The following is a 70,308-nucleotide window of genomic DNA, read 5'->3' as shown; positions in this document are numbered from 1 at the left end:
AACCCGGTGTTTTTGAGAGTTGGAAACCATAGCGGAGGACTTCAACCTGGAGCCCGCCACAAAGGATCTGGCTTTAGGGAGGTTAGCCCCGACATTGAGGAGACCGACACAGATGCACCAGACCATGGAGAACTGCACTCAGCCGGGCACAACCTCAGAGCAAGAGCTTCCCCAGCCGCTGCCTGAGATGCTCAGACCTGGCCTGACTCCAGCTCTGCTGGTGAGCAGCTGAGACCAAGCAGGTGCAGCCCTGGACTCCAGACGAAGGGGCAGTTCCTGCCCAGGAGCCTGGGAACCCAGTTGCCTCCCTGCTGGCAGCTGGCACCTAACTGAGCTTCTCCTATCAACTACAGGGACACTCAACTGGGAATGAATCCCAATCCTGAGACAAAAGGGATGAACAGCTTTCTGTTCATCTGCCAATTTCCAACCCCAGAGCTGGCTTATCCAATGAAGGACTGACCTACCCTGTAACTCTATGCTCAAGCGGAAAAAGCTGAATTTTGAGTATGTGGTGGGAGAGAGCTTAATGGCTTCAAATCTGGGCTCGGCTGCCTCCCTGAGTGACCTCAGTTAACCTCACATTTTTTTCTCCCTATGGAAATGTTGTGACGACCAAGTAGGAACCACAGAGCTCCCTCAGCCTTAAAGTGCTACTCAAGCAGGAGTGAGACTATCAAAGGACTAGGAAGGGAAAGCTGAACATGGAAAAGATACTCCCATTAAAGCAAAAGATGCCACAAATGCATAGTTTTCAAAATGTTAAACATACTGTGTTGTGACATATAAAGGCCAAAAACTACCTAAATGAAGAGGAAAGCAAATACATTGTGATATTTTCACATCAACGAATACCTGAGGCAGTGAAATGAACAAACCAGAGCCAGAGATATAAACCTGAATGAACTGCACAGAATATGAACCAAAGCAAGTCAGAGAGGAGACAGGGACTGCATTTAAGCAACATTTCACAACACACAAAACAATACTACATACTGTTCAGAGGCACACCCATTTATAATAAAACTATAAAGAAATGCCAGAGAATAATAAACACTAACTTGAAAATATTTGTTTTGGGCCCGGCAGCGTGGCCTAGCGACTAAAGTCCTCACCTTGAATGTGCTGGGATCCTATGTGGGCACCGGTTCTAATCCCAGCAGCTCCACTTCCCATCCAGCTCCCTGCTTGTGGCCTGGGAAAGCAGTCGAGGACGGCCCAAAGCCTTGGGACTCTGCACCCATGTGGGAGACCTCGAAGAAGTTCCTGGATCCTGGCTTCGGGTTGGGATAGCACTGGCCATTGCGCTCACTTGGGCAGTGAATCATCGAATGGAAGATCTTTCTCTCTGTCTCTCCTCTCTATCTGACTTTCCAATAAAAATAAAATAAATCTTAAAAAAAAAAAAGAAAATATTTGTTTCTTCTTGGGGGGAGGGTTTGTCAGGGAGAAATTTCAGGTGTGCAAAACATGTGTTAGCTCTTGATTTGCTGATGGGTACCCCTATCTCCAGATCACCTACTGAAGATTCTTGATAGCTTCTAAAGTCAGTGTGGCCAATCTGCAGGTCAGGATCAGGCAGCAAAATAATTGAAGAGGCAGATGTAAGAATGCAGAGCGACCAGGGCTCCTCAAGTACTGGCAAAGAAGGCCATGAGGAAGACCTAGGCCAAGGAGCCTGAAGGCCAGTGGAGAGTGAGCAAGCACTTGGGAGAGTGGGTGGAGGCCAAACCAAAGGCCCCTGACTCACAGGATACCCCCACATCTGCCCTAAAAATACTAGCGCTGGCCTCTGAGCTTGCTGGCGTGACACAAAGAGCACACACACATACACACACACTCATACCTGCCTGCACTGCCCATTACGCAAGTGCACAGGGACAACAGGTTCCTGCCTCTCAGTCAACAGCTATAGGGCGAGGGTCAGCTGTTCCTCTCCAGTCATCCCTTCCAATCCAAAGAATGTCCTGAGTTAGTCACAGGAGAAACAGCACAAACTCCCAACACTGACCATGGTGACTGCCAAGGTCTGCCTGGGGGTTTGGAGGAGGTTGGAAGCTATGTTTCACCCCAGCACAAGGGTGGGGTTACTCTCAGCTTCCCTGCCTAGGTCTTCCTCTGGCAGCTCTACAGGGTGCTCCCTCACCCCACCCCAATAGCCTCCCAACACGGATGCAGAGGGGCAGCCAAACAGGCCCTGTGGGCAGACAAGGACAGCAGCACGAGTAGTGGGCACAGCAAGGCCTGGCCCAGTGGGAAGATATGAGGAGCTGCTGGAGCCAGAGAGAGACCATTTCGTCACTGGCTGGCTGGTACTATTAAGAGCAGAGCTGGGAAGGAACGCCAGAGATGCTGATGAGCACAGTTTTTTGAGGACACAGAAGCTGGCCAAGGGCTGCAATACACCAAGGGGAGTTACAACCCACACCTCCAGGGGACCCCTGCACTCTCTTATCACTCTGCACTACTGCTCCCCTGCCCCCAAGTGGTCCAGGAAGCAAGAAGATGGTGGGGAAGGAAGAACTCAGACTGTGGTGGGCACAAAAAAGGATGTCTGCCACATCAGAAGGGCTCCCTGTGCCCGGGGTCCAGCAGAGGGGTGCTGGATGCTGTCACAGGAACTTAGGCCACATCTTGAACTACTCCAAACAGGGACACACGTTTGAGACAGAACAAAGGACCACCCCTCCAGAGAGGACTCAGTAGGGTCCACAGGCAGTAGAGAATTGAAGGCAAAGCATCCAGAGGCATAAGAGATCAGCTCATCTTCATCATGTCCCTCCCACTGGGATCCTTCTATAGCCTCACTATCTTTAAAAGGCAGGTGCTGGCACTCCCTGAGCACTTGCCATGGGGCTGCCCTGGGCTGGGGCTAGGCACCAACCATCCTGCAGTGAATCCCAGCACCTCTAAGAAGTAGCACGAGCATGGCACTGAGTTTAGGAAGTGGAGGCCCAAAGTGGCAGAGGCAGTCCCCAGCTGGGTCTGCCAAACATGGGAGCTCTCGGTCTGTCTGTACCAAGGACTCTCAAGGACTGCCATCAGCCCTCCTCCATCCACTGGATCAGACGCGGGTGCATTCCAGCCCCTGCCAGTCTGGAAAACAGACCCAGCTACACCTGGGATCAAGACCTTTTAGGGTCTTTCTCAGCTCAAGCAGTCTTTGGCCTAAAGGCTGCATTCCTGATGAGGGCCACACCCCCCACCTGCACGTCCCTGGGTCACCTCCCTCCTTTGGCCCCTATCACCTGTGCCCCTGGGGTATTCCATGCTGCAGGTCAGATGCATTCCTGGCACACAGTGCCTTCCAGGTAATGCTCATAGCACCCTTCTCCCCTTTTGACTACAAGTTCCTGGAGGGCAGAGCAGTCCCTAATGCATCTGTGCATCTCACACACCACACAGCATTGAGCATGGGGAGCCTGCAGGAGGTGTCTGCTAACATCAGGAGGTGCAAACACCAGGGCACAACAGAGGCTGGGCCTCACCCTGCCCTACCATGGCCACACCTCAGCCTCCTCCTCTGTGGAAGGCACCATTATTCCAGTTTCTTCACTTCTACTCATTCATTGCACAAAGCCAGCAGAGCCTTACCCCAGACATTCTTCTCCAGGGGTCAGGGACATAGATGTGAAGACTAAACGGGTCCCTGCTCTCACTCTTACAGTCCAGGAAAAGAGAGACAATAATAAAAATACTAAAAGTAACTATATGACAGCTACAACGTTCTGAATTTCTACTTTCTTATTTGCAAATAAGAGATTATTTCTGAGCATCATGAGTGTATATTTTTTTAAAGTAATATGACAGAAAGTGAAAAAAGGGGTTACTTTGCATAGAAAGGTCAGGGAAGGCCCCTCGGAGGAGGTGACATTTGAGTTGAGACTTGACAGATAAGGAAAAACCAGCCATGGGAAGAGCTGGCGAGAGGAGCTCTGAGCAGATGGAACGCACGGAGGGCCCCGGCGTGACAATAAGCAGCTGAGCATGGCTCAATCACAGCAAGTAAAGCAATAAAAGCACCCAGTGAGGGAGGCAAACACCTTCCTACAAAACTGCCACGCTCAAATCAGGTCTGCCTGACCCTACGAGAACATCCGGGCCCAAAGTCACAAGCAGCACGGAGGTGGGGGCTGAGGGGGTGAGTCAGACCCCACTGCTTCTGGGGCCCCAAAAGACCTGCTGTTATGGGTATTTCGGGGTAGGGGCCAGACCTGAGCCTAAGTGTCATGCCTCATGCACAGGACGTCCATGGGAGTGAGCGGGACCATCACGGTCACTGGAGTGCACAGAACCCTGGATGCTTTGCCTGCAGCTTTCCGAGGGGCCTGATCGATAGTGCCCACCAAATTCCAGTCCTAAACCACATCATTGGCTCAGGACTGAGCCAGTCTAGGAGATGAGGACAGTGGAAAGGCAACAGGGCTCAGCGGTTGTGCCTTACTAGTTCTGGGGTCTTACTTTGCTCATGTAAGACTTGAGCCTACTAGGACCACTGTTGGAAAGCTTAAGCAAGACACTGACTATAACGTAGTACACAGGGTATGGGGTCAGTGTGCACAAAAAGCAGGCTAGCAGAATGATCACCTTGGTGTTTCCACGGCTGAGTTCTCCTGCTCTGAAGAGCCGCAGGAGTGCTCTGAGTTAGAGCTGATCAACATTCCATCCTCCTGACAAGCACACCGTCCGGAATTTCAGAAAGTCTTGAATGTCCCTTTTTCTGACCTCTCATGAGATGCCAAATTCCCCTCTACCACAACCCACCGTTCGGAAAGTGAGTAAGTGCTGATGAAATGCCATTCTGACGATGCTGTAAGATTAAAATGATGTAGCAGGAATCCACACATTACTCGACACTGTCCATCTGCAAGCAACTGGCTGCAGCTGGGGCCGCTGACTCTTCCGCAACATCCACAAAGCTCCTCCCTCCTCCGACCAAAACACAGCTTCTCATACAGCCCCACAAAATTAGCACCCACTCCCGTGCATACAATTCATGAGTGTGTAATGCAACTGTTCCACACGTTACTTCTCTCCATCTCTCTCTCTCTCTCTCTCTCTCTCTCTCTCTCTCTCTCTCTCTCTCTCTCTCTCACACACACACACACACACACACACACACTCTCCAACAAAGTGCCTTCTGAAAAAACATGTCTGGATTACAGCCCAACTCAGCAACTCACTAACAGCTGGACACGAGACTCCAAGTGACCTGGCTTCCTACATTATTAATAAAAAAAAGTGGAGATAAGAATGATCACGTTTAAAATTGAGGTGACCATTAAAATGGATTAACACACAAAACGCCTTGAGATCAGCACTTGGAAAGCGCCCAATAAGTTATTATCATCATTTTCCCTTTCGTTACTTGTTGTACACACTGCTTCCAAAACTTTACACGAAATTAGTGACGCGTCCGCCGGTTCCCAGCTACTTGCCGCCCCGGGAGGGTCGGCCAGTCGCGCGCGCTGCCCCGCACGGCTCCCGGCGCGCAGTGCGCACGCGCGCCCCGCCGGCCCCGCCGCCGGCCCCGGAGCTCACGCAGCGGGGACGCAGCAACCGGAGGGACTGTGGGGTCCCGGCCAGACCTCCCTCGGACGCCACGTCACCGCCGAGGCTCGAATCCTCCCTGGTGCCGGCCTCCCTTCCTCCCCCTCCATCCCTGACCCAGGCGGGCCGACGTACCTGAGGGCGGTGTTTTGAAGGGGCAGTGACCCCGTGTCCGGCTCCAGAAACCGGACAGAGCCCAAGGTGAAGCTCAGGCTCCGCAGCACCCCTCCCGGCTCCCGGACCAGGGCAGGGGTACAGGTCGGAGGACGAGGAAGTTCCCGGACCGGGCCGCCCCACCTCTGGGAAAGTCCCCGGCGACTGACAGGCCGCCGGCCCAATGGCACCGCGCGCTCCGAGCGGGCTGCGGCCGCCGGGGGTGGGGCGTCGCGAGGTAAACAGCGGCAGCCGGGCTCCACCGAAGCCCAGAGCCGGCGGGGTGGCCGCGGGCTTTCCGGGCGGTCTCCCTCCGCAGCCTTCGGCTCCCGCAGCGGCTGCCCAGCCCGGACGCCGCCGTGAGCGTCGGCGCGGCGCCCCGCGACACTCCCTGCGCCGGAAGTCCCGGGCCGAGGCCTGAGGTCAGCTTAAAAGCCGGAATTTCAGAGCGGAGGCGAGAGCCGCGGAGACCACCCAGGCCCTTCCCGCTGGTGGCCGGCGGGCCGCAGCCTGGGCGCGAGGGGACTTGCCAGAAGGCGCGTCAGCGTGTGGAGCTGGGCCAAAGCCGGCGCCCTGGGCACTCCTGGGCTGCTCCAAGCAGATCTGCAACCAAATCCCCAGCTTAAAGCATTCTGTTGAGTTACTTCTGTTTCTTGCCCACTCATTGCTCCAGACATAGTAAACACTTCGGGCATTATTTTGTTCACTCAGCCACCCTAAAATGTGGATGAGGCTAGGCACAGGGGGCTAAACCAAGCCCCAAATCTAGTCACAAGCTCCAAATGTAATCACAGAGTGTATCCCAGCAGGCAGTGGAATGTACTAGATCAGTTAGGGAACGATAACTTACTTTCTAGTGAAGCCTATCTTTTAGGTAAACCCATTATTTTATTTCAGAGAGGTGCCCATCCCAAAAGGGTAGTAGGGCCCCTGGGCAGTAGGACCTTTGGGTGGAAAACAGCTCTTACACGCAGAGCTGAGCACTGGCATGGTACCTTCATCCCTAACGCCCATAGTGTCAGAATCCTGGCTCCCTCCCTCCAACTGCCGTTTCTTTGTCAGGAAACTAAGTTAAGGGAGTCACGCAGGCCCATGAGACCCTAAGACCATCTCAGTTCAATCATCCCCTTCCTGGTTAACATCCAGACGTTGGACTCTTTTCTGAGAATGTCACATGAACCCCAAGCCCTGACCCAATGGAACAATACCTAATCCATCCAGAGACCACAGACGGGCAGACCTCACTCTGCTAGGCAGTCATCTAAAAAATACTGCAGCCACTCACCACTGACCAATCATACGAAGGCCTCCAGGCACAAACTGACCTGTCCTCCACAAAGCCAGCTGTAATCTGGATCACCTCACTGCCCTGGAGCCCTCAGGGAATTTAGGAATTGAGTCTTTGCCTTCCCACTTCTTGCTGTGCAAGTTGCAAAGTAAAGGCCCTGTCTCTCCCTCTCTATTGCTCAGCCCTTCAAATAAATAAATCTTTTTTTTATTTAATAAACTCTCTTTCACCACCTGGGTGTGAGTGATTGGTCTACTCTACTGCAAGCCAGGGGGCCCTGCCAGAGTAGCTTTAGGGGAGACTTGGTACATGAGACCCCAACCCACTGGGAATTGATGTTCAAAATTTCATTAGCGGTAGACTGTTGTCCTCAGAAAGGATTCTTAGAAAAGATTAGGGAAACTATTTCATACATGCTCTCATTTTACAGAAAGGACACATGGTCAGTCAACGGTAACTTGGTCAGCACCCAGAGTCCTTCCCACAAAAATAGGATTCTGTGTCAGGCTCTGTGATATCCTAGGGTGCCTTCAGTTGTTTCAAAGGTGATATGAGATTCTCAGAACAATATTCTGTTACTCATTATACTTATGATAAAGAAGGGGCCAACATGGTGGTACAACAGCTTAAACTACCACTGGCAATTCCACCATCTCGGTTCTAGTCCTGGCCAGTCCACTTGCAATCCAGCACCCTGCTAGCGCACCTAAAAAAGCAGCAGGCTACAGATCTCACAGATGGGGTTCCAATCCCCACTCAACCTATTAGCACCTGACTAGCCTCTCTAAGCTTTCGGTTCCTCTCTACAAACAGGATAACTGTACCTACCCTTCAGGTGATTGTGAGCATAAGACAAGCTCAGCTCACAGAGGCAGGTGAGATATGAGAGTGGCACATGTGGTCTGCAGTGAGGAAAACTTTGCTGTTGATACAGCTTCACCAGACTGTTTCACCATCCATGTTCCCTGTGGAACCTTATAGTCTCTGAGGGTGTGGCAGGAATGAAAGACAGGCACCCAAGCCCATCACGGGGCCTGCAAGGGGATTTCCAAGTCAGGAATCTGGGCCTGATGCTAGCAGGTGAGTGACTCAAGCGGGTAGCAGCCCTTGCTTTTCCAGAGTGACAACAGGTGCCGTGCTATGTTGTGTTATGTTTCAAATCACACAACATCCCAATCTCCTTCCCACCCCGCCTTCCTCCTCCACCATCTCTATTGATGTGGCTCCAAAATCAGACCCAAAAACACAGTTGAAAGACATAAACAGCACACCAAAAAATCCACCTGTCATCAGTTTATCTCTAAAGTCCCAGAAGACAATGGCAGGCTGCACTTGGAAGGCATCAAGAGGTAGTGTTTATGGAATGTTTGCTGGGTGAGGAGCTCATACCTACCCATGAGGTATCTCCCAAACACCTTTGAGTGCCCACAGTCTCACAGAGCAACAAGCATCTGGACCATGGAAGTATGGCCTCGTAAACCCAGTGCTCTGAAGCATCGTGCTAGGAAGTTGCCAGCAAGCAAGACCTGGAGCACAGCAAGAGCTGGCACTATACAAGGGCCTTTAGAAGTGATCAGACTCAGTCACTTCCTCAGAAAACTGGAGCCACACCTAGGGCCAGAGAAGGGCAGAAGTCTCCAGGTCTCAAGTGGAGTTTGGAATGAGAATTTGAGCTTGGGACTCCAGGCTTATACTCCTAGCAAGCACAGGACTGGGACATGGAGTTTCTCCATTGGACAAGTACAGGCCCCCTCCCTTGGGAGGCTGCTAGGTGTGAGTGGAACTTAGGGCATAAAGCTAGTGAACTAGGCCAAGGGTTTCTTCCTTATCTACACATCTTTGGAATGTAAACCCCTACAGTGGTTCTAGGTACTTTTTGGCATTGGTGTGTATGTACATTAAAGAGAGATCTGGGTGATAGTTAAATGAGATAATGTACTTCAAGTACATGAGACTAACCACCACTGTACCAGGTATATTCTTTCAGTAAGAAGTTAAGTGAAACAAGCCAAGTGTATGGCCCCAGCTTCCCTCTTTTAGTCCATAAAGGCATCTTAAATTCTTTTTCCCTACTTGCTAAGCAACTGCATGAGACAGTTAAGACACCCATTCATTTGCAGTCCTAAGGCAGATGAAATCATCTGATGCCCACAATTTGCCCCTTTTCCAGGAGATACGTCATGCGCGGGTGGTAGGTTAAGGTATGGGTCTGGAGTCGAAACAGCCCTGGACTACCAATACAGTCCTGATACCTTCAGCTCAGTGCCTCCTTGACGTTCTTAAAGATTATAATGGTGCTTGGTTTGCAAGGTAAGGCAGTAAGGATTAAGATCACATGGCTTGGCCTCAGGGAAAGACAGTAGGATCTGTTTCCCTTTCTCTGCCTCCTCCCCCATGCCCCACTCCCAGAATCCCAGGGCCCAGTGCTGAGAGGCAACTTGCCCTAGACCTCACAGAATGTTCTGGGAGGAGACACCTAGCTGGAGGGCATTTCTGCTGACCTTTTCTGTGCCTTTCTGTTTGCATCTTTCTCCATCCCAGTTGTTTTCCCCCATCCCTGCGCTTGCCTGTGCCTCTTTAGTTTCTAGGGCACTGCTGGAGAAGAAAGAGCAAAGTGACACTGGGGGGAAATTCCCGGCCTTGTCACCTCCGTAGCCCAGTCAGGCTCCTCCCACAGTTCCTTCCTAGGGGCCCTGGGACTCCTCTGCTCCAGCTTCTTTTCCTCTGACCTTCCAGGCATCAGTTCAGGGTATCAGCTGGATATAGGCTCGAGCCTGAGCTTGCCTCTTGTCCCTCTCCTGGAAGTGGGAAGAGATCAGTGTCCAGCTCAGCCCCTTTGGGAGGCAGATCCACACAATCGGGAAGTATTTCCCAATCCCGGGAAGCCCTGACAGGGCCCGAAGAGCAAGCCTCTCTTTCAGTCCCACAAGGCTCCTCTCCACTCCCTTTTCTCCCTCAGCAACACAGAAACTCCCAGGAGCCATGGCCTGCACTCCTCACTCCTGCTGGCCAGGGACTTCCCTGGGCTGGGCCTCTGACTGGCTTTGGAAAGTCTGGACTGTTTGTATTCAAAGAGGAGACTGCCTCACCACTGTACCTGCCAGCCCTGGCCTACTCCCAGCACCTCAGGCTCTAGGCTAAGGGTTTCCCCTTAGAAAGGTCCAGCAGCCCCAGGAATAAGGCAGGCAAGAGACAGGAGAGATCCCCCCTAACCCCAGTGTTCAGGAGTCCCAGCTCCGGCACGCTGCCCAACAAGGCACAAGGTAGGGGTGGTATAAGCCCCACTGGGTTTATTGTTAGCTGGCTCTGTGCTTCCAATTCGTTCAACACACACTCATGCCTTCCCTCTCACACACTTACCCAGATTGTATACACAGCAAACTCAGTAACGGGCTTTCATGGCCCTACTCGTATAACCCAGGCAGATCTGACATGCTCACACACAGAGATACACATGGCCACATTCATGCTGGCACCCTGACTCCCTTCTCCGAGGGGAGCCCTAAGACCAGAATTGGTCTTTCTTTCCCTTGTCTTTGGAGAAGGTTTCAGTGACTGGAGAGAAGACAAGCTTGAGAAGGCAGGGCAAGGAAAGGAGGGCAGGAAGAGAGAAGGAGGAGTAAGAAGATGGGAGAAGGGGCCAGGCAAGGAGCAGAGGCCAAAGCTTAAGACCTGGGTGTCGGAGTGGACCAGGTTGCAGAGCAACCGAACTGGGGACCCGTGGAGCCTAGCTGGCAGGAAAGAGGGGACAAGGTAGTTCCTTGTAGAGAGTTGGGCGTGAGGAGGTCTTTTGGCTCCAGCACCCTTGTCCCCTGAGCCCTTTCCCCTGTCCCGGGTCACTCACCTGGAAAAGGCAGGGGAGGTGAAGGTGTGTTCCACGGGGGTTAACGTCCCCTGGGCAGCCGCTCGCGCTAGGCTCTCTGTGTGTCTGCAGGAAGGAGGGCTGGGCTGAGCTGACTGCAGGCAAAGAGGGGAATTCCCCGGTACGGAGGAGCCAGGCAGCCCCATCCCGCCCCCTGGCAGGGCTCAGGGCCCTTCTCTTCTTGGTCTCCACCTGTCACTTCCCAGACTAGCTGTCACTGGCTGTGAATTCCAGGGCGGGGAGTGGGTACTGAGAAAGAGCTGAAATCTTTGGGAACAGGCGCAAGGGCAGGGCCTCTGTTTTCTCGTCTTCTGGGGATGGGGGATTCCAGAGCTCAGGGCTCTGAGAAAGATCTCTGTGGCCAGCCCACATCCTCCTGCCCCATTCCTATGCCATCTGTGTCCACTTTACTGCTCTGTCTGTCATATGTGCATGTCAAATAATGCGAAAGACACTTCCAGCTACAGCCCAAGGAGTAGCCCAATTCTGCACTTGCAGCTTCAGAGGCTGAGCAAGCACCGCCTTATCCTGAGCCGCAGTGATTCCCTGCTGTACAATGGGGACAATAAGCCATGCTGTGTCTCTGTATGCATCATGTGAAGGTAAAGTAAAACAACAGTTTACAGGCAACCTTGGCATCAGCATAAGATCTCGGTTCCTCTGCCACAAAGATGCTAAGGAAGCAGGTGCCAAAGTGATCTGGATGAGCTCACCTTTTCTGCTCATCCCGAGGACACAGAGATGGACAAACTAGACCCGTTTCCTGTCCTCTCAGAGCTTACAGACTCTGGGGAAGCATTGTCCAAGAGTGGCCATTAGCCACACATGGATCTTTAAACATGATTGGACTACATTTCAACAAACCATTCAGTCCCTCAGTAGCACTAGCCACTTTTCAAAGGCTCAGGGACTGCATGTGGCTACCATACACAACTGCATGTGTTTCTAGAACATCCATCATCATAGACGATTTTGTCCCATAGGATTGTGAATAAATAGGGAATTTTAATCAAGTAAGGCAGAGCTGTGTTTGGGCAGGAGAAATGCAAGGAGCTATGAAGTCTGGACAACAGTGTCTGGTTAGAATCTGGGGATTGGAGATATCTTCCTGGAGGAAGCGACATCTCAGCCAAGACCTACAAGGGTGTGCTTAGCAAGGGGACTAGAATGCGTAAAGAGAATTGGAAATGGTTTGCTATGAATGGGGCATGGATTGAAGCACATGAAGGCAATGTTATCAGAGGTGCACCTGCAGAAATAAACAGGGCCAAGGCATAAGCAGCCACATGCAGCACTGGCAGGGGATTGGGGTGGGGAAAAGTCCACCAAGAGCCCAATCCCAATGGCTCTGTGATCTTCAGATTGCGACTGTATAGGGAGATACTAGAGAGACCTCTTTGTTCAGATGCCTCACAGTGGAGAAGAGGAAGTGAAGGCAGACAGGGGAAGTGACTTTCCAAGTGAGTAAAGGGAGGGAACTTCCTGACTCCTAATCCAGTGCTCCTCCCTACACCACACCCAGCCCCTCAGCAGCAGGGGCTACTTTAACAAGGGTTCCATAGATCATGTGGTGTGTGGCTATCCTTCTGACAGCACAGACAAGCCCAGCACCACAGAGAGTGCTGGACAAATGACCAGGGCAAAAAGATGAAGCTTATTCCCATCCATGGACCCAAGCGCAATAATCACAGATCCTCTGTTGTTTCCCAAGCCTGGCTCGGACTGGTTCCTGTGCAAGGAGTCTCAAGTAACAGAGGAAGTTTGAAGGATGGAGGAGGCTCAAGGACCCTCATCTTCCTGTCTAGGGGCACATCAGCTCTGGCCTTTGTCTGTTGAAACACTCAAAGCAATCAGCATCTCCAACTTCACCACAGTATCCCTCTTCCAACCTGGCTGGCATTCTCTGAAATCGCCTTCCTTGTCCAAGCCATGGAATGCATTATCAGGGAAGATGAGACCCTCTGGTCTGGCCTTAGGAGAGCTGGATGAGTGCTGACTCTGCTGGGTGGAGGCTCTGGGTAAGTGCCTTTCCCCTCTCAGTTCTCAGCTTCTCCTTTCTGTGATATGAAAGAATCAGACTAGATGGCCACCAGGGGAGCTTCCAATCGGATGCTAAAAAGGAAGCCCAGAAGGTCAGATGAAGGAGACATCAGGGGGTGGGGGCCGGAGAGTCAGGTGCTCAGAGCGCCAACAGTGAGCATGAAAGCTCCTGTGCTGCTGGGTCAATACTCAGTGTTGTGGATGAATTATTGCTGGGGTTCCTCACGGAAGCCCTTGGAGTCTGGTTCCACTGTTTCACAAATAAGGAAACAGACTTCTTGCAGTTTTAGGTGACTCCTAATAGGTAACTTGGCTGGAATTCAAAACTGGGCAGAGTTGACCCACCACATCCACGGTTTCCACATCCGTGGGCAGAAACTGGGAAGAAAAGGCTGTGTCTTGGCTGAATGTGCATGGACTTCTTTCCTTTACTGTTCTTCCTGCAGCAACAACGCAGTCTAAAAGCAACGGACACAGCCTTTGTATTGTCTTAGGTGTTGTAAGTCATCAGGAGAGGATCCAAGTGCACAGGAGGATGTGCACAAGTGATGGGCAGGTGCCATGCCAGGGAATTTGAGCACCTGCAGATGTTGGTGTCTGCAGAGGGTCCTGGCACCACTCCCACATAAATGCTGAGACCACTGCAGTGCTTCCAGAAAGCACCTGCAGGAGTGAGACTCAGACTGCACCACAGGAGATGGGTGCACAGGGCGATGCCCAGGACCACTCTCCACCTGGGGTTACCCAGCTCCGCTCTTAGTGCTAATGCTAGTGCTATGAGAGCAGATGTTGCACCAGCCTCACAACAGCCTCTTGCTACCCACTGAAGGAATGAATGGATTTGACTCTATGGGTTTGCTGCATCATCAACTTTTCTGAAAATTCCCCAAGGATAGAAAGTCCTGTTGCGCCCAGGCTCCCACCAAGGGTTGGCAGATTGCTAGGCCCCACCACAGACCTGAGCAGAGTCTTTGGGGAGAGGGGAGAAGGATGGCCTGAGAGTCTACCTTTTTCATTAATTTCCAAGTGTGACCTTTTTTTTTTTTTTTTAAGATTTATTCATTTTATTACAGCCAGACATACACAGAGGAGGAGAGACAGAGAGGAAGATCTTCCATCCGATGATTCACTCCCCAAGTGAGCCGCAACGGGCCGGTGCGCGCCGATCCGAAGCCGGGAACCAGGAACTTCTTCCAGGTCTCCCACATGGGTGCAGGGTCCCAAAGCTTTGGGCCGTCCTCGACTGCTTTCCCAGGCCACAAGCAGGGAGCTGGATGGGAAGTGGAGCTGCTGGGATTAGAACCGGCGCCCATATGGGATCCCGGGGCTTTCAAGGCGAGGACTTTAGCCGCTAGGCCATGCCGCCGGGCCCTCCAAGTGTGACCTTGACACTCAGTCACATTTGGGAAGCTCTCTGAACTGCAATGCATCTGCCCATGCACAGGATGGCTCAGGAGAACTCACATTCACAAGCCAGTGCAAGGTTATGGGTGTGCTCCCACTTCTCTGAGCAACATAAGCATCAATCCAAGGCTTCTGCAAAGTCCCCTTCAAGCCAGTAGTTAGCTTTTGATCTAAACTTTGAAGATAGGCAGCTGCAGGAGTCAGAGCCAAGAATTTTCAGATGTCTGCTGCTTCAACAGCCCATCCAGAGCAAGTGCGTCCTCCCTAACACACCCACTGGCAGACAGTCACACACATTCTGACAACATACTTCCAGTGATGGGGAGCTCACTACTGCACAGGCAGCCCTGCACATCATCAGCCAGCTGTCCATGAGATAAAGCTCAGTCAGATCTCATGACTGCCCATCCATGGCTGACAAACTCATACAAGTCCTTTTCATGTTTGACCTCTGGTTCATCTTCTACTCCCAGCCCCGTTCCAGCCACAGCCTGATGGTTTGGGGTTCCTTAAATGTGTCAGGTACTTTCCCCTCCTTTTGTACTCCTGACACTTAACCTTGGCCTCCGCGGTAGCACTCTCCCAGCCACGAGGCTTCTCACCTTGCCAATGCCTACTTATTTCTTCTGTCTCAGCTAAAATACACCTCCTCTGGCTTTCAGTGGGCAGCAGCCAGAGTGCTGCTAAACAGCCTGCAACACACAGGTCAGATCCCCACAGTGAATCATATCTGGCTGCACAGGTCAACAGGGTTGTCCTTGTGGCATGTCAACAAAAAAGCCTCGTGCTGGAGGACAAGCCCCAGGTGTCCAGGGACAAGTTCACCTTGATTTTCACTAGCTCCCTGAGTACCTCACACTGAGCTCCTCAGTGTTTCTAAGGTGCAAAGTTATGACTCCTGGCCTTGTAGCAGTTGGTTCTGTTGCAGGTAGTCTCAGGACTTCACTTTTCTTGGGGCACAGAGCTCCCCCAACTCGTTTCCCTTTGACAGCAGGCAGTCAGTGAATGGAAAGAAGGTGGGAGGAAAGGCAAGGCAAGGAGGAGGAGGAGGGATGGATAATGAAATGCTGGAGGGAAAGGAAAAAGGTCCCTGAGATTAGGGAGAGTGGGAGAGTGGGGGAGCACACACGGTGACAGGTACGATTAAGGTTAGAGACAGACCTGGAGCCTTGAACACCAGGCTTTTGCCTTCAATCTGTGACAGGGTACTATAGAAGGCTTTGCTTCCACTGATGACAGGTTCTTGAGGCTGCAAATGATCTGATCCAACCGGCACCTTAGGAAGAGAGTCGGGCACAGTGGGCAGCATGTCTTGAGAAAAGACATGGGCTTGTTAGTGATGGACTCTGATCCTGAATCCACAAAAAAGAAAGCTCTCCCTCTCTTTCTGACACACATTGGATAATCCTGATTGTAAATAATTGTCTGAGGAGTTGACAGTAACTTTCCCAGATGAGGGATACACGGACAGATATTGGCAAAATGATTTGAGTCTACATCTACCTGCTAGGTGCCAGGCTGACTGAGGGAACTAAGTCACTAGATGACCTCATCAGATGCTTCCTCTCTGTCTCTCACCTTCCTCATCTATGAGGGAAGTCAATTCTCTTTGTCTGTGACACTGGGAATTATTGTATGCCTAAAAGAGGCACCTGTTACGATGGTTCTCTTTTTTTAAATTTATCTATTTTTATTGGAAAGTCAGACATACAGAGAGGAGGAGAGAAAGAAGGGAAGATCTTCCATTCATTGAGTCACTCCCTAAGTGTCTGCAAAGGCTGGAGCTGAGCTGATCCAAAGCTAGGAGTCTGCAGCCCCTTCCAGGTCTTCTATGCGGGCGCAGGGTCCCAAGCCTTTGGGCTGTCCACCGCTGCTTTCCCAGGCCACAAGCAGGGAGTTGGATGGGAAGTGGGGCTGCCAGGATTAGAACCGGTGCCCATATAGGATCCCTGCATGTGCAAGACCAGGACTTTAGCCGCTATGCTACTGAGCCAGGCCCATACGATGGTTTTTGACAGAATATTACAGCAAGAAGCTTGTCAGCATCCGTGGCCTTTGAAGTGATGATACAATGGGGGTCTCTGATTAGCGGTTCCTAGTCCTGCCCACATACTGGACACAGCTGGAGAGCTCTAACAAGACACAGATGTTCAGGCTATTCTCCAGACCAGTTAAATTAGATATTTGAGGGTGTGGCCTGGGCACAGGCATTTACAAAGCTCCTCAGTGTTTCTAAGGTGCAAAGTTATGACTCCTGGCCTTGTAGCAGTTGGTTCTGTTGCAGGTAGTCTCAGGACTTCACTTTTCTTGGGGCACAGAGCTCCCCCAACTCGTTTCCCTTTAGATAGCAGGGATGATACCTGTTCAGTAGCTGGGCAGAGACTGAGGACTACAGATCTTAGAATCTGGAGGGATTAGAGTTCCATCTCTTAGTTTGTGAATTACAGAATATCATTTGTTGTGGAGGCAAAACACAAAACAAAAATTCAGACTAAGTCACTGAGAGAAGAGGAAGCACGTGTAATTCTGTCAGAGTTTCAACAGCAAATGTCCTGTATGATGGCTCAATGGCTAAATGCTCATCTTACAAGTGATGGGATCCCACGTGGGTGCCAGTTCCTGCCCCGGTTGCTCCATTTTCCATCTAGCTTCTTGTTTGTGGTCTGGGAAAATGAGGGTGGCCCAAAGCCTTGGGATCCTGCACCTGCATGGGAGACCAGGAGGAAGCTCCTGGCTCCTGGCTTCTGATGGGCTAAACTCTCGCTGTTGCAGCCACTTGGAGAGTGAACCAGCAGATGAAAAATCCTTCTATCTCCTTCTTTCCATAAATATGCCTTTCCAATAAAAATAAATTTTTAAAAAATTTGAAAAATGGGATTCAGGGATGTGTTTTGCAAAGTTGTAGTTCCCAAGGAAACAGATTTAGGGAAGTATGTTGCAAGATTCTTGTTAAAGGCAAAGATCCAAGAACAAATATTGCAAAACCATGCTGCTAAAGGAAGTGACTTCTTAGTCTATCAGATCTGTAGCTAAGGGTGGAGATTATCTTGACCAATCTTCTCAGTGGACAGAAGGGGAAACTAAGGCATGGGGAGGGCATAGTTAATGATCTCATGTTACGATGCAGGCTTCTGACCACCTACTTCCTGCTATGCTATCCCCTGCCCCTCAGGGAGGATCACTGCACTGCTTTTTATCCAGGTCCCTCATCCAGCCTCCACATCACCTTCTAGACAGCACTCAGAGTCAAAGGGTGAGACTCAACCTGGGTGCCCAGGCCTACATCTACATAGCAGAGGGGCCACAGTCAGCGGGTGGCTGGGGCAAGCCAGAGAGGAAGGAGAAGTATCTGCTGATGTGGCCTGACCTCAGAAAGGAAGCCTGGTCACCACGGGGAATTTCCCTGGGGGGGAGGTCTCATCTCTATGCAAATGCTGCACTCCAGTGAGCCTGGACTCTAGGACAGGAGCGGGAGAAGACACAAAAGGGATCTGAGAAAGACAGGAGGGGAAGGGCAGGGAACACGACCCCGGCCCCACAGGGTACCAGGCCTTGCACCAGTTACCTAGTTCATCTAGTTTCATTTGGTCCCCCCAAATATTACCCCCATTGTAGGAAAATAGGGTGCCCAAAGCCCAGTCAGAAAACACACTGCCCACCAGAAAGTAGGGCATTCTAACCCCAAGGGCAGAGCAGGCCTCTGGGAGAGGTGACGATGGTGGTGGTAGTGATGAGGTTGGACCTGGTGATGCTGCAGCTGCTGCTAACAGACAGGGATGACACTCTAGTCCAGGAAGTCCAGCTAAGTTTCATTTTGGGTTTCCATCTCACTCACTGGGGGAATTTTATCCTAGGAACAGTCAAAAGGCACCAGGAAGGTAATGATCCTGACTCGCCTGGGGTAAATCCCAGCCCCTTGGAGGTGGCTGGCATTGTTAACTTCTTCATCACTGCTCTGAGGATACTCTTGGCAAATCCCGTGGAATGGGGACCATGCTTTTGAAGGGGAATGTCTTTCCTGCCTCTTTAAATTCATCACCTCCAGGAATCCTTTCCTGGAGATTCCACTCCTTTTCCAAGATTTAAGGGAGCTGACTTGTCTCTCCAGAGCTGGATACCAGGCAGGACCAGAGCTCACATTAGGGCCATTTGGCTGAGTCGGCCTGCTAGGGGCTGTTTCTCCTATGAGCAAGCTCACACATGGACAGTCAGCTTTGATTCACTGTAGCTGTGTGCAGAACAGACTGTGCACAGCACATGCTTTGGTACTGTTTGAGGCATGTCTCATGCGCCCAGTGCTGGGCTACAAGGTGTGTATTACTGGTTGTTACCAGCAGTGTACTTGTGGGCCTAACACTTTTTCTTTGTGTTCTTGATAAAGGAAAGTGGTCCATTTAATGCACATTCTTGAAGACTGCCAAGTTAAAGATCAGGAAGCCCCATTTGTCCTCTGATAAGACCTTCATGATAGAAGGCAGATGTCATGGTAAAAGCATGTGACAGAGGGATTGTGTGTTAACACAAAGCCAGGAGGAGAGAGCCTTGCTCTTCTAGAACAGTCTGCCCTCTTGGGAATTGGGTGCTCACCAGAGCCACTCTACTAATCTCATCATGGGCAGCATCCCCAGTGACCTAACTGCTTCTCACCAGGCTCCAGCTCTTAAAGGCTTCCCTACCTCAACACTGCCACACTAGATATGGGAACTCTTAGGGGGCACAAAACACCTAGCAGCCACAGCCCAGGCAGCTTTCATGTGTCCCTGAGAGAGCATGGCACTGGAGATTCAGAGTTCTGTAGGTGTGATGAGTGGGGCTTATGGACTGAGTAGCTACGAGGTGTGAGGGAGACTGGGAGCGGCGATGGCAATTCCTCACCTGCGGGTTTTGATAAGGCCCTACCAGGGCAAAATCCCTGGCTGACTCCAGGTATGGGCTCTCAAGGCAGCTGGCAACACAACTGGCAACACAACTGGCAAGGGGCTGTAGTGGACAGGAAGGGGTGGACCTGTGCTTCTGAAAGCAGTGGGCCAGGGGGTCAGGCCCATTCCTAGGGAGCTCTGGTTTAGGGCTCCATCAGTCTTTGCTGGCTGACCAAAAGCCAGTAGAACAGCCTATATGAGGGCCTCTTAAAAGCCCTTCCCGGTAGCCTAGCGGCTAAAGTCCTTGCCTTGTATCTGCTGGGATCCCTTGTGGGCCCTGTTTCATATCATGGTTGCCCCATTCAGCCTCCTGCTTGTGGCCTGGGAAAGCAGCAGAGGTCCACCTAAAGTCTTGGGATCCTGCTCCCATGTGGGAGACCTGGAAGAAGCTCCTGGCTTCAGATCAGCTTAGCTCTGGCTGTTGTAGCCACTTGGGGAGTGAGCCAGAGGATGGAAGATCTTCCTCTCTGTCTCTCTTCTTTGTAAATCTGATTTTCCAATAAAAATAAATAATTAAAAAAAAAAAAGCCCTCCCTGTCCCCTGCTTTCACACCTGCCCCTCCTGTGCTCCCTCTCTATGGCAGGTTGGAGCCCTTTTCTTGCTGCCCCAACTTCCTCCCTCCATTTCTTCCTCCTGAGCCTGTTTATTCTCTCGTCCATGATGAATGGTGAACCGATAGTCATCAAGTTCTCCCCATGTCCGGAACAGCGTGCCCAGAGACACAGATACGGACTAGTTTCATCTTCACACCCGTCCCATGAGAGTGAAACCGTCACTCCCATTCTACAGATGAGAAAATCAAGGTTAACAGAGCCCAGTGACCTATTTCCCAGTGCTCGGCTGGGACTCAATTCCAGGTTCAGCTGCCTGCACAGACCTAACCACAGAGCAGCGAGCTGTTATGTAACCAGAACTCCCCACTTGCCTCACCCTAACGGTAACAGCAAGAAGTTTCTCAGGATACCTAACTAATCCATCTGTCCCCGCAGGGGACACTTGACATCTCTCCCTCCAGCTCTCAGCTTGGGCTGACTTCTACCATCAGTGAGGAGGTGGAAGTTCCAGCACAAAGAGTGGGACCTAGAACCCAAGGCCCAGATACAGCCAGTACTAATCCATGTTCACAGTCCCGTGAAAGTCAAAACAGTAAGGCTGTTTGGGGTGTATCTAGGACCACATCCACCTATCAACCCATGGCATGTTGTCCATCTCTTCAGGCCACTTGTTTAGCCCCCTGGAGCTTGTCTCATCTCTAGCTATGGGAGTGTTCACCCCTGTACTACCACAAAGGAGCCAGGAGCTGCAGAGGTGAAGTTGCACCAGTGGGATCGCAGTAATTAATTATCTCAATCAAGCCGGGGCCCTACCAAGACCAGGGCTTTTTGTTTTAATAGCCAGCACTCCCCACCCTGCACTGCCCTAGCCAGAAGCGTGAAGACAGCAATCCCAAAGAGCTGCTCCCTGGTGAGGCTAAAGGGCCACCCCCTTTTAAATCCACTTCCTTAGGATGGGAACTTGTGGTCCCCGAGAGGCAGCTCATGCAAGGACAGAACGCTGCTGAAAAGGGGTAGCCCTTTGGTGCAAAGCAAAAGGGAGCAGCAAGGAGATGCAGAGAGGCACACGGGCAGGAAGAAAGCATAGGGTGCTCTGAGCGGGCAGTCCCGGTGCTGCCTGCTGCTGCCGTGTGGGGTGGTCCCCAGGCCATAGCACCATCTTTGTGGAAGTGACAGTTGTCTCTGGAGCTGAGAGAGGGAGAAGCCTTCTGAGGGCCCCTCTCACACTCAGAACATCACAGCCATCCTCCTGGTCTTCCGCTTGGCAACAGAAGTGGTTTGGGCTTCTGCTTTCTCTTTCAGTTTTAATTTTGAACCTTTCTCCCTGCTGGACTTTGGCTGCACGAGCCATCTCCAGGGTTGCTTTGCAGGGAGCTGGGTGCAAGTTTCTTCAGGGCTCATGCTACATCAGCTCCTTAGCACCTAGCATGGACACTCTGGCATAAACTGCATGCATGAGTGAGCAAGTGAGTGAATCTAATGAATTGACACTTCCTGGGATTCATCCCGTCACAACTCCCAAGTTAACAGATGGATTCTGTGGGCACTCAGGTTTTGGCAAAGTTATTGCAATAACTTCCATACTGGCCCACCTTTCCTTCCTACATTTTTAAAAAAGATTTATTTATTTTTATTGCAAAGTCAGATATACACAGAGGAGCTGAGAGAGGAAGATCTTCCACCCGATGATTCACTCCCCAAGTGACTGCAACAGCTGGCGCTGTGCTGATCCGCAGCCAGGAGCTAGGAACCTCCTCCAGGTCTCCCACGCAGGTGCAGGGTCCCAAGGCTTTGGGCCGTCCTCGACTGCTTTCCCAGGCCACAAGCAGGGAGCTGGATGGGAAGTGGGACAGCCGGGACCAGAACCGGCACCCATATGGGATCCCAACACATTCAAGGCGAGGACTTTAGCCACTAGGCCACTGAGCCGGGCCCTCCTTCCTACATTTTAAAAAGTTGTGTAGCTACTAGGGTGAGCATTTGGCACAGAGGTCAAGATGTTACTTGGGTAGCCCATATCTCTTTCAGGAGTGTCTGGGCTTGGTTCCTGGCTCTGGTTCTACTTCTGATTCCAGCTTCCTACAAATGCACACTCTGGGGAGGAGGTGACATGTGATGGTTTAAGTGCTTGGGTGCCTGCCATCAATGTGGGAGACCTGGATGGAGTTCTGGGCTCCTAGCATTGGCTTGGTCCAGCTCTGGCTATTGTGGACATTTGGTAAGAGAACCAGTAGATGGAATATCTCGGTTTTCATCTTTCAAACAAACAAAAAAATAAGTAAATAAAATGCAAAGCTTCAGGCATATTCTTCCTACTTAAGCTACATCTTTCAAAGGTTCCCCAGGATTAGGACAGAAAACCCTGGGATTCAAAGGTTTCCCTTGCACTGTCGCTTCCATATCATCCACTCCACACAGCCTCAGGCTCTCCCTCTTACTACTGATTCATCCCTCAATAGTATGGGGGAAATGTGCAGGGAGGCACAGTGCTCACTTTCACCTCTTCTCATTCCTGGCCTCTAAGTCTGTACTTTCGTGATGTCCCTGCCTCACGGAGTCTCCTAATTTCTTGCTATTCCACATTTCTTAGCTCCAGCTTCAGTTCATGTACTCCCTGGGTTATGTCTCTTTTTGGGCTTTGGATGCCTCTGGGATCTATATCTTGTGAAATCAAAGCTCGGGGCACACCATGGGATCCACCTCTCAGCTCCTACAGTGGAGCCTGGTTCAAGGCAGGTGGTGACTGCTCTAAGTCGAGCTGGCACCATGCTTAATTCTTGCACACATTATCTCCTTTTACTCCCACAAGGTCAGTGGCATTTGCAGTCCAATTTTACAGATCAGTAAATTGAGGATCTGAGATGCCTAAAGTCAGTGACAAAGGGCTTGTGGATTTGTCTTTCAGTAACAATTAAACTGGCAAGCACCCCAACAACTCTCAGCTGACAGTATAGGCAGCTGGACTCACATTCTGGTGAGAAGAAGAAGACAAGGTCATCTTTTCACATAAGACTCACCATGTCAGACACGGAAAGCTTCCTTCAATGTGGCTGCATGTGACCCCTCCAGGTACAAGTGGGAAAACTGAGGGCCAGTGAGAGCAAAGGCTGGTTTGTGGTCACGCAGCAAGAGAGGGACAAGATTGCACCCAGCAGGCAGCCTCCTGTCAAAATCACAGATCCAGTCACAGCATCAAAGGGCTGGGGGAGCAGAGACGGGGGAGGGCGGTGCATAGATGTGGGGAGGAGTGCAGGGAGGGGAGTTCAGACTGCAATCAAGCCTACTTCCTTATCGCAGTTTTCACAAAGTGGAAACTTTCCACGGTCTCCCCAGATTATCACTGCATCTGGTGCCCCTGAACACATCAAAAGAGGAAGTTGGGGTTTGGCTGCGATGGATGAATGGTACACTTAGAAAGCATCCAAGCACGGAAAGGGGACTGAAACACCGAGCATGCCCAGGCCACCTTCCCGGGCTTCATCTAAGCAAACTCAGAGTCTCAGCTAAGGCACTCGGACCGCTGTGAGCGCCCCAGGAAGTTCCTGGGGAGGGTTCAAAGTGTGGCTCGCTGCTGAGCAAGCCAAAGAGCCTCCAGCTCTCAGGAGGGAGATCCAGGCTGTGGGATATCAGGACGGGACAGGAGACCCCGCTGGGAACGGGTTTATGTGTCGGTGCGTCGCTCTTTATTTCTAAAGACAAAGTGACAAGGGAATGAACTGGAGGCACAATTTAGAATGTCAATATTAGAAGGTAAGGATTTGTTTTTCCAACTTAGAATGGAGATTCTGGGAGGCAAAGAGGATCGGCCAAGGTCAGAAAGCTGAATGTGTAGCAGACATGGGTAGTATCCACGCCTCCTGCCTCTTTTTGGCCCAGGAGGAGACAGTTGGGGCAGATTGTCAATGTGCCCCAATTCTTGCCCTCCTCTTCCCCGCAGCCAGAGCAGTCAGTCCATGAGTACCTGCCACCATGCCCCACCACTCAGTGCACATGTCACTCAACTTACAGATTCCAAAATCTTTCTGTGAAAAAACCCAAACTGGGGCAGAGACTGTGGCCAGGGACGGAAGCTGAAAAGGACTACGGAGGCAGAAGTGGATGAATGATGGGGTGTGGAGCCACGGCTCCCCAGCCGCAGGCCGGGATCAGTGGAACTGTGCTGGGTGCTCCATGGCCCGTGCAGGTGGAAAGCTTTCCCCAGCCCCAGGAAAAGACAAGAACCCAACCCCAGCCCTGCACCCATCCCACCCTTCCCTTGGTTTCTGGAGCTGGAACAACAGCTTGGTCATGGTGGCTGGTACCGCTGCCCGCTGCTTGGCAGAGGGGCCCGCCTCCGCCAGTGTCTAGTCCTCTCCACCGCAGACAGCCAGCAAGGCCTTCAGGAAGTCTCCGGAGGTTTCACTCTGCCAAGAGCAGAGGGAGAACAAAGTGAATAAACACTCCTCAGGCCTCAATGTCCCCTCCTTCCAGAGGCCCATCAGCCTAGGGAGTCACCCATGAAGGGCTGGACAAAGGACACAGGGACAGAGGGGTCTCCTGCAAGGGCTTCCATGTCTCCCAGGATAATGTGTCTTTGCCTGGCTTCAAGCCCTTTGCAGAGCTTCGTAGCATCATCACCATCCCTCTCTGGGCACATCTCAGTCCCATGTGCACCTTGAGCTGTGTGACCCCTCATTTGGACAAACACCACTAAGTACTGAGAGCCCAGGCCGCTGCTGGGGATGTGCCTGAATATCACAGGGTTTACCAAGCACTGCGGTGGCCTACAGTATAGTCAGCCTGGAAGAAGCCAGCCTTCTTCCGCATGGCACACAGCTCCTTTCAGAGGGCCTTCAATCCATTCTAGAATTCGTGACTTTCAAGATTTAAATATATATATATATGTGATTTTTAAAATATCATTTTTGTTTCTCAGGTTTTTGGCTAAGATTGAGTGAAACTTCAATTAAGTTGTTTTTAAAAAAGCCAAAAAAAAAAAAAAAAAGGTGGGCTGGGGTATTTTATTTAGAAATCTGGAATTTATTTTGGTATAAACAACAAGGTAATTCCAGAACAATTTTTTTTTTCATTGAGCAAAATCCTGGTTGTTTTAAAAGATCATCTGCTGTGAAAAATCCCATGGAAAGACTCCTTGGCAGAAGCTACATCTGGCCTTCAGGCCTGTCCCTGTGACCTCTCCCTCCACCTCACCTCAATGGCTTGGTGGAGAGACTTGTCGTACTTCTCAATGAACTCCCAGCGGATGTTGAGCAGGTCAATCTCGCTCCGGGAGACCATGATCCTGGTGAGGGTCTTCTCATCAGTGCCGGCGCCCTGGGGCAGGACGGACAGAGCCGGGTCAGGCAAGAATCAACAGGTGTCACATGCCTTCCTCTCCACTTCGCTCAATAACCAGGGTGGGATACTCCAGTCTCTTCAGCCTGGCCTGACCCCCTGGCCCCTGTGTCTAGGACTGGGCCCCTATGGGTTGCATAGTGTCCCAGCAGCCTTCATGCCCACCAGGAACCTCAGAACGTGACTGATTTGTGAAGAGGTTCTGGTGTGTCTCCATGCACCTGTCAGTCAGTCCCTGAAGGGAAAAGGGCACCTCAGCATGTCTTCTTACCTTCATGGCTTTGTAAAGTTTGTCAGCGAAGAAGAGAGGCTTGTTCTTGACACTTTGAACTGATGGGAAGGGGAAGAGGAACAGGGAACTTGGTCAGAGACTGTGTGCCCACAGCCTGGGCAGCACTTTGCCCCAGCCTCCTCTTTCTGCAGCCTGGGACAGCACAGCATTGCCAACCTCAGGGTCACGTCTTTTCTTGCGGCTCATCTGTAAGCTTGGCTCCCAGTGCCTGGGTGCCTTCCTTCCCCACTGCAAACCCAAGCCACGGCCTTGAATTTTGCAAGGGCCTGGCAGGAAATCATACTAAAAGTGACTGTTTGTCCAGTGTGTACCATGTGCCATAAAGACCCCATATAGTTAACCCAGATGGATCTCGAAATCCGCCCTATGCACTGGGTACCACTGCCATCTCCAGTTTGAATGGAAGACACTGAATCAGAGGCTTTGGGCCTTGACCAAGGATGTACAGCGAGCAGCTGGCAGGGCACAGACTCAACCTGGAGTTCAAGCTTGTAACTACCAGGATCTCCTGCCTCTTGCTGCTGAGTCTAGGGGGCAAAGGCCCATACATGCTAAGCAACAGTAACAGCAACAATACTTCTCTCTCACCTATGCTAAAACATCTTTGCCCTGCATTTCAGCATCTCCGAAATTAAGGTGCAATTAACAATTGACAATTATGTGAATAACCTTGCACTGTCACCTCCTGGTAGAAGAAAATAAAATATGTAAGTCTAACCCTTGCTCATATCTCCTCATTAATTTTTACACTTGGAGAAACTGAGATATACAAGCAAATGACAGTTTCAAAGTCAAGAATTCAAATGATATGAGTAAAGAGTAACTTGGGGAGGCACGTGGTGCAATGATTAGATCACTGCCTGCAGTGCTGGCTATCACACTGGAGTACCTGGTTCAAGTCCTTACTACTTCTCTCCCAACCCACCTGCCTCCTAATATGCACCCTGGGAGTCAACAGATGATGGTTCAAGTAGCTGGGTTCTTGCCACATGCGTGTAAGATCTGAAATGAGTCCTGGGTTCCTGGGTTTGTCCTGACCCAGCTCTGGCTGTTGCAGGCGTATGGGGGAGTAAACAAATGGATGGAAGATCTTTCCCTGTTGGTCTCTAGCTCTCTGGCTTTCAAATAAAATGAAAATGAGAACAAAAAAAAAAAGAAAGAAAGAAAGAAAAGAAACAAAAGTGACTAAAGAAAAGCAGGTGCTGGAAGGCAGGTGTGTGTGTGTAGTGCGCATGTATATAATGTGTCATGTGGGCTATATGCACAGTGTGTGACTAATATGTGACACTTTCCGGGTCTGTCCCTCACCCTGTCCTGCTGCTACTAAGACTATACGCTCTGACATCCCCAATCATCACACATTTGGCAGGAGCCCAGCAGATGACTTGGAGTAGTGTTTACTTTCGAGTCCAGTGGCTTCAGAAGCTACCACAGCAGGGAATCTGGCCGAGTGCCCAGTGCCCCAGCCTCCTCCCACAGTCCCCACCGGTTACCGATGGCCACGAAGGCATCCCGGACATCACCGGACATCTCCTTCTTGATGACATGCTCCACGTCATAGTTGGTCATCTTCACAAACTCCTGGAACACTGGCCCCAAGAGAAGCCCCAGAGGAGAGGGTGAGCTTCAGTTCCGAGGGCAGTGAAACAGCACCACCCCACCCCACTACCACTTCCCACATGGCCTGGCCCACAGGCTGTGGCTGGAAAGCACAGTAGGCCCCAGGTGGAGGCTCTAGGCAATATCCATGAACAGACCAGTCCTGACCTCAGAGCCACATCTGGGCCAAGCCAAGAGCCCCCCAGAGGCTTGGCCAAGCTCTAGGACGCTAAGTGCGGTAGTAAAACAGAGGGGACCTAGTTCTGTCTCTGACCTTAGCTTATCTCTTCCCCTTTCTGGCTTCCTCTTCACTCCTGTGTCAAGTTGGGGCAGTAACCACACGCATTCCAGCACTCAGCAAGTACTGACCACCATGCATGAGGCACTTGGGCCAAGCACTTGGTATGTGGGGATTTTTGTGCCCTCAGAGTTTTCATGTGAGCTAGAACTAAAATCTCACTTCCTGGGTAACAGAACACAGACTTAGCAACCCGTCCAGGGTTAAAAGCAAGGTGCTACAGTTTCCGCAGCCACACTTCAAGCACAACAGGTACCGAACAGTGCCAATGAAGTGCGTATCAAAATGTAACTTTCGTGCTGGAAAAGGCATGTCATGATGTCCCAACATTAAGATCTCTGCACGTAGGTGTGCCCTGTGCCTGTGGCTGCTATGGTTCCAAGCTGAGTATTTGGTGTTCTGGCAGACACCGCCAACAAATGGATTCTGATGCTAAACCTCAGAATCCTTCTGCACACAGCATTCCAGGCAGCTACCACCAACCCATGAGAGGGAATCTTCAAGGTGAAACCCACTGTCATCCCCATGGAGGTTGATGGAAAGATGCAGCTGAACAATGAGTTAAAGGCAGTGCCCAGACTGGAATTTAGAACTTAAGACCCTGTCAGTCACGAAAGACTCTACTGCTAGGGTAAGGATGCGGTGGGCAACGGGCCTCTCTGGTCCAGGGTGAGAGGCTCACCCACTGGATTTGGGGCTCTTCCTGCTGAGGATATAGGGCAATGGGTCAGGTCTCACCTCTCCGGAGATGTGGGTAGCTCCTCGTACACAGGATCGTCATGAAGCGAGTCTCTAAGGAAGTTTTGTCTCCGCTGGGTGTGTCGGCTATCTCCTGCAAGGCCAGGTGTAGAACGGGGAGGAGGGATGCCAGAAAGCCGTGGTTATCACCCACTTTCAGATCCCTGCTGAGCAGAAGCAGCCCTCGCTATGCCTATGCCTGGGACTGGCTCCTTTTTACTTCCTTAGCCTCCAACCTGAAGGCCTCTTCATTCCCCACTCCAGGGCCCAAGACCCTGACATAGACCGTCCTCGCTGTGGGCCTGCAGATCTGCAACACACCCCCTACAGAAAGGTGGATGCGCATTGCTAGGGTCATGGGCAAGTATCACTGAAGCCACCACAGGGCCGCATCTTGACAGTCACCTTCTGGCCAGCCCCAAGCCCTGCCACTCCCAGCCCCTGCACTTCCTTTTAAATCAGTCATTTCAGGTTTTGAAAAGCGAGTCAATGGAAAGAAAACCATGGGAGAGCTGGTAGCTATGCAGTACGAATCATGCCAGAGGCAAAAAAAATGGCCTGATATTTGGGGAACACTGGCCTGGCGCAGTTTGGCCCTGCAGGGTCCTTAAGCAGCCTTGAAGGGGGGAGAGAGAAGCCACAGAGCAGTGAGGTCCCCACTCACAGCCAGATTGTGCCCCCTCGGGCCCAGCCCAACTCAGAGAAGCTGTTGAAGGGCAGGGAGGGAGCCAGACACACTCACCAAGATCTCAGCAGCCACCTGAGAGCAGGGGTGGAGAGACAGGAGGGAGAGAGGGGAAGCAACAGTCAGAAGATGCCGGCTTTGGGAGTCCTGGCCAGGAGTGGCCGAGACCCTGAGAGACACCCCCTTGTTTTCCACCCCACCGCCAAAACAAACAAAAAAGAACTCAGGACCTCAAAATGGGAGCCAGGGCAGGGGAAAAGACAAACCTTTATCTGACTTCTATAACTAGAGCTAAAGATGGGGGAGAGGCCTGGAAAAAACTAGAAACCCACTAGCCTGAGATACAGAAGGACACAGAAGCAGAGCTTTTGGGTCCAGGCCCATGTGCTGGTCTGGAAGGGGAAGAGGCACTAAGCGTCATGCCTTGCCCACACAGATCCATTGATTGAGGGGCAAAGTGAATGGGCTATGACTTGCTGCACCCTTTAGTGTGCTCAGAGTCGGGAGGCGGCCAGAGCGTCCAGTCCCAGGCAGGAACGAGGGGACGACCTGCAGAGGAGGGGGGTTTGCTTGGGGGCACACAGCCAAGCAGAGGTGGGAAAGGCACTTAAATGGGAATCCCTGCACTCTGCAGGGGGCAAGATGCTGTGCAGAGCAGAGGATGCAGCTTCTAGAGGAGTAGTATGACTGGGAGTGCCTGAGGACACGGCACAGCCAGCCTTCAGTACCCTGCCAGGCCTGTGCCGTTCCCTGAAACCTGTCCCTGGGTAGACGGAAACCATGCCCTAGAAACACACTGCAGCCCTTGGAATCCTTTTCTTTTCCCAGGTGAAAACATGGTGCTAAGTGGAAGGTAGTCACAAAGGTCGCATGGTGCAGAATTGATTGCATTTACATGAAGCGACCCTATGGTCAAGCAAATCTAGAGACAGAGAGCACATTACTGCTTGCCTGGAGCTGGGGGCTTCAGGGGCAATGGGGAGTGACTGCTAATGTGCATGGGCTCCTTCCCGGGGTAAGGAAACGTTTTTAAAATTGACTGTCATGCTGGTCACACAAGACTGGGATGATTGTAAAACCAAACACTGAAGTGTACATTTAATCAGGCCCAAGAGTAGGGCAAATGAGTTGGATTTCAACAAAGCTGTTGTATTTTTTAAAATCTAGGAATTGATTCTCTGAAAATGACCACACTTCTCCTTTCACTGTGAGTCTATTATAGTCGAGCTGTGTCTGCCACATGTTGTTTAAAATGAAATGCAGAGTGAAAGGGAAGCTGGTAAAACACTCATTGCTAACAGTGATAATATGCAACCTGCACATACGGTTCCCACAACCCAGGAGAGGTGTGTGGCCGGGTGGCAAAGACACCACTGGGAACATCTGAATTCCTACCTGAGTACCGGGGTCCAAGTGCTGCTCTTCCTTCCTGCTAATGTGCACCCTGGGAAGCAGCAGGTGACAAGGCCGGCACTGTGTCTCAGTGGGCTAAGTCACCACCTGTTTGTGTCCCGCTGCTCCACTTGTGAGCCAGCTTCCTGCTAATGTGCCTGGGAAGGCAGCAAAAGATGGCTCAAGTGCTTGGGCTCCGCCACCCCATGTGGGAGACCCAGATTGAATTCCTGGCTCCCAAGCATTTGGAGAATGAACCAGCAGATGGGAGCGTGATCTCTCTTTCTTGTCTCTGTCTCATAAATAAAATAAACAAATACATACAAAAAATATAAGCTGAGACTTGCCAGAGCACACGGATGCTCCAGACATCCAGAGAGAGAGACTGGGAAGGATGCAGTGGAACAGCGAGCATCAGTGGCTGAGCAGGCACCCCTGCCTGTTACCTTTCTAAGGGAAACACGCGGCTCTGCCTAACAACCCTTGCCAACAGGCACACACACACTGCTCTAGCCTTCCCATTCCACCTCCCAAATCTAATCTAAGGAAAAACCTCTGAGTGTGATAGCATTTGCTACTAGGAAGAGAGCTGTTCAAATAAAAAACAGTGGGCTTGAATATGAAAGATATATGGCCATTCAATGACTTACAAATACACAGGCTTACACTTTGCTATAAGTCAGGAATCCATTCACATATACATAAACAAATAGGATATGATATTAGGTTATAGATTCTTTTTGTTTATGTCTGTGTTCCGAAAGTTCAAGAGAACATATACAACTTGTGAACAGGTTTATGAGAATGAGTCTGGACCAAGGTCAGGGTCTCGCATCCCAAACTTGCCCAGCAGCTGAGTTGGGCGGGGCTCTGGTGCAAGCGTTCCTAGGCTGTTTTCACTCGGGGTTCTCTCTCTCCCCTTCTTTCTCCTTCTCCCCAGCAAAGCAGCAGCCAGCAAGGCCCACCACTGCCCCTTGCTAGTGGCAGCTGGAAGCAAATCTTCAACTGCAGACCAGGTACCGGACAGAAGCATTTGAACGAAGATGAGATTTGGCATGGGGGTGGATGTGGAGTGAGAGCTAAGACAGTACAATGTGGTTGCTCAGAGAAATACTTAATGACTACTTACTGAATGCATGAATGAAACGCATGGCATCAGCAAGCCACCCCAGTGGGCACCAGCTTGCATGTCAATGGACTCCTGCAGCTTTTGACAAGTGAGGGCTGGACCAGTGCACAGCACAGGGCACTGGCTCGAACAGGTAGGAGCCCTACTAGGCCCTGGAGGCCATTCGATGGTGCTGACAGCAGACTTGGGAGTCAGGCACTGACACATCAGACCCTGCCCCCTTGGGCTCAGTGTGCAGCACACACTGTGAGCATGCTGAGAACAAGCGCCTCACTGCCAGGTTTCAGCTCAGATACCCTTGAGATGCCCCACACTTCTACAGGTGGGGCTGGGATCATCCCCGACTTTGTACCCATTAGCCTCTTTCCAACTTAACTGTACCAGCAAGGGACGAAATAGAGGGCCAATGGCTTCAGATTGCTAATCCACAGGGACCCTCAGGGAAAGCATAGGGCTATCCAGCCACCAGCAAAAGTCATTGCCAGTTCTCAAGCTCCGCAGCCTAAGGAGCGGGGCGAAGCTGAGCAGCCGAGAGCCCTTAGAAGGCCACCCCCTCCGTCTATTCGTTGAACAACCATCTACAGAGCACTGATCACCGGCATGCTGGGTACATCAGTTGGCTCATGAAGATCCTTCCCTTGAGGACCTAACCTCCTAAGCTCCTCCCAGGATCCTCCTTTCGGCCTTGGTCTGAGACACCCAGAATTGAGGTCCTCTTTCCACCAACTTCCCAGACCTGGCTCCCTCTGGGTCTGAAATCCCTGGGCCAGTGCCATGCTGTGTTTGCTCTACTGTAATGTGAGGGGTTGGACCTGCCTTCCAGCTCCAAGGATATGGTTGTTCTTGGTGGGAAACACCACCGAGACCAGCACTGCACTTCAAAGTCTCATCCTGACAACACTGAAAAGTTTGCTTCTCTGGAGACAGGGAGGGCCTGCAGTGTGAGTGCCAACTGACCAAGCCAGACAGACTGCTCTACCCTCCTGGGGAGCTGGGCTGTGTGGAACCCAGCACTGGCCAGCAGGGGTGGGCTCGCGGGACTTACCTGGGCATCTTCCCGGGCCTGGTCCCGGTTTTCGCCTCCTTCCTCACGGTTCCCCTGCAGCAGGACCAGCGAGAAATGTCAGTTCCCAGAATGGATCCCAACCCCTGCTTTCATGGGGGCAGCTGTCAGGGTTGTCACATGAGGCCCACAGCAAGGCATGGAGCCCAGCACCTCAGTGAGCTCCCAACAGCTGTGGATTAGGGCCTGGGTTCTGGGTTATAGGAACTCGAAACACAGCAAGGGTAACATGGGAGAGGGTCGCCCTGAGGCTATATCCTGTGAGCTGAGGGCTGTCATGGAGGACTGCCTGGAAAAGGTGGCACTAAGCCAGGGAACTGTAGGAGCAGACAGTGGGGTTCCCAGGAGATAAGTGCAGGACACTCCCTCTTCCATCCAGGGGCCCCGCCATGTCTTCCCTCGGGTCATTGCTTACCGTGGCCAGGGAAATAAGTATCCTCCTGAAGTGGCCGGATGTGTCAGAGCTCAGAGCATCCTCCAGGGACTTGTGATAGTCTGAGACAGAGACAGGGGTGAAACAAAGGGGTCTGGGCAGCAGCCAGTGGCTAGCTCAGGGACACTGGTTACAGAGGTGCCCAAGGTGCCAGACTTGACATGAGCCAGAACAGGACTGGCAGATGGAGGTGGAGACAGGTATGTGTGGCTGGCCCCAAGGGGAATCCAGCCATCCTCCTGCAGATTCTGTGCAACAATTGGTGCTCCCACTAACCAGCAACCCCTGGTATCCTCCTCATCCCCCTGCACTGTTATTTCTGTCTCCCATTTGCATGGCAACTGTTACCAAAGACACAGCTCTGACGCTGCCACACCCCTGCTCACAACAGATCAAGTGTCCCAGCTTGTGACCAATAGTCAAGGTTCTTCTGAACGGCAACAGAGTCCATTGCTTAACAATGCAGAACTTTAAGACAGCAGCCAAGTTGAAGGCCATTCTACCCTTGCGCCACACCCTGGAAATCACCCTCCCCTCTCCAGTTTGCAGAACACACTCATTCCACTTCTGACCAAACTCTTTGACCCATAGGCCTCTGTCCTTCTGGGTCACCCTCTTTCTCAGACATGGGGTTGGACCCGCCCAAGGGGCATAGGGCAGCCTTGTGGATAGAGAGGAGATAGGCAGAGCTGTGTAGGGAGCTACCCCCGACTCACCCTCTTTGTAGGCCTCATTGATGGCGTGGATTTCGGCGTTGGTCCGAGTGGCCAGGATTTCGATGAGAGCCTTTTCATCCGTGCCGGCTCCCTAGGATGAGGCCAAATGAAAGCCATCTCGGCCACTGTCCCACCCTCACCCCTACCAGATGCCATTGCTGTCGTACCCACACTTCATACCTCCATGGCTTTCTTCAGCTGCTTGGCATCATAATGGGCTGGGGGCATCATAAGTCCCAGGATCAGCCTGGCGAGATCTCCAGAGATCTCCGACTTCAGGTCAGCCATCAAGTCCTGCAAAGGCCGGGGGCCCTTGGTCAGGCCAATATCTGTGCCTGCCCACATGTGAGCTGAGATGGGGGAGACATAGGACAAGGAAGTGGACGGTGTGGGAGGGACCACGGGAGTCTGTGTGGATACTTGCTGACATGGGATGGGTACTTAGACGAGACCAAAGATGGCAGGGACAAAAGCAACTAGGAGGAAGATCCATTGTCCTTGGAGGCAGGGGTCAGTCAATAAGAGGAGGGCAATGCTGAAGGATCTCACTTCCACCTGGGGTAGACCCATCAGCCTGAAGCAAACGCCACTCAAACCAACCACTATAGGCTTGGAGTAGCTCTCTCTGCAGAGAAACCGCAAGTCACCCAAAGCACCAGCAGAAAAGAGCTCTGGCCCGTGCTCTGGGCCCCTCTGAGCGCTCATTACAAGGAGTGGGGCAATAGAGAGGCATGCCTGCAGTAGCCCCAACCAATGCCAGAGAAAGTGTGAAACAATCTCAGGAAAGTGTGGCCTCATGGAGTCTCCTACTGCATTGTGGAGACCCTGGAGTTGAAGGTGAAAGGTTGAGCTACACTGGCAAGGCCCAGGTGGAGCCCTTTACCCGGCCAAAGTGAGACTTGAAGGTCTGGCGGATCTGCTGCCGCTGCGCGTTGCTGCGATGGGTGATGATGTCGATGATAGTGTCTTCATCGGTACCTGGGTCACCAAAGACACAGGTCTCACCAGAAGACTCCAGCTCAGCTTTTCCCCCAGGGCTTCCCAGGGCCCCCTCCGGGGGGCGGGGAGGGAGCCAGTGTTGGTCCCAGCCAGCGTGCAGCAGGGCAGGAGCCTGGCCGGGCAGCCATGTGTCCTGAGCACCTGTAGCACCCTGCCTGTAGCCCACACCACTGACTTGCCGTGGACTCCTCCTTAACCTTCCTTGTGTCATGTCACTAAGAGCACAGGACACCATGGAGCTGGAGGTCATGGTCTCAGCCCCCTGAGAGCTGGACCTCAGGGCCTGATAACCCCAGTAGATAAGCCCAGGCAGGCAGTAGGAGGGTACTTCCTGCTCTCTGATCCCTGCCTTCTGCCAGGGTACCCTCTTTCTTTTTTTTTTCTAATTGTATTAATTCTATTTTTGATAATTTCTACATATCCGACTAGAGTGCAGGGTGTGAAGGGTCAAGGGCTACAGGAAAGTGGGTGAGACCGTTGTTTTGACATTCCCTTTTTTCCTGACTGTATCTGGGGCAGGGGAGAGATAAGGAGAGAAGCCACACCCAGCCTCCCAATCATCTGGGGGGGGCCTGTTCCAAAACATTTTTCAATCTCCAGTCTGACAGCCCCAGACATGCTCAGTAGGTTTCATTCCCAGGAGACAAATGGACACCAGGTCCAGTTCAAGAAGGACTTATCCTAAAGCCCCTATGAGTTACTGTCCGGTGAAGGATGGGGAGGGAATGAAGAAAACACAGCAAAAATCAAATCCAGATGTCCAGTCCTGGGCTGCACTTCCTGACAATTCCAGCTGGGGGTAGAATCGACACCATTCACCCAGGGGCTCTTCCATAGGTGCCAAATGCAGGCCTGGAAGAGCTGACAGCAGGGGGCGCTTGCACACCGGAATTGGGCTCTGGGGCAGGGGTCAGAAGGTTCCCAGGTCTCCTCTGATTCTTCCCTCAGGGACACGCTGATTGAGTCAGCAGGACCAAAAGGCAGGTCTCCTGACCAAGAACTTTCTTTCACAACAGGATACTGCTCCCAAGGGCTAGGGGACACCTCTGTCCCCCTGGGGGGGCTCTGCGAAGTGTTCTGCAAATACCCTCCTTCTTAGGCTAACAGCACTGGCAAATAAGGATGGAGATTAGGGTCCAGTCCTTCTCACCCCAGAGACCCGCGTTTGAGGCCTCGCCCCTTCTTCCTGCCTACTCCCCTGCCACACCTGCTGTGCTCTCACGCCCCCTTACCGAGCCCCTTCATGGCTTTCCGCAGTGCCTTGGCATCGGCGTCAGGGTTGAAGTCCCCAGCAGGGCACACGGTTCCCTTCAGCTGTGAGATGCAGAAGGTACATCAGCAGGTGTCTGGAGATCCCAGGGGACCAAGCCAAGAGAGATGCATGCGGGGATGAGGGAGTGGCTTGTACCCCAGCCCCATACCAAGCAGGTCGGGCGGGGGGAGAGGCAGGGGGCAGAGGGTGAAGGCACAGCAGACAGGCCCTGCTAAGAGCTGAGAGAGAAAGACAGAAACGAACCTCAGGCCTGGGGGTGGGACAACTGCTGGTCACAGGAGATGGGGCCAGGCTCCTGCCATGGGACTCAGCTCTGCCCGAGCTTGTCCAGGGTAGCTTATGCCACCGGGGTTCCCCCATCCTTCAGAATCACCCTGAGCCCACCCCCTGCTCTGAAAGAGCCTTCCCCCAAAAAGGCAGCAGAAATGTCCTGAACCCCCAGGCCGAGTGCCCTAGACCCCAGTCATGTCTTCCACGGTGTTACACACCCCAAGCTGCTTCTCTGCTCTGCTTTAAAGCATCTGCTTTGCAGTGCACTGGAATCCTCCTTCAGGGCAGGGCTTTGGGTCTGCTGTGCCCTTTGATTGTGCCCAGTGCCCACAAGGGCACTCAGGAAACACTGGTTACAATAGTCACTGAATGCCACCGACTTCCCTACTGGTGCTGCACACAAGGAAGTCAGTATCATGTGTCATCAAGAGACGACAGCCCCTGAAATGAGATGTGTTGTGATCACATTCAACACGTGACTAAACCCAGGGCTCTCTGTGCAAAGTGACAATCAGCACGTGGTGCGGAGATGCCACACCCAACCGGGACAGTCCCTCTGATGTCATTAGGAAGGTTGCTGACATCATCAGAAAGGCCGATGACATTGAAATGGAGTTTGTCCCCTCACTTGGAGGTTCAGTGGCATCTACAGCCAAGGAGCTCCCCATACTACATTCAGTCCTCCTTCATCACTCAGTAAAACCACGTACAAACATTGATGTCATTTAGGGAAAGCCATTCTAGAACACCAGAGCTCAAGAGTGCAAGTGCAGGTCCCCAAGACAGCCATATCTAACCCCTCATTTTAGAGACAGAGATGTGGAGGCTCGGGGAGTGGAAGGGGGTGTCCACCAAGGGGCAGTGTGCCAAGTGCTAGATTCCAGAATGCCAGGCTTCCTGGTGGGGAGCAGGTGCTGCAGCCTCCAACGTGCCTTGTCCCAGTTCCTCTCCGAAAGCTTCCACTCTGGCCCCCCATTGGACCCAGGATGGGACAGTCACCCCCTTTCCTCTCCCCAAACCAGCTAGATCTCCTTCTCAGCATGCCCTGTTAGTAGCGAGCAGCCCAGACTTCCCAGCATGTCAGATGTTACTGCAGGAACCCAAGGCGTCCACCACAGTGCCCAAGACTGCCATTCGTCACTCCAACGGGACAGAGGCAGCTTCAGACTGGAGAGTCATGGCCTCGGGTGGGCCACCAGGGGTCAGCTGGGGGCCCACCCGAGGAGCAAGAAGGTGCGAGCAGAGCAGTGGAAGCTTGTGGCCAGGGGTCAAGCAGGAGGTGGGGAGGGTCTGACCTCTACTCGGGCCACTGCACTAAGTTCCCACATCTGATAGGCCACCTGCGCAGCCTCCGGGAAAAACTGGCCAGCAGCACTGGAACGGAGGGGGTTGGGGGATAGGAGCGAATGTCACTGTGGGAAGACCCCACCCATATACACAGAGCACACATGGACATATACACATACACAATACAAATATACAGCACATACATGACTCACACAATACAAATAAACAGCACACACATAACTCACATACATACACATAAAATGTGCATACATACACACACGTATGCATATAGAACACATGCATACATAGCCACCATCCCCCAACAATCATGCACACACACATACAAATAATACAAACATATACATTTAATACACACACCTACACCCACACATTAGCTTTGCTTTCCTGCAGCCTACACTGCAGCCCCTCACCCAAGCTCTCCCTGCATCTGAGAACACCCATCCTCAGACCCTTGGGACCCTGTCTTTCCAGCAGCCCTCCTGCCTGCACAGCCCACAGGGGCTAGGATTTCTTCACTCGGCACCCTTTCCCTTCTTCCTTGGACCATGAGTGATTTCTGTCCAAGTCTTCTCTACAGCCACATTATCCTGGCAGATCACCTGGACACATCATGGGGTGCTCGGGAGATGTCGGCCTGAGGGCATCAGCTCCAGATACTCCCCTAAGGTTAACAGGAGGCTCTCCTAGCCCTTCTTTCACTGTGTCCTTGTAAGCTCTGCCCCTGAGAAAGACAGCGGAACCACTCCAGTCCAGTTCGCTACTCTGTGAAGAGGTCCCCAGGTTCTGGCCATGTCTCTGCTTCATGTCTCTCCCTGGTGCTGCTCTACAAGGGGCAACTTTGGTCATGTCTGTGAACTGGGGCATCCTGCCCATCTCTGTGTTATCGCATGGAATCCCCAGACGCCCTCTTCACCTCCAACTCAGCCAAACCTTAGCACCTCCAGACAAACTGCCCGAGTCAGAGTCAGCGTGTACATGCGTGCTCTCACACACAGGCTGTGGCTGTGCAGCTGTGCTCCCCCTGCAGGACCACATGGCCCTGGCTCAGGGCTCACTGTGCCATCTGGGCTGCTCCTGGACGGAGCTGCTCCTGGACGGAGCTGCACGCAGACATGCTGAGCCACAGAGGAGGCAGAGCTGGAATCTGCGTTCACTCACGCAGCAAGAGACGGAAACAGAAACAGCCATTGAGCAGTGGGGCTCGGGCTCTCTGATTCCCAGCCCATAGCCCCACACAGAGTTTGGTAGCTCACCAGGGCAGCCATCCCCATGTCTCACACTCAGACACACAGACATTCCAACACACAGACCCATTGGCTCCACACCACAAGGCACCACCAGAGGCCACCGTTCACCGGTGCAGATCTGGCTTGAGGGACTCCTGAGAGTCTCCAACTCTTTCCATCCCTCTATGAGGACAGGAGCCAGGAGGGTCCCCGCTGGCCACTTATGACCACTGCTTTCAGCTACTTACTCATCGTCTCCACCACACAGCTTCAGTAGTGCCTTCTTGTACTCGCCAGAGGTGTCGTTCTGGGAAGAATGAAAGCAGAGTGGTTACTTGTGCTCCAGCTCAGGTATACCTCAATAGGTAGGCCAGGTGCCACATTCGCCCATAGGGAAGGCTGAGCATTCTCCACAGCAGTTCTGGTTCTCCACCTGTCTGCTGGTACATGTTTAACTGTGGGCCCTCTGGGGAAGAACAGGGGGAAAAATGAGGGGGTTGCTGTGTGGTAGCCTAGCGGCTAAAGTCCTTGCCTTGCACACGCTGGGATCCCCTATGAGCACCAATTCTAATTCCAGCGGCCCCGCTTCCCATCCAGCTCCCTGCTTGTGGCCTGGGAAAGCAGTTGAGGATGGTCCAAAGCCTTGGGACCCTGCACCCACGTGGGAGACCCGGAAGAGGCTCCAGGCTCCTGGCTTTGAATCAACTCAGCTTCAGGTGTTGCAGTTGCTTGAGGAGTGAGTCAATGGATGGAAGATCTTCTTCTCTGTCTCTCCTCTCTGTATATCTGACTTTCCAATCAAAATAAAAAAAAATAAATCTTAAAAAGAGGGGGGGAGAGGACAGAGAATGTCCAGATCAACAGCATTTGCCAATTTCCGTGGTGCAAATTCATTGCACAGCAGACAATCTCAAGCCACCAAGCCATCATCATGATCCTTGTCTGACCTTGGAGCTGAGAAGAGGTGGCTGGCGCTGTCAAGGCACCACAGTACAGCTGCCACTGCCACCTGACAGGTCCCTGCCCAGCCTTCCCAAGTAGAACATGACAGGAAAGCATGGCTCTATGAATAGTGCCAAGTGCCAAGACTGGAACCCTACAGAGCTGACACACACGTCCTGATACAGATGACACCTGCTATGTCCCTCTTGAGGCTTCATAACAGACTTCAGACATTTGCAGCTGGGACAAATTCTGTCTCGGTGTTTGTGCCTTCTTTTCTCATTGAACACTGTGCCTATAAACATCTACAAGAATTCCTCTTTGAACACCTGCTTGGTGGAACACGTCTTGGATGTCTTACCCTGTTACTCCTTATCCAATCCATCCAAAAAACAAAGAAAGAAAAAATGAAGGAAAACCCCCTGACTTTACATCTGTCTCTTGAAGAGGCCCAGGACAACCCGGATCAGCATTGCTTGCCAAAGGTTGGGGATTTCCGGTTGACTGTCATTGAGATCCCTTCCTCCAGGAGACTAACCTCCTGCAGCCCTGGGTCGCAGCCTTCATCCTTACCTCCAACTGCCTGGTCTGTGTGATCCTGCCTTCCTCCTTAGCCTCCCCTCCCACAGGCACTCCTGACACTGGCTCTTTCACCAACTCTCCTGGAATTCCATCTGTGAGTTCCACTAAGCTCCCAGAATTCCCAAGGGACCTCTGTTTCCCAGGATATAGCCCTTCCTCTTGGGAGGTGTTCCCAATCCCACACCACTGACCTTGATCATGCTGTACAGAGATTTCTCATACTTGGTACGGAAGATCTCCCGGATGTCCAGCATGTCCAACTCACTGCGGGTGACCATGATGCGGATTAGGGTGTTGTCTCGAGTCCCCAGGCCCTAAAAGAACAGCAGATTTGGGGAATGGTGGGTGAGTGGAGGCACCATGCGGATGGTCCCCAGCCTAGCTGCAAACACCCGTTTTTGTAATGGAAGCTGCAGCTGCTGTGGCTGCTTTGGAAGCTCCCAGGGTGCCCCTCTTGTTCTCACGAGCCCCACCTTCTTCCTCTGAAAGTCAGTTCCAGTCCTGCTTCTCCTTACCCTTCACCATCACTTCCTAACTCCCCTTAATGCATTCGGTAGTGTGCATTTTAGAACTCTGCAGGTACACCTCTGGCTGTTATTTTTTCTTGATGGATGGATGAGCTGTTCTTGGTTTTCCCCTAGCACAGACTGTACTGTTCTGAGCATTCTATGAACACTGCAGACAGCTTCCCGGAGCCTCTCCGTGGCCCACGGGGCGGGCAGAGAAGCAGATGGCCAAGCAGGACCAGGAAGGCCTGAGCTTGAGGCCATGGGCCTCTGGCAACAAATAACTGCATTCTCCACATGTCACACGTGTCAAATGCCAGGTGAGAAACATGGTTCCCAGGTGCACACGCAGAGTGGAACTGTGGTCACAGGCTGAGGCGCACAAGCTTTTGGCATAAGTGGCTTTGTCTATGCGTGCTGCGTGGAAACACTGGCAATCTGTGGGTAGGGCCAGGCGGCACTCTTGCCGCTGAAGTTCAACATGGCCACAGCAACGAGCTGTGTCAGGGTCTGGCCTGTGGCCATCCCTGAGAAGCCCTCCTTGGCCCAGGATTTGCTGGAACCCCACTAACTCCGTTCCCCCAACCCCTCCACTCACCTTCATGGCCTTGAAGAGCCTTTCGGCAAAATACTCCGGGGTGCTGCGGACACATTTTACTGTGAAGGCAGAGAGGCAGAGTCAGCCCCGCAGGGGAGAAGAACGGAGCATGCCTGACCCTCTGTCTTCTTTTGCTTCCGTGGGGGCCGCCTACACCCCAGGGCATCTCAGGTTCACCCACTTCTGTCACTTGTCCCAGGGATAAAGAGTAAGTGAGTCTGCTTGAGACCCACCCCACCGCTCTGGCCAATGTGGATTATTCCACTGGGAGCTGCACTAGGCTGGGCATGGGGTAACACCATCTGAATTCTTCCTCTGGGATCTGCAACCCCATAAGGGGAGGGACTGGCTGCTGACTCACTTGGGATCCTGCCGGCACAGCAGAAACAGCTTGACTTCTTGCCCTCCCCCTCTAGCTGCATAGCCTAACCCTGACACAGCCACGCTGACTCTTGCAACAACAGGCTTGCAAAGAATTCAGCTTCATACAGCCCCTTCCTCTCTGCCTCCCACTGAATGGATGAGTAAACTGAGGCACAGGTCTTCAGTCAGCTCCTGGCATCTCTCACATTCACAATCTCTCTAACTCACGTTAGACACTTTTAGCACGTGACTCAGTTTCCTCATCTGTGAAATGGGCTTTCACAACTGCAACTAAGACAACCGCAACTCCTGTGTCATTTTTAAATGATTAAACACTCAGCACAGTGTCTGGAAGGTAGAACAGAGGAGGCTCCATTCATGCCCACCAGCATGATCGTATCACCCTAATACCAAGTTCCCAGCAGTCTTTCCCCTCTCACTCAGGAGCAGGTAGTGGACAGTAGCACCAGAGCCTTGGCTATGTTGCTCCGTCTCAACCTGCAGGATTTCCAGTCTGCCTGGCTTGCTCCTTCCCAATTCCACTCCATGGAATTCCTCTTTCCCACTCCCAGGCCTTTGCTCCTAGGCCGGAAACCCAGAATCCCTCACAGCCCCCTGGGAATGTGGGGTCAGCACGTACCCACCGCCAGCATCAGCTTCTCAAAGTCCCCGGAGAGCTCGCCTCGGATGCTAGCCTCAATCGGCTTCCCTGTGGTCTTGAGGTACTCATCAAACACTGGCCAGACACAGAGATGGGAGGTCTCAGAACATCCCCATAACAGCAGGGGGATGGCTGAGACTTCAGGAGGGGAGGACACAGGGTCGGCCCCTGATTTCCCGACAGGAAGCTGCGTGGGTGCTCCGTCGCTTGCATGGCTAGCCCCGGGGTAGTCAACTGCCTTCACTGGGCAGAGACCACATGCCTCTGCTCCCGTTCTTGACTTGGGTCAGGACACACACCAGGTGTGGGAATGGCTCTCTTCAGCCCTGGACTGTGCAAAGCACTGTCTAATGGGATGGGAGTCCTGTTTGGGCTGCGGACATGGCAGCTGCCATGTTACCTTTGCCATAAAGAGGAGAGCAAGCACAACCTCCAGGGGGAGAGTGTGGGTCCTCTCTGGAACTTACCGAGGCGAAGATGCTGCTTGCTGCGGTTTCCCAAGATGTAAATGAACTGCGCTTCATCTGTTCCCCATTTCAGTTCCCCTGCCTCGTACAGGTCCTAGGGGGGAAGAGGTGGGACTCAGCTAGGATGGGAAGCCACAGCGGAGAGAATTCTGCTTGATCCTCCAAAATACTGGCAACCCTTCTTCCTTTCCTTATGGGAAGGACCCCGCTCCATTTTCATGGCCCAGAATCACTGTCCCATTTCTCCCCTTGAAGTCTTCCCTGAGGCCTTAGAGTTCCGCTCAGCTTTCTGCTTCTTTGTAACTTTGATATTCTCTGCTGTATTGATTCATATGATTTCTTCTAAGTTTGCCCACTATTGCACATCATGCACAACACTCTCTGTATTTACCCCTGCAGTATTCCTGCCACAAAGCAGGGGCTCCAAACACCTGTAATAAACAGTACGTTGACAGGGAAATGTCTGTGTCATGAATGAATGCCTGTCTCTCCTAGTACTGTCTGAATTTGTTAGTGATTCCCCAGCATTTGGCAGGGTGCCTGACATACCATAGGTGTTTGGCTTCAGGGACTTGTAATAATCAAGGGGCTCAAAAAAGAATGGCAGCTCCAAAGTACATCTCACTGAAGTGAACATGTGCAATGCACCTGTGAAAGAAAACTTCAAACTATGCAAACAAGTGCTGCATGAACGATGGCCATAACATGGTAGGCCCCCACCTGCCCCCTTTTCTCAAGATTTCAGTGCTGTGCCTTGGAGACTGGCATTAGTGCTTGCTTACCTGCACATCCTGCTGTACCAAGTCCTCACTCACCACGTCGTCCTCCTCCCTGGTGCCCTGGGCAGAGACAAAGGATGTGAGCCAACACAACGGAGCCGGGGGAAGGTGTGGATGTCATGGAGGACACGCGGAAGTCTTGGGAAACCTCCTGGCCAGCAGGTGGCCGGGAGCAGTGACTGACAGCTGCTCGGTGCTAGGACTGAGGCACCAATTGTGCGGGGAGTCACAGGCTCCTCCCTGCATCCTTGGGACTGGATCCACACAGGGGGATCCTGAGACTAATCAAAACCCTCCTGGGTCCCCACCTGAGAGCCAGGTACTGAAGATATCTCTGGGCACAGGATGCTGGGCTCTAAGTGGCCCTTGCCTCAGGGCCTGGCATTGGGCAAGAGGGGTAACAAGCCTACATGCTGGCATTCTCACAGGGCCTCTTGTACTTCAGCCCAAGGAATTCACTAGTGAGGACAGAGCTTCTGAGCTGCGACAGCACCATGTGCTACTCGTATTTCCTACGGCCCCTCTGGTGGGAGGGGCACGAAAAGTAGGAGGCTACTCACAGTGACAGAGGCAAGTCACACAGGACTCTGTTCCTATGTGAGCAGAGGTTTGCAGTGTATGCTCTCCCCTCTTATGGGAAGTGCTGGCTCTCTTTGGGGTTGAGCATAAGATGGGCTTACACCCTGTACCCACTGCGGCTCCCCTACTAGGTGCTGGGGAGGCAGCACTCTGGAGTCTAGGACATGACGGTGGATCCTTCCTCTTCAGAAGCAGCAGCCTGGAAATGGGGCAAAGGGCATACACTCCCACTCTTGATCACTCTCCAGCTGCTGAATGTGGGGTGTGGGCTGTTTCAGTAATGGCAGAAGAACTTTCCCCAAATATGGGGAAGGAGAACAAGAAGGTGGGGAGTAGGTGACTTAATGTATCTACAAAGCTTCACAAAGGTGAAAGTGGCTGGAGACAGCTCGGACATCCCAGTGGCAGTCCTCCAGTGGGGGACAGGGAACACAGAGATTCCCTTGGGGTAGGGCAGAGAAAGTGCATGGTGGGGTGGGCATGGGGTGGGACAGATGTGTGCTCAGAATGCAGGTTGTTGGCAGAATTTTGAACTAACAAAAAGACTCTTAGATATCTGGGGTTTGGGCAAAACCTCCCTATTTTAAAATGTCAACAATCAAGTCAATTTTGCTATTTAAATACATGGGGGGGGGCGGAATGTGGTGCACAGGCGAAGCCTGCCTCCCAAACTGGAGTGCCTGGGTTCCAGTCCCAGCTCCACTCCTGATTCCAGCTACCTGTTCATGTGCATCCTAGAAGGCAACAGGTGATGGTGCAAGCACTTGGGTCCCTGCCACCCATGTGGGAGACCAACAGTGAGTTTGCACTGAGTATGACTGAGCCTCAGTTCTTGTGGGCATTTAGGGAAGAAACCAGAGGCTGGGAAATTTCTCCCCATTGCTTTTCTCTCTTTCTGCCTCTGAAGCAAATAAATAAAATACATAAGAAGTTCACAAAGAAGACACATCAAATAGGAAAATAAAAGAGAAACATTCAATGTGGCATCTGAATTCAACAGGGACCTTAGTCTGCAGCGTGTTGAGGGTATTTTGTTGACAGAGCCCTTGCACAGGTTGGAGAGAGCAGGGCTTGACCATAATGATGCCATGCAGATAGCTCTGACACTGCCAGCTTCCAGCTAGCACAAGCTGTGGCCAGACGCTGTAGTAGTAGGAGGCCCCAGAGGGAAGGCAGGAGTCTGCATAGAGGAGCCAAGGCACAGCCGAGGGTGCTCTTGGGCACAAGAGTCGAGCAAAAGGCATGCCACCTGGATGTACCTGCCGATGCAACCCAGGGAAACTTCCAGTGCCCTGACCTCTCAGATTCTACACCCAGGCAAGCCACACAGGACCATCCATGCTGCAGGAGACAAAGTGGGCTTTGGCAATGAGAAGGGGAGAGAAAGTGTGCTCTGGGAGGGTGTTAGACCTGAGAATCCATCAAGCAACCCCTCATAGTTTACCCTTCTGACAAGCATGCACCTTGGGCTACAGCCCCAGTGGACCGACCTGCAGCAGGACCACGAGCATTTTCTGGAAATGGCCAGAGGTGTCGCCAATGATGTCAGACTCCAGGTCCCGCTCATAGGCTGTAGAAGGAATACAAGAGCTTGTTTCCTCCCCCCGGGACCTCAAGGATCCAGCATAAGAGGCCCTGCTGCTCCTGAAAAATCAGACACTGTGACAATTCCCCCAAAACCCAGGCTGTGGCCACCATGGCAAAAACCCAGGGTGGGTTTTTACAACTCTCAGTAGCTGGGCATAACTGAACTCATCCTCTTCCCTACCCTATGCCATCCCAGTATGGTAGACACCATCTTCCACTGCCTGCATGTGGCCAGCAATGGTTCTGCCACCTCCTTCCCACCAAAGCAGCAAGTGTGGATAACTACCAGCCCCAGTCCAAGAGTCACAACGCCCCTTCTTCTCAGTGCCTATTGGGTCCTGGGAGACGCTTCCCTGACTTGTGCTTCTCACACTGGCTATGGGAGCCAACCCTGCCCCCAGTACTCAGACCTGCCATTCCCTCTGCCAGTGCCTCCTTTCAGAACTGGCTCCTGACTTCTCCCCCCAAGACATGCTTACCTTAACCACATTTCTAAAACTGGCTTCACCGTGCTGCTGAGGTCATCACCACATCTCCCTGCCTATTAACCATCTACCTCATCTATCTCTGCGCTTGGGGCATGGGGCACCATTCCCATAGCCCCAGTGCCCAGCACACTGGCCTGCACACAGCAGGTGTTTTTTTGGCCAGACAGATGAGCAGGCTGGAGGGGTAGGAGGGAGGACGCAGGCTGGACAGGCTGGTGGTCACCCTCAGTTCCTACACCACTGGACCTGACTGGTAGGCTCACCATCCTTGTAGGCTGCCACCAGCTGATGGATCTGCTCATTTGTCCGGGATGCCAAGATCTCAATGAGGCACTTCTCATCTGTGCCGATGCCCTGGGAGAAGAGAAGAAATGTGGCACATGAGCCCCCCAGCCAGGGCTCAGGGTGGTCTCTCAGCAGCTCCCTGGTATCCATCAGGAGCTGTTGCCCTGAGATCCCAAAACATATCTGCATCTGCCAGCGGCTTGCTGCATGGCTTCTTCTTCCCAAACTATCTTTGAAGCTTCAGTGTTTTCATCTGTGAGGTCAGAGATGATATCAGTTGCTCCACCAAACTCCCAGAAAGAGTGAGAAAGGAAGAGCCTCTCACGCTGCCAAGTGCATCCATTTAGGAAATGGGTTCACACAGGAGAGCTTGTCAGAGACAAGGTCATGGCACACTGAGATCGGTCAAGTGCTGGCTACACTCCCAGGCTTTTCATTTGCCCCTTCCTCCTAGACAGCATCTCTTGGCCTCAATCAGCCCAACCTGCTCCCTGCACCCTGGGATCACCCCTCCACTCTTTCTGCCATTCCCTCTCCCCAGAGTGACTTCCACATGCCCAGCCATTGAATCTTCTTCAAGCTTCTAGGCTCCATTTGATTCTCCACCTTTCATGGTGCCCTTGGAAGACACGTGGGCCTGCATCATGCCCTGCTGATCTCTTTATTGTACCCTTGGCCTCTGCCCTGTTGGACAAAATTTGTCTCCACATCCCTGTCTCCTGCTTCTTAGAGCCTAGAAGGCTTCAGTGTAAGGGCTGAACCATGAGCCCTGGCATGGGGTCTGCTTCATGCTGATATCCATCCTTCATCTGTGTCTGTAGGAAATCGGGGTGGTGGTCCAGGGTAGGGCTTGGGTAAGGTGCCTCTTGAAGAGAGATGCATTTGCTGGATGGGGCTGCTGGCTAGGAAGCCTGCAAGCTTCCCATGAACCATTCTGCCACCACACACACACATACACACACACAGGGACACACTTGTCCATCTTACCGAGACAGCGTCTTTAATTTCTTTGGCATCACAATAGGCAAGTGGTCTCATCAGGCCCACGATGAGCCGCTCGAACTTCCCTGTCAGTTCATACTTCAAGTCGGCAATGAGGTCCTGAGGGGTTGGAGAGAGGAGGTGGTAGAGCACGAAGGAGAGGGGGTGTTGTCACAACGATGAGGATCCCATGCAATGAGTGCTTGCTCTGAGGCACCTGGCTAAGCAATCCCATGCTGCTGCCACTCTGGGAGCCAGGCGCTGTTGCCTGCGCAGCTAGCACTAACCCCTCCCCTGCCACGGTCTCTCCTCCAAATGCGTGTCTACACTACATGGGTCCCAACCCGCAGCTTAGCCCTAACAGCCTTCATGGAGCCCAGCACTGAGCAGGTGCTGTCTTAGACATAACTGAGGCTTCAAAAACAGGAAGAGTAGGCCCACCATGCAGGAAACATCCAGAATGACCTACCCTACAAGTGAATGATCAGCCCCATCTTGCCCCACCTGCCAAGGGTTGCCATGGTTACCTTGCCATAGAGCGACTTATAGCTCTGGCAGATCTCCTGCCTCTGCCTGTTGCTTCGGGAGGTGATCAGCTCCAGGATGGCCTCCTTGTCACTGCCTGCAAAAGGGAGGTGTCTATCACCTTGCTTCCAGGAAGACCTCCACGACTGGCTCCTCCCTCACACACAGACCGGCAGTTCCCTGCAAGGGTCTACTCAGTCTTCTGCTCCCAGGGGGGTGGTGCCAGGTGGAGGGCCTATGGGCACCCTGATCCAGCTGCTCATTGCACAAATCAGCAACAGAAGTTGCAGCAAGAGGCATGGGTTTACCAAGGTCTCCCAGTGAGCCTGGCGGGGAAAACCCAAACGTCCTCATCTCCAGATTGGGGATCTGCTCATCCACAGGATGAATAAAAGCGAGCAGCAAGCTCCACAGGCAGGGAGTGAGGCCATGGGTAGAGAACCTGCTAAGTAGACCTCAGCTAGCATGCACCAAATACACTGTCTTCTGTGGGCTGGAAGGCCTGGAGTTTCGAAAGCTTTAATATTCTCGATGCCTTTTTATTGGTCTGAAATATGTTCTGATAAAATGAGAAATGAGGCCCGGCACAGTAGCCTAGTGGCTAAAGTTTTCGCCTTGCACAGTCTGGGATCCCCTATGGGCACCGGCTCTAATTCCAGCAGCCCCACTTCCCATCCAGCTCCCTGCTATGTAGCCTGGGAAAGCAGTGAAGGATGGCTCAAAGATTGGGACCCTGCACCCACTTGGGAGATCCGAAGAGGCTCTGAGCTCCCGGCTTTGGTTCAGCACAGCTCCAGCCATTACAACTACTTGGGGAGTGAATCAATGGATGGAAGATCTTCCTCTCTTTCTCTCCTCCTCTGTATATCTGACTTTCCAATAAAAATAAATCTTTTAAAAATACTTATTAAAAATGAGAAATAATGAAGAGATTAAAAAAAAAATGAACAAGTGCACTCACATCCCACGAGAAGGGCAGCAAGCCCACAGGCAGAAATACCCCAGCACCTCTGGGGACCCTCCCACCTACTACACTCCCTGAGGCTTGACACCCACCGATGCCTTTCATGGCGGTGTACAGAGCTTCGGCATCCTGGTTGGGGTCGAAGTCCGGGAAGTCGTGCACGGAGCCCCGGTACTTGGCACCCTGTGGAGGGAAGAGCAGAGAAGGGTGAGCTGCTGGCCCTGGGCCTCAGCCAGCTCCCCAGACCCAGACTCAGGCCAGACACCTAACACCGGTCCAGGCTGAGCTCCCCTGGCTGGATGACACACCCGATCCAGCTGCGATGGGACTGTTTCCTGGAGGCAGCAGCTCTGGCCAAGGTGCTGGGCTCTGCCCTAGAGGACCCCAGACAGGATCTGACAGTGTGGCTGTGTGGAGGGGATGGAAGTGTCCCCTGGAAGGAGAACTAGAGCCCCTCATGCTTTATGGCTCTTCCACCAATGTGGTTCTTTCTAGAAATTTCTAGAAGCACCTCCAGGGCAGAGGTGAAGAGGCTAAGCCCTGGAGAAGGAAAGTGGATGGCAAGACTCGGTCATCAGAACCAGGTATCTCCCCGGCTCCACTTCCCTGGCAGCTGCCAGCTACTGAGAGTGGGTTCTCGGGCCAGCCTCAGGTTAAACACAGACATACAACACTGCCCTGGGGGCCCAGTACTCTGAGCTGTGAACTGTGTCTGAGGACATGCTGGCTTGTTCTCTGCAGGGAAGCAGAGAAGGGGCAAACAGCCAGAGTATCTGAGACGTTGAGTTTGAACCTGAATACACAATGGGGCTGGTTCACAGAGAAGTCAGATGTGGGTCAGCCATATGGCCCTGACAGGTGCGGGGTCCAGGACAGCTGGGCACGCCACAGCCTGACACCAAGCATACAGCAGAGCTCAGGGCTGCAGGCTAAGAGAGAAAGAGAAACAGACCTTCTCCCCTGACCTGCTGGGGTATGAGAGCATTCAGATTACCAGGGAGTCTACAGCAGACACCCTAAGACAGAAGTTGGCGGTGGTTCTCCCATGCCACCTGCTGCCTGCACTGCAGGCCCTGGCCGACAGCTGGGCACTCCTTAGTTTATGTCTGCAGAGGCCGGCTCCTCTGAGGTATGCAGGCGTGGGTGTGGAACTGCTATTTAAAGCTGTCCCAGGGCGGGTGATGAGAAAGGGACACAGCCCTTGTCCCCGCCACGGGTGAATGTCCTGCAACTCGATCACAGCCCTGGGCAGAGAAAGAAAGGGTAATAACGCAGGCTGAATCTTGGGAGTGGCAGAATGAGCACAAGGCAGCAGTTGGCCTGCCACAGCTACCCCAGACCAGCCTCCCTGCAGACCAGAGAGGTGGTGGTCTGAGTGAGGCCAGTGAAGGACTCCACCCCAGGCTGGCAGGTTGATCTGGGAGCCCCAAGGTCAAGTAGTAGGCCCTCACTGCTCACTGCTCAGACACAACACAGGAGGCTCCAAGCCAGGGTGACTGAATGGACAAGAAGGAAGAGTTACAGGTGGTCCATAGGGGGCTTTTCTTGCAAACCCTTTTGCTTCCCTCTGGATTCCCTCAGGCCAGCCCCATGGGAAAGGCAGAGCAGATGACGTCAGCTTCTGGGTTGGCCGGAGAAGCAGGAGCTGAGAGGGCTCTGAGGACTGCTTTGAGGGGCTGAGGCTGATGGAAGGCAGGGCAAAGCCTTCTGGGAAAGACTGTCTAATGACCTACACAGGCCTTCAGCAAAATGTCCACAGGGAGACAGGCTCAGAGACAGTATAAGCCCAGGGTCTCGTGTGATGCTTAGCACAAGGATCATAATATCATCCAAGTGTGATTTCTTGCCACCTTAGTTCCCCAGGTGGTCCCTGTCTCTGGAAATACAGGTCAGTGGTGGGTACCCTGTCCTCTTTAGGGACACAAAGGCGGATCTTCAATTTGCCAGGCCTGCATCCCCCTCCGTCAGTCATTCTCACACCTGCATCAGCAATGGAACATCTCTAAGGGCCACTTGTGTACCTGCCCCCTCTCCCTGACTGACTGCTGCACTTCAGTAGATAGGTTCCTGGCTGCAGGTACCCAAGGTCAAGGGAGGGAACAGCAGAGAAGGGACTTTCCACCCTGAAATATTTAGCAGGCCCAGGTGCCAGCTGGGGAGCAGCCCAGGCCCTGGGGTGCTGCGGTCTTGGGCTCCATCCAGGCTGCTGCTGGAGGCAGGAGTCCTGGGGCCTCCCTGGTGCTGAGGCAGCCACTCCCCTAGCAAAGGCTTCCTGAGCAGGACTCTGCAGCAAGGAGGCCTCTTGCAACACTGCCCCAGGTCTCGCAGCTTCCAGGGGTTCCAGGCAAACACCTGCCCCTCTTGCCCTGCCCCAGAACATCCCTGTGGGAAGTGAGACCACAGAGTCATGCCTCCTGCAACCTCTTGTGACATCAAACTATCTCTTCATGTCTTTGGGCCTCAACTTCCCTTCTTTTAGAGAGAGAAATGGAGAGAACAGTACAGTCTGTACAGAGGAAGGAACTGGAGGTGATGGGACCAGAGATAAGAGGGCTGCTGGCTATGTGTGTGTATTTGCTTAGTGTGTGTTCACAGTGTGTGTGTGCATGTGTGCACACACAGGCATGTGTGTGCATGGTGTTTGCATGGTGTGTGCACACGCAGTGTATGTGTGTATGTGTGAGGGTGGAAAGACTTGTGTAACTGAAAGAAGCAAACAGATTTCAGCTCTGCAGACGCAAGACCTCTCTCACTTACTGGGTATCATCTTCTCTAACCTCCTCTGCTCCTCCATCCCTTGCACAACACATTTCACCTTTACTCGGTGGATGAGCACACTACTTTCTCCCTCACCTCCTGACCTTCTGGGCCAGCCCTGCTCACCTAGACCAAATCTCAACCCCTTGTTTCCCGTCCCCCACCTCCCAGCACAAAACTCCACAGGCAGCATCTGCCACTCTCCCAACCTGGGTGGGCTGCCCTCTTGAGTGCCCCCACCACAGCACTGTGCATGGGCCACTCCATCTCACAGTGCTGGAGAAGGGAGCCAACCCTGAGATGGGCTTGCAGGCTGAAGGCGTCCTGCCTCTGATTCGCCATGACAAGAAACCACTGAGCAGTCAGGCAGATGGCATGGCCTGAGAGCCCTGGACCAGAAGTTCAATGATCTTTCCCTAGGTCCGGGGCTTCACTGTTCTCCCAGAGCCTGGCCTGTCCACTTGAGTCATCTAGAATCCAGCACCTCCAAAACCTCTCAGGAAGCCGCCCTGATATAGCGGGCCTAGGAAATGGGGCACAAGCCAAGTTCCGCCTTGGATTGCTGCCATAACCACTAACACTCTCTCCTCCTGCTAGCGATACCACTGTGCAAAGTGTGGGTCTCGGCGGCTGCAAGGAGGCCAGAGCTGGGTGGGGTTTTTTGCTTTGGTTTTCTAATAATTATTTGTTTTGAGGGTCTGATCCTGCATCACATAACACCTTGTGCTCTTAAAAACTTGTAAATACCCTTCAGGCCCAGCAAGTCACGAAAACAGGGATAGCTTTAGTCATCACTGACTTCTACTGCTTTCCTAGGTGGAAATGAGGCCCAAAAAAGAGAATGCTCACTGCCCTGTGTCTGTGTTCTGGGCCATTCGTGCCACGGTTGGAGGAGAGGACTAAAGGAGCTGCAGCGGGCATCTCTCACTCTCCCCTTCTGTCACCACTGTCACACGGACCATGCTTCTTCCTAGAGGGCCGGCTGATTGGGATCACTTTCAGCAAACTCCATCACAGAGGGACCCCCACCCCAGCTTTGCCAGCAGGTGTACAGCGGGGAGTAAATGCACTGATAACATCTCAACTCCTACTTTTCAACAAAGTTAGACAGTGCAGGACAGCGTAAGCAACGGAGGCTCAGAAATGTAATCCCCAAAGGTTGTGCCAGGTAACTCTTGCACTGTCAGAGCATGGAGGCCCCTCTACTGTCTTTTTTGCCTGCCTCACTGTCTGTTTCCCTTTTTGGAGAACCACTCTTGGACCATGCAGTTCAGGCGGAACCAACTCCACCTCCTGGTTCTAAAACTGGGCACATGACCCCGGCTCAGCCCAGAAAAACCAAACTCGGGGCTTCCCCTGGAACCAATGAGAAGAAGTCCCACTGCCTTCCTCTGTGCTCCCAAGGCAGCCACCCAGAAGCCTGGAGCTCCTGGTAGCCAGCACACCAGGGGAAGCAAGAAACTTTTCTACAAGAAATCCACCCCAAGGCCAGCCCATACAGGCAGATGCCTGGGACCCTCCTTGGATCCCTGGATGCAACAGCTAAGACAAGCCTTTTTGCTTGGGCTGCTGTGTGTTGTCATTGATGACTTATGTGCAAAGAAGTGTCCTTCGTAACAGCAATGTGCAATGAGGCCCCTGCACCTCTCCCACTCTTTTCAAGCTGAGGACACCAGGGGCTTCAGATAGGCCTTAGGGAGCATCCCAGACCTGGGGAAGCCAGAGCCCACATGTCAGAAAAGCAAAGCCCCTTACCTGTGCTGGTTTGGCCATGGTCTCAGGTTCTGCAGCGGATACCACTGTGGAGAAGAAAGAGAGCTTGTGAGCTTTCTAGGACACTAGGCGTCTCACTGGCCTTCCTCCAGAGTCCCTCACCTGCTGGGGACCAGCTGTCTCCAGCCCTGCAGGAGAACTCACACCCAAAGATCTGGGTCAGGTCAGGCACATTTTTTTCCAATGGACAATGCAAGACTGGCTGGTGTTCAGTCAGTCACAGCAGGATGGGAAATGGGCTTGGAGTGGAAGAGGGAGGAGTAGAGAGCATGACCACACACTGACCGCACGCCTCCTCCAGTCCGTGAAGAGCACCTGCCCTAGTGTCAGCTCCCTGCAGCCCCATGGCCATCCTTGCAGCCATCAGATTCCTCCTCGCCCCACCATTTTTTCTTTTTTTCCACAGAGGAGGCAAAGGAGGCTGATATGATCCCGGGCCACAGCCCTTAGAATTGAAGTCAACAACTCCCAGAGTTGGAAGTCCATGCTGTCTAGGGCTGCAGTCAGGGACTTTGGTCTGCAGATAAGGCTTGAGCCACCCTTCATCCCCTCTCTGATGGCTATCCCAGACAAATCAACGGGCATTCATGTAGCAGCCACTCTGGGTCAGCACTGCTTTAGGCCCAAGGTTGCAAAATCTTGCTCTCCTGATCTAGCTCCATCAGGGGACGAACAGTCAGTGCATTCTGGGATGTGGCAAGAATGAAGGAAAAAAGCAAAACTGGCCCTGGAAGGGTGATGGAGTGCCATCCCAGGTGGCATGGGAAAAGGTCCCCCCAGGCACTTAGGACCGTGTGAGCGAGGGGCCGCAAACAGAACTCAGAGTTTTTGATGTGACACAACTTGGGAGATGTGAGGTCAAGAGTTAGTGCCTGAGGCTGCTCCCAAGCCTAGATTTTTCTGATGGAACAAGGCCACTGTGTGGGATCTGAACAAAAAGGACAAGCTCATGGAAGATGGCTACAGAATGGTGCATGGGCTACTGAGAGGCAAAGCCTATAGTGAAGAAACAAAGAATACAGAGACATCACCTAAAAATCAATGGCAAAGGGGGTGTGACAAACCTGGAAAGGGGATAACAACGAGTTAGGGGTGCTGGGCTGAGGGCATTGTCAGCAGAGACGTGAAAATGAAAGTTGGGCACTGACCTGGAGCTGAAAGAGGATGAACAAAGGACTACTGCTTTCTCTTTGATCTTTTTAAATGTCTTTATATTGCTTTTTCAAAGTAAAAGTAACTCCGTGGGACTTAGCCCCATCTCTGACCTCAGGCTCCCCAATACTCTCTCTATCCCTGAAAATAGGCAGACAAGTCTGGGAGAGGTCAGTCCACAACACAGCCCTCACATGGGGGCCGCTGGAGACAGGGTGACACACGGGAGACAACATGAACCTGCAGCCTGACAGATTAGGATTCAAAGGTGCCGTTGTCACTCACTAGCTAATAGCCACTGGGCTCATGGCTTATTTCTGAGATGAGAGTCAACCCACGCACAAAACCAGGACTTGCCCTCCCACCACAGGCACCTGCTATAAGCTATGGTGGCAGCATTGCCTGCCCTAGGGTGACAGAAGTTGTCAGCTGCCCACCAGGGTCTCCAGCGCTTGAATGCCTGGGCAAGCACTGGGCCTGCAGCTGCTACAAACAGCCCAGAGCTGCTGAAGGAAACCGTTTCCTGGCCACCAGGGAGGGGCCTCTCAATACCCTCTTCCAGAGTGTGTGTGTTTCAGGAAAGAGGACCCACATCTGCCCCAGGACTGGGCTGGATGCCAGCTCTGGGCTTCCCCAGGCCCTGTGGCCAGTGGGGGCAGAGAGTGAGGAAACCCCAAGGCCAGCAGAGAATCAGGGGACTGAATGAGCGACAGGAAGTCATCTGACACAGTGGGGACTGCACTCTGCAGCTGTCCCCACACCCCTCCCAGCCTTAAAGCATTTTCTCTTGGCCTTGCTGCTGGAAACTTCAGATGCTGGCTGCAGTCCAGGCCCATCTGGAGTAGGGCCCCTTTCCAAGGAAGGATGGCCCCAAGGAATGGGGCTCCAAACCTTTGGAGAGCAGTTCCAGAGTGTGTGTGTGTGTGTGTGTGTGTGTGTGTGTGTGTGTGTGGTGTGGACGTGCAAGACGAGCTTCCTCCAACACTACCTGGTCAGACTGCGGCTCTAGTCCAGCAGCCGATCCCAGGGCCTCGGGGAAGCCCTGGAGAAGCATGCAGGTGCACTGTGTGCTCTGCCTTTTGGAGGGGTTGGGGGCTCTGGCCCTGCTGGAGCAAACCAGCCCCTACTGAGCAAAATCAGCTTAACATTTTATATCCCATATGCAAAATCCCAGAGTGACCTGGCACACCCCACACTCCAAGCCCCCTCAGACATGATGAAAGCATCTCAGGGCAGAAAGGTGACGCCCGCCCTGTAGCCTCCAAGACCTGGAGAGTGGTCAACACCCCCACCCTCCCACCCTCTAGGGCCTGCAGAACAGACAACACCTCTACCTCGCGGGTCCTCATTGTAAGGAGGAGCCAAAGAAGAAGATCGGGCTTCAGGTTTCCAGTCTGCTCCTGGGTCACCTCTGATCAGCAGGTTCCCTATCTGGGCCTTAGTTTCATTATCCAAAAGTGGGTATTCTACATGACTTTCTCTTTGGGAAAGTTCAGAGTAGATGTGGAAGGCTTTTAGAGATTTCAAAAAGAGTTATCAGTCCTAGGAAGGATCTTCCCCTGGACACAGAATTCATCCCCAATGTGCAAGCCCCCCCATCTTGGTTAAAATGGTTGCTCAAGACTTGGCAAACATGGCCATTCTAGGTCAGACCTTTCTCCTTCCAGGCAGCCTGGGACCCATCGGGCTCAACACAGCTAATCATCTCAGAAAGCCTGGTCCTGCAGCCAGGATGCTCTGTGCAGCTGTGGCTGCCCCCAGCCTGCAGTCAGGCCGTCTCCTTTCTTCCCCTTTGGGCTGGCTCTAAGTGAGGTGCAGCTCACCCCTGCTCAACTAGAGAGCTGGGGAGCAGCTGGGTCTCATCCAGCTCACTCACAAGCATGGGCTGGGAGGCACAGCTGACCCCCACCTGGCTGGAACGTAGGTGTGGTTAAACTAAACCTCAGCTTCTGAATCTGTATCCAGAAATAACCCACTGGGACTGAGAGATAAAGAAAATAACCCAGGTAAAGCGCTTAGTCCAGGGCCTGGCCGGGGGGTTGCGGGGGGAGCCTTAATAAATGGTAACTTTCATTATCACAGTCTGACTACAGTCTGTGGAGGCAGCCTGGGTTTGACATGAACACAAGCCATGCAGCCAACTTGACATTGCCAATTCCTAGCTGAGTTATGCAATTTCTCTTTGCCTTGATAAACGTAAGGTTTTTGTGGAAACTCAATGAAGTCAGGTAGATAAAATACTTAGCATGGGCTGGTACAAAATGTTTCATCAATGGTGGCCTCTGTTTTCCCCAACATTGATACAACAGTAATGGTCTCTGCAATGGGGTGCAGGGTCAGACAGCCTACCGGGCACCTCACAAGGCTATCATGCTTTCTGATAGCTCCTTTCGGAAGTTCATTGCACAAATTACAAGGTGAAACACACAACATAAAGATGGAAACTGACAAAAGCCCACCATCAGAACCGGAGTCAGCAGAGGAAATGAGGACACGTTTGCCAGGGAAACAGCAATGCCAGTGTCAGAGAAAGCATTTCTGTCCACGGAAGGTAGCCTGCGGCTTTGGAGGGATAAAACACACTTTCACAAGGAGGAAGTCAAAACATGAGTATAATGGAGTGAAACCAGAGGTGGGAAGTGGGGGATGATTTCAAAAAAATTAAGAAATAAGCTAGAATATCACACAGGATGAGAAATTACCCAACTTCTGTGGGAGATGAAACTATGCCCTTCCAGATGCATTTCTATGGAGCTGGTTTTTCAGAAACAGAAGCATAGGCATGGCCCTGGAAGCAGCCCTTTGGCCTCCTGCATCCATCCAGGACACAGCGGATGCGGAGGCTGCTTTTCTCTCTCCTCCCTTGTTCCATCCAGCAGGAGACTGGGGGGGTCTGATATCCACCCCAACAGAGATGACCACAGCTGACTGCTGCACGAGAGCCTTGCTGCTATGCACCTGCTTCCCCAACCTTCCGCCACCCTGCTTCCCCTCAAGCCCTGTCTGTGGAAGGGTCAGTTTCTCCTCTTTGGGTCCCACGTTTTGGATAGTGTCTGGGTCCATGTTTTTTTTTTTTTTTTTTCTGCTTGTCTGTACACTGTCTACTCATTTCATGGACTAAAGCATGCAGAGAGGAGGACATTGCAAACTTCCCTACACCTGTGCCTCAAAGGCTAGTGTGGACAGGGCCATCAGTGACCTCTCCTTCGCTCACAGCCCTCCAAAGGCACATTTCAACACAGACCTCCTAGCTCGGCACTGGGGGCCCTGGATGAGCTCTACTTCTCTCCCCTACTCCCCTACTCTTCATCTCCGAGGCCCCAGCCAGTCTTCTAGAAGCAGTGCACCGCAGTTGTGGCTTCAAGAACATCACCTGGGGAGTTTTCCCAAATCACCCAAGGCCAAGTCCCAGTGAGTGAGGAGGTGACTCAGCTGTTCTTGGGTGAGGCCTGGGCTCTTGCAATTTCCACAGACTTTCCTCGGCGATTTCGACGCGTGGCTGTGGAGGCTGGGAGCCACTGCTTTCTGCTCTTCGAAGAAAACAAAAGGGACTCCTTCCTCCTCCAAATCCCCTGGGTACTCCGCCACCACCTTCTTTTGTCTGGCATGGTCTTCAAGGTATTACAGGGAAAAAGACTGTACTTCGGCCCAACTTCCCTGCGAGGTTTCTGATAGTGGCCTTTCATGCCTTGGGGCTATCTCACAGCTGGGTAAGCTGCAGATAACCACTGCAATGCCAAGTAACTCTAAAACCTGCCGATATTGTCCTGTCTGGTAAAGGTCCAGCTTATCTCCCTCCCCCTCAGGTAGAAAAACCAGTTTTGCCTCTGATCAAACATTCCTTTCAATGAAAGGGTGTCTCTTGGCTCTCTTTTGGTAATAACATCTGCCTGGCCTAGTCACTGGCGAATAAGTGGCATGAAATCATTAGCACACAGTATTTTTCTGTGAGCCGTGATTTTATGCTTTTTAGAACCATTTGTTTCCCAGCCACAGTGGCTGATAGGGGCTGCTGGGTGACATGCATAGGCACCCAGTAGCTCTTAACACTCTTGAAAAATCAGAATGAATGGAAGCTTCTAACCTAGTAGCCTTCAAATTCTGTTTTGCTCCTCATTATACAGCCACTAGGTGATATCCCTGGAGAGAGTAGGTGACTGGCCCAATTCCTAAAGCAAATCCCAGGTAAAGCAGTGGCTCATGTTTCAGCAATACTTACTGAGCATGCTTCCTCCTGCAAAGTAGGACCCTGGTGGGAGTTGGGAGTAGACTAGAAGATGAGCCTCCCATCCTGCCCCAGGCAGCAAGTGCCATAGATTCTGTAAGAGGACAATTGCTTTGGGATTCTGTAAGTCTTCAGTAAGTTCATGGAAAATGCAAGTTATGGAAAGACTAGACATGGGTTGCAAAGTTTTTGGCACCAAAGCGTATCTATCTTTTGACTCAATTTTGCTGTGAGCTTTTGACATGGGCATAAGCAATGGAAGAAAAAAAAAATATGAGCAAATGTGACATTGAAAGTGCCTTTAGGGGTAGATGTGTGGCTCTGCAGTGACTGGGATACCTGCAGCCCATCCTGGAGTGTCTGGTTCAAGTCCCTGCTTGGCTTCCTGCCAATGTGTACAGCAGACAATAGCTCTAAGTGCTTGGGACCCCACAACTCATGTGGGAGACTTGGATGGCGTTTTGGGCTCCTGGCCTTAACTGCTGTAGACATTTGAGCAATGAACTAGGGAATGGAAGCTCTGTCTCCCAAATAAGGCGAAAACTAAAGAAAACAAATTTTAATGAAAGTATAGATGGTCAGAGATCTAGTCTTTTCTTCCTGTACCCCAGAACCTCATCCTCAGTGTCTCCCATGCAGTGTTCACCACACTTTGGACACCCCAGCCTCGTAAAGCACAAAGTGTCCTTCTTTCCCCTTTCTTGCTGGCTTCCCCTGACCCCAGCCCTCAGCAGACTCCCAGCATCAGCCCCACCGCCCTCCAGGAGCACCGACTCTGGGCCAGTCGGCCAGCATAAATGCCATCACTGGCCATGTGCCCAGACACACCCCTCAGCTCCCCGCACTAGGGTTTCTTAGAGAGCAGTGTCTTTCCCTGCTCCTGACCTGGAAGCATTGATCCTAGGGCTGCACAAGGCCCCAGGAGACCAACTGGCTGCCCCATGACTGAAAGTGGCCTGGCCTGCATCTAATCCCCGCTTAGGCCACTTATATGGGAGCAGTGTTTCACCTATGGAGCCAGAGTCAGACTCCTTGCAGGTGCTTGGCAGCAACTTTGTGGGTCCAAGCAAGTAGGTCACATCTCTGTGGCTGCTTCATTATGTAAAATGGGGATAAACGCTCCATGTATGTACCTTGCAGAAGTCGCAGCAAGGATGAAAAGAACTAAGAGTCCAGTGCTCAAAACGCCACCCGATTCCTAGGAAGCACTGTCTAAGCGTTTGTAAACTTCTAAGGGCTGTAGTGTCCCCATCTGCAAGATGGGTGTGATAACAGCTTTTCACACATTGCAAGGTCAGGAAGGAGAGTTCGAGCACAACCCTTTTAGAGAGGCACCCTTAGGCTTGGGTCACCTGCCTCCCCCAGCACCACACCCTCCTGAGATGACAAGTGCACCCCCAGCTGCACTCTACCGTTTGCAAGGCCCTTTCACATCTGCATCTGCATCTCACAACCCCAGGGAGGTGTCAACCTCATCCTGGCTAATGGATGGGGCCCTACGGCTCCAGGAGCTCATGATTTCATCCTTTCATAGTCAGTCTCTGGGCAAGGGCGTCTCAACTCTGGTGGTGGGTGGGTGAAATGAGAACACAGCTGTACTCTCAACCAAAAAGTTTGCCAGCAATGAAGGGGAGTGGGAGCACACTTGCTCAGCACCAAGGCAGGGACCACATCCTGTGCTTTGCCCCACCCAGGAAGTCTCTTCAAAGAGGCTGGGTAGGGTGCAGCTAGGAAGCTAGGACAGTGTAGTGCAAAGAGCCATCCAGACACACCCATTTACCAGCTAGGTGCCTCAAGTCCAGGTCTCATCCCTTACAAGAGGAGGAAAAGAAGGCCTAGAGGGGTAGCAGGTGTGGTCAGGCACCTGGATGATGAATGGCAGGGCAGAGCCTGGGGCTGGGGCCCAGTGTCCCAGGGCGCCCTCTGGGTGCTGCACTGCAGATGCTCTTGGCGCTGGCAGCTTCCCAGCACTGCAGAGGCCCACCCACCCCTACCCTACCCCCAGGGCAGCAGCCCTCAGAAGCCAGACCCTGGGCTTCCCACCCACAGTCCCCTCCTCTGCACCCTCACATCCACATTCCACCTGACCACAGCTGTGGGCCTCACCCTGACACCACAACTGTTTTCTGTATCCTAGCGGGTGGTGGCACCTTGTGAACAAAGGGCAGAAGGCAGAGGAAGATGCCTGAGTGACAGGCTCAGCTGCACCCGCCACTGCAGCTTCTGCAGGCACGCCTTCTTCCAGCCCCACCCAGCTTCCAGAATCCTACCAGTTGAACCCCACGTGCAAGCTGCAGCCAGGTCAGCAGATCCGCTAGATACCGGTCATCACCAAGGGCCTGGGAGAGGCAAAAGGCTTGCTGAAGGATCCTTGCACACCTGGGAATGTGAGGACAGGCTTCCAGGCCAGGGCTCACTGCCTGGCTAAGTGCCTGCCAGCTAGAAGGCCAGGTTCCACAGGGGCTTGGTGGGGTGGGGTCCTCGCAATCTGAGGTGTGTTTGGGCAGAGAAGGAAGGAAGAAGTGGAAAGGAGCAGATGGGAGGGTGAAAGTAGCGCTCCTTGACAAACCCCGGAGCCATATGCCCAAATTTGGAATTGCCAGGCAAGACCCACCAGGGGCTTAGGCAAAGGGGAGAGGGGGGAGGAAGGAAGTCCAGGAATCCCTTTCCCTAACCCCTCCATGCAGGGCCTGCAGGGTGGAGCCAAATTTCCAAATCTGTAATCAACATTCCCAAACCTGGGCTCCTCCCAAGGGGTTGACAAGCAAATACATCTCCACAGCCATTCTTGACTCCCTGGAAGGGGCCTGGGGGGTTGGGAGGAGGGTCAGCTCTAGATTTTTAGAAGGAAAATGATAAGAGAGAGCCACCATCTCAAGGTCACATCCTAGAAGTTGGGATATAGGGTGCTTCACTCAGGTGCTAGTGTTGGGGGGGGGGGGTCACCTGAAGCCTCCAGGTCTAGGCAAGGCATAAAAATGTGCTTGGGAGGAGGCAGAAAGATGAGGGGGAGCCAGGATCCCCATAAGAGCCCTTCACAGGCCAGCAGTGGTCAGTGGGGGCATAAGGAGGTGGTCCTGCACACATAGCACACACCCCGAACACTGCACCACACACCAGCCAAGCTGGACGCCGCCACTGGAGGGCCGGCTCTTCAGACCCCACCGTTGGCCAGGGTCATTCTTCCCTGAGGGTCCTTGCCCCGACGTCCAGCCTTCAATGCGCCTTTAACTCTTTAGTGTTTGTTCGGTGGGCCCAAGAGCCCACCAGGCCGCTGCCCTGGAGCCCCTTCTCTCGACCACACCCTCGGCGGAACCGGGACTCCCCTCCGCTCTGCTGCCCCTTGCCTCCCTTCCCCCCTCAACCAGCCAGGACGCTGACCGCCGGGGGCCGGAGGTGAGCTTCACCGCGCGCCGCCAGACACACCCAGCCCGCGACACCCTCGACTGACGGCGCGCTCTGGCGCCTTGGAGGCCCCCGACCTACCCGCAGCCCCTTCCCGGAGCCCGGCCGCGGTCAGCGACCAGCCAATGACTGGGCGTTGGTCGCTCGTCCCCGCTTCCCTGCAGCCCCGGGAGCAGGGTCCCCTTGGGGCGAGGCCCTTCCCCGCCGGCCCTGCACTCACCGCGCGGCGGAGGCCCTGGAGGCGGACGGACGCACGGATCGCGGACGCGCAGCTCGCTGGGTCGCAGCCCGTTAGCCGAGCAGCAGGAGCAGTCGCAGCTCAGGGGCTGGCCGGGCGGACAGTCGTGGGCTCCACGCCGGACACGTGGCGCGCGCAGGCCAATCCCGCTCCGCCGCCTCCTCCCCCTCCCCTCACCCCCGTTCCTTGGCGCCCGGGGTGTTAGACTGTCGCCAGGCCAAGGCTGCTTGCGTGTGTCCTCAGACCCCGGACCTGAGACCGAGAGAGCGCAGGGAGGTTTGGCCAAGGTCGTGTGGCTATCGCTGAGGTAGAAGCCAGGGCTCCCAGTTCCAGACGTCAATTCCAGATGCTTTCTCCCCCAAATTCCTGCAACTTGCCAAAGCTTAGTTGAGAAACAGAAAATCGAAGCTTGCCAATACTGAGGCCCCAGGCAACTTATCTGTCTTATCAAATTCCATTCCTCAACAACCCTGTCAGGTCAGTGACATTATTTTCTCAATTTTTGGAGGAGAACCTGGAGAAGTCCAGTTCCTTGACCCAGGTCACGGGTCGTAGGTCGCGGAGCGGAGCTGTGAATGTGGGCCTGGTGATTTCAGCTCCTGCTCAGGGGAGGTGGGTGGTCCACTTGGAGGCAGGCAGGCAGACTATAGCCATTGTGGTCAGGATAAATGATGGGCTCTCTGGCATCCAGAAGATACAGAATTGTTGTTCGGGTTTTGTAAGACTTGCTGGAGGGGGAGAAGCTGCCCTAGAGGTCCCGTTTCTGGCACCTCAGAAATGTTGCTTGGGGCACAGATAGAGGGGGCTGCCCCTCACTGCTGAGTCTCAGGGGTGTCCTAAGGGACCCTTCTGATTTTCAGCCTGCTTAATTGAAAGACAGGATGCTGAAAATTGCTTCCAGGTTGTCCTAGGAACCTATCCCTGGTTCATATTGGAAGGTCAGTCCTTCCACTCTTCCATTCTTCCGACCAGTCTTTATTGAGCACCTGCTGTAAGCTAGCCGTTGAGCTAGAAGGATGAAAGTGAACAAGTGGGAACTGGGGCGGGTCTTCTACTCTGGGAGACCGGTGGCTGTTTCCAGGTGCTGTGTGTGGAGACTACAGAGGGCTAGCCCTGGAGTGACCCAGGGGACCCCGGGCCTGTGAAGGAGAGAGATGTTGAGTTGTAGCCAAAAGGGTGTGAAGACTCTAGTGGGACAGTAAGAAGTGAAAACGACTGTCCTAAGTGAAGCTCAGCAGTGGTCAGAGCCATAGCTTCAGACGTGGGGTAGGACAGGGCCTGTGTGGATGCGGGCAGAGTCTCCTGCAGCACCACCACAGTAGCTGCCACTCCTTGAGCCAGACGCTGTTCCTGGAAATGCCCACGTTTCATCCCCACAGTTCATTTAATAAATATTTATGCAGCAACTACTTTGGGCCAGCCACTATTTTAGGAGCCTTATCAGCACACAAAATAAAGATCTCCACCCTCATGGAGTCTGCATTCTTGCAAACGGAAAATGAACAGTAGGCATATAATAGGGCAAGACATTGGTGGTGGAGGTGGTGAGAGGGCTTCCAGAAGTTTCTGGGAAAATGATGTGAGAGCTCCATAAAGTTGTTGATGCCCCCTCCCATGTTAACAGGTGACCCATACTGTGCATACGAAGTGAAAGCAGACAGAGGTTGTAGTTCTATGTTGGGGTTGGATGATGGGTTGTTGGCAGAGGTCTCACTGAGATGGTAAAAATCTGAGCAAAGATGTGGAGGGAATTAGGAGTTAGCAGGAAAAGCTGTCTGTGTAAAGAATGCTCGGCCACGGAAACAGCCGGAGTGGAAGCTCCACTGTGGGCAGGGGCTTTGGGTTTGTGGCAGGGAGCTGAGCAGAGGAGAGCTATGACCAGCGCCTCCTCAGCGCTGTGCAGCCACCGGCTCTACCAAACCAATCTCATCCCTCCTCAAGAGAACGCCATGTCTGTGAGGCGGTCCCTGCCCTTTTGGACTGTCCTGAGTCCCTGGCCATCCCTGACTTGCTTTCTGCCTCTGTGGATTTGCCTGTTGTGAACAATTCGTGTAAAGGAACTCGTACCCTCTGTGTCCTCTGTGTCTGACTCCTTCCATTGGGCGTCACGTCTGACATTCACCCAGTGCACTGGGAGTCAGTGTTTCCTTTCTTTTAGTGGCTGAGTGAGATTCCCCAACATGCAGAGTATGTGGCCCTCATCCGGCCACCTGTTGGTAGACGTTGGTCTTACCTCTGCGTCTTGACTGTTGTGAAGACTGAACTCCTGTGTACACTTGTTTGAGAATGTTTTCTCAGAGTTCTCTTGTGTATGTATGCAAGGGTGGAATTACATTTAGCAAATGGTCATTTGCTAACTCCAAGTTTGACTTCAAGCAGCTGTCAAACTCTCCTTCACGGTAGAAACACCATTTTGTGTTCCCACCAACAACTTAAAGGGTTCTAATCTCTTCACATCCTTGACAACATGCAAATTTAAGTTTTTGGCTTATTGCTGTCCTAGTCATTATGAAAAAGTATCTAACTAACGGTGGTTTGGGTTCCCTCCTGACTAGTGTTATGGAACATCTTTTCCTGGTTTTATTGACTGGTTTGTAATCTTCTTTGGAGAAATATCTATTCAAGTCCCTCCCTCATTTTTTAATTGAGTTACTTGTCTTTTTGTTGTTGTTCAGTTGAAATATTTACTTATGTGTTCTAGATAAGATTTGTTAAAAAGAGCCTAATTTGGAATCAGCACTATGGTGTAGCAGGTAAAGCGGCTGCCTGTGACACAAGCTTCCCATATGGGCACTGATCTGACTCCCAGATGCTCCCTGCTAATGCGCCTGGGAAAGCAGTGGAAGGTGGCCCAAGGTCTTGCTGCGCCCCTGCACTCATGTGGGAAACCTGGAAGAAGCTCTGGACTCTTTCTTGGCTTCGGCTTGCCACAGTCCTGGCCATTGTAACCGTTTGGGGTATGAATCAGCAGATGGAAGATTCTCTCTCTTTGTAACTCTGTCTAATAAATAACTCTTTTAAAGGATGGAAGAGATAGCAGTTTATTTGTATGCTAATGGGAATGACCAACTGGAAAGTGAAAATTGGATATGTAAGAGAAAGGAGAGAGCTACTGTGGCACTATTTGGAAAGAGAATGGGGTCTAGTGTTTAGGCATGGGAGCTGCTGGCACTCTTAATTTGCAGTAAAAGTAACTCAGGCTCAGAGAAATCATTGCTTTTGTTCAAATCTAGGCCAAGTGACTGAGTGAACCGGAACCCAGACCCCCTTGAAAGCAAAGCCTGGGGCCTAAATCCCTGAGCTGCAGTTATGAGTAGGAATAAAGCACACTGCTTGTGTTCTTGGAGCTGGTGGTCCCACCTCTGGGAATCAGTCCTGGAAAACAATTTGAATTTCAGAGAAAGCTCTAGGCCCAATACTGCATGTTTGAAGTACAGAAAGGAAAAAAGCTATGTTGTGGAATAGCAGGTAAGCAGGTGTCCCACGGCCTTCTTGCCTGTGTAGAGAATAACCCTGCAGGAAAACAAACATTCCAATGACTTCATCTTTTTTGGCAGTGCCCCAGGCACCATCCTCCACACAGTGACACTTGCAGAGGTGTCTTTGTCTGTGTGAGTGTGTGGTGGGGACAGCAAGGGCAGGGAGAGAGGATGTGACGTCATAACTCAGGCAGGTCAAGGGCCTGAGATTCCGGTGTGCTCACCTCCTGTTTCTGGTTCTGGTTCAGAATTGCTAGCAGCCTCTAGAGAAGCAGGACATGGTGAACTACTGCCACCTGTCGGCGGGCTGTAGGTCTACGGGGCCTGCATCCACAGGGGTGCACTGTCTCTAAGAAAGGCTTTGGGCTCCTGCTCCCCAGAGGAAGCAGTGCCAAGGGATTTGGCTTATTGCTTGCGGGAAGTTCTCCTTCCTCTGGGACTATGAGAAAATGAGGCATTTCCAACCACTCGGCAGGGAGCAGTCTCAGCAACTTGAGGACACTTAATTTTTGACATAAAAAGGGGATGGACAGATGGAGAAGCAGTATGCTTAAAAAAAATGACAGAACTGGGCCTGGCCTGGTGGCCTAGTGGCTAAAAGTCCTCACCTTGAGGGTGCCAGGATTCCATATGAGCGCAAGTTCTAATCCCAGCAGCCCTACTTCCCTTCCAGCTCCCTGCTTGTGTCCTGGGAAAGCAGTCCAGGAGGGTCTTGGGTCCCTGCACCAATGTGGGAGACCCGGAAGAAACTCCTGGCTCTGGATTGGCACAGCTCCAGCCATTGCAGTCACTTGGAGAGTGAATCATCGGAAGGAAGAGCTCCCTCTCTCTCCTCCTCTCTCTATATATCTGGATTTGCAATAGAAATAAAATAAGTCTTTTTAAAAAATCACAGAACCACATTTCAAACAGTTCTCCATGTTATAAAAATAGTAAGCCTTCACTGTAGATACTTAAAGGATGAAAAAGCTGTAATTCTACCATCAAAAGCACTTGGCTAATGTATCATTTTTTAATTATATAACAGTATCAACAGTGATAGAAGCAGCACACTTAGACTCTTTTTTGCAAAAGAGAGAAAAATAGGAAGCTATTGGTAATATTAATTTGTCATTTAAAAACTTAACTTTGTGGCTGGCATTGTGGTCCAGTGGATTAATCAATGCTTGGGTCAATACCATCCCACATCACAATGCCTGGTTTGAGCCCCAGCACTCTGCACTTTTTTTAAATGACTAATTTATTTATTTGAAAGGTAGGTTTTACAGAAAGAAAGATCTTCCATCCACTGGTTCACTCCCCAAATGGCCACAACAGCCAGAGCTGAGACAATCTGAAGCCAGGATCCAGGAGCTTCTTCCGGGTCTCCCACATGGCTATAGGGCCTAAGGACTTGAGCTATCCTCTGTTGCTTTCTCAGGCCATAAGCAAGGAACAGGATGGGAAGTGATGCAGCTGGAATTTGATCTGGTGCCCCTATGAGATTCCAGTGCCAAGGGTAGAGGCTTAGCCTCCTATGTCATGCTACCAGCCTCTATTCTATACTTCTGATCCAGCTTCCTACGAATGAGCCCCGGAGGCCGCATACTTGGGTTCCCGAGACCCACATGCAAGCTCCAGATGAAATTCCTGGGCTCTTGGCTTTGCCCTGGCCAAGTCCTAGCTGTTTGGGTATTTGAGCAGTGAGCAAATAGATGCTCAGTCTTTCTCTATCTCTCCCGGTCACATTCTGCCTCTCAAATAATATATATATATTTAAGATTTATTTATTTTTATTGGAAAGTCAGATATACATTGAGGAGGAGAGGCAGAGAGGAAGATCTTCCGTCCCATGATCCCTGTCCCATGATCCACTTCCCGAGTAACTGCAATGGCTGGAGCTCAGCTGATCTGAAGCCAGGAGCCAGGAGCTTCTTCCAGGTCTCCCACGTGGATGCAGTATCCCAAGGCCTTGGGCCGTCCTCGACTGTTTTCCCAGTCCACAAACAGGGAGCTGGTTGGGAAGTGGAGCTGCCGGGATTAGAACCGGCGCCCATATGGAATCCCAGTGCATTCAAGGCGAGGACTTCAGCCACCAGGCCACTGCACAGGGCCCTAAAATAAATACATTTTTAAAAACTATTTAGTATGAACATCCTATCCTTTATGTGTTTTTTAAAAAAGCCTTGGTCTTTTTCAAGGCATCTTAAATAGCTGTTCACTTCCATTGAAAGGAAATAGCACATTTAATTTCTCAGTTTGCCTGTTTTTGGGTATCTAGGTTGTACAGATTAGCAAGGTTTTGAGAGTGTTTCCTAAACCCCGGATTCCAGATGCAATAGTCATACATATTCTTAAGATTTTGATAAATACTACCAAATTGTCCTGCATTGACAGGAGATTGCTTTATGCTCATTTGAATGTAAAGAGGAAGTCACTGACTCTGAGTCACTAGGATGCAGTCATGCCTCACTTAATGATTGTGATGTTCTGAGAGAGGTGTTGTCAGGGCATTCCATCATTGTGCAAGCATCATGGAGTATACTTGCACAAATCCAAATGCTGTACACACCTAGGCCGTGTGGCACACCCTATTGTTCTTAGATTACAAATCTCTGTGGCATGTTATGGTACTGGATACCATAGGGGATTGTAACACACTGCATTGCTTCATTCTTCTTTTCCTCCTTCTCCTTCTTTTTTTGAAAGAGTTCCAGAAGAAAAGAGAGATATCAATCTTCTGGTTCATTCCCCAGGTGGCTACAATGGCCAGAGTTGAGCCAGGCCAAAGTCAGAAGCCAAGAGCTTCTTCCAAGTCTCCCATGTGGATGGTAGGTCCCCAAACACTTGGGCTATCTTCTGCTGCTTTTTCTAGGCCATTAGTAGGGGGCTGGGATGGAACTGGTGACCATATGAAATGCCAGCAACTCAGGTAGCTATGTTACTGCTATGTCACAACGCTGGCCCCTTAATTTGCTTCTTTTTCAGTGATAGATTTTCTGGTAAGCAGATAATACACCATGGACATTCTCTGGTGTTGAGGTCTATGTTTGCAAACTACAAAAAATTACATTTATTTGAAAGGTAAAATGACCAAGAGAAAAAGATAGATAAAGAGAAGAAAAGAGATAACCACATCGAGAGATCTTCCAGCTGTTAGTTGACTCACCAGATGACTGCAACAGCCAGAGCTGGACAAGGCCAAAGCCAGGAGTCCAAACTTCCACCTGGCTGTTTCATATGGATGGCCATCAAGTGCTTGGGCCATCATCCACTCTGTCCCTGGTGTGCCATTATCAGGAAGCTGGGTCATAAGCTGAGCAGGGACTTGAATCCTCAGGCTTGGAGATGTGGGACTTGGGCATCCCAAGCCATGTTTTAATGATGTCTTTATTGTGCTTTTATGGCTGTACCAAAAGTTGCCCCTAAATTTTCAAATTTTGTAAGGAACTCATTGAGGTCTGTAGAAGTTCTTGCTAACAACTGCATTGTGAATTTTTCTAAGGGTGGGGCAGGGTTGGGGAGGAAATGTCATCTTTTTTTCTTCTACAGTTTCCATTTCTGTCGCCTCTTTTCCAGCTGTGCTTCCTGTTCTAGTTCCCACAGTCCCTCACTTGTCAGCTCCTCAGGGTCCACCTCCTAGAGTGCTTCAGTGTGGTCTTCATGCACACCCAGGTTCATGTTGTTTGCCACCTCAGTTACAGACAGCCTCACCCTCGGCCAGCCCTTTGAAGTCACAGGCATATCTCTTGAGTGTCTTCTTCTAAGTCCCATTCACACATTCCTTGGTGATATCACCCCTAGCCCAGGCAGTGTTATTGATGCAATCATGGTTATTCTCATCCTTCCTGAATTGCACCGATGTGTTCCTCATTTGTACCAATAGCCTGAATCAAGGTGCTCCTCAGCTACTGGGCCTCACAAGCTGCTGGAACTCTGTCATCCACGGGTTGGATCAAAGAGATGGTATTTGGGGGTGGCAGTGGGAGATAGTGCTTGATGTAGACATGAAGCTTGCCAGCAAGGGGAGGTGATGCAGGCCAGATCAGTCAGCAACAGCAGAACACACATACTCACCCAAGCAATATTTCTCCACTTCAACTGCAGAGCAATTCAGGAGGGCGTCTTGGAAGAGGAGCTGGGTCAACCTTGTGTTGCTCCTGTAAGGCACGGGCAGTGTGTGACATGTGACATGCTTGAAGTCTCTGCCTGGGCGTCCCCTGTGCCACGTCACAGAGGGTTTCATTTTGCAGCCTGCGGGATTGCCCTCAATGCTGGCACCTGGCATTGTGCTTTCTGGTGTCCATTTCCCTGGATGATGAGGTTGTACCCATACTGAAGGTTTGCTGTAGTGAGAAATTTTTCCCTGCAAGGCTGCTTTACATCAGCCCCTAAAGACTTGCCACTCTCTTCACATTATCTGGAGAACATGATTCTTTAATTGTGGAAGCCACTCAGAGCTTAGTG

At 52.1% G+C, this 70,308-nt stretch overlaps 2 protein-coding genes across 6 annotated transcripts in view; both read right to left on the bottom strand.

Annotated features, from left to right (window-relative positions):
* Positions 1 to 10,906, bottom strand: part of TNIP1 (TNFAIP3 interacting protein 1) — a 43,646-nt gene extending 32,740 nt beyond the window's left edge. For 2 of the 4 annotated variants that reach the window (XM_058677423.1, XM_058677424.1), the window contains exon 1: positions 5,686 to 6,081. The gene's annotated coding sequence lies outside the window, so the exon portion shown is untranslated. Of the gene's footprint in view, positions 1 to 5,685; positions 6,082 to 10,835 lie in introns of those variants that run through there. The other 2 variants (XM_058677422.1, XM_058677421.1) reach the window with 2 other exon arrangements.
* Positions 10,907 to 23,528: 12,622 nt separating this feature from the next.
* On the bottom strand, positions 23,529 to 62,480 carry ANXA6 (annexin A6). Of its 2 annotated transcripts, XM_004587522.3 has the most exons (26): positions 62,366 to 62,479; positions 53,346 to 53,389; positions 48,926 to 49,016; positions 47,872 to 47,966; positions 47,351 to 47,464; positions 46,342 to 46,432; positions 45,494 to 45,573; positions 43,428 to 43,484; positions 42,646 to 42,739; positions 42,158 to 42,253; positions 41,155 to 41,213; positions 40,242 to 40,364; positions 38,775 to 38,833; positions 37,288 to 37,366; positions 35,682 to 35,763; positions 34,334 to 34,428; positions 33,631 to 33,744; positions 33,451 to 33,541; positions 32,717 to 32,796; positions 32,284 to 32,337; positions 28,775 to 28,792; positions 28,033 to 28,126; positions 26,891 to 26,986; positions 25,377 to 25,435; positions 24,962 to 25,084; positions 23,529 to 24,174 (listed from the first exon to the last, which is right to left on the bottom strand). In XM_004587522.3, the coding sequence occupies exons 2-26, from the start codon at positions 53,361 to 53,363 to the stop codon at positions 24,115 to 24,117; spliced, it is 2,022 nt and encodes a 673-aa protein (XP_004587579.2). In that variant the 5' UTR covers positions 53,364 to 53,389; positions 62,366 to 62,479; the 3' UTR covers positions 23,529 to 24,114. The 2 variants fall into 2 exon arrangements, with proteins under 2 accessions (XP_004587579.2, XP_058533808.1); XM_058677825.1 differs by lacking the exon at positions 28,775 to 28,792 and having other exon boundaries at positions 62,366 to 62,480.
* Between the last annotated feature and the right edge of the window lie 7,828 nt (positions 62,481 to 70,308).

This window comes from Ochotona princeps, chromosome 19, assembly GCF_030435755.1.
Source record: "Ochotona princeps isolate mOchPri1 chromosome 19, mOchPri1.hap1, whole genome shotgun sequence".
NCBI classification, from domain to species: Eukaryota; Metazoa; Chordata; class Mammalia; order Lagomorpha; family Ochotonidae; genus Ochotona; species Ochotona princeps.
This window is presented reverse-complemented; position numbering and strand designations above follow the sequence as displayed.

What these genes read in the sequence shown, in the direction of transcription:
- ANXA6 (XM_004587522.3), bottom strand. An exon ending in CACCGCCATGAAAGGCATCG is followed by an intron (nt 47,967 to 48,925) that starts GTGGGTGTCAAG and finishes TCCCTTTTGCAG; the next exon opens with GCAGTGACAAGGAGGCCATC. An exon ending in CAATGAGGCCTACAAAGAGG is followed by an intron (nt 32,797 to 33,450) that starts GTGAGTCGGGGG and finishes TCTCTGTCTCAG; the next exon opens with ACTATCACAAGTCCCTGGAG.